Below are 72,089 nucleotides of genomic sequence, written 5' to 3'. Positions count from 1 at the left end.
AATTTGGTGAACATTAGTAAATGTCAAACGGAATGAAATTGGATTATTATCATGAAATTTTAAAATAGTAAGATTTTGGTTACATGCAAACACATTTGCTACTTGAATTTCTAAGTTGTCAAATATTGATGGTTTATATGCAGGCTGTGAAAAATAAGAGGTTGTTCATGCTAGATTACCATGATCTGCTGTTACCATATGTGAACAAAGTTAGGGAGCTGGACAACATGATCACAACACTCTATGGATCAAGGACATTGTTCTTCCTCACCCCAGACGGCACGTTGAGGCCGCTAGCCATTGAGTTGACTCGGCCACCATCGGATGACAAGCCTCATTGGAGGCAAGTGTTCACGCCCGATTGGACAGCCACAGGCTCCTGGCTTTGGAGACTAGCCAAGGCTCATGTCTGTGCTCATGACTCTGGTATTCACCAGCTAGTCAGTCACTGGTAAGCACTATTATATGGTTCAACACAACACTTGGTTATTAAATTTAATCAAATTAGATTATAATATATATGATATTGAAAATAAACTTATGGAACTTTCTTGGTGCACTTTTGCAGGCTAAGAACTCACTGTTGTGTGGAGCCTTATGTAATTGCAACTAATCGCCAACTTAGCGCAATGCACCCTATTTATAGACTGTTACACCCTCATTTTCGGTACACAATGGAGATCAATGCTTTGGCACGAAACTTCCTCATTAATGCAGGTGGGATTATCGAGACATCATTCTCACCCGGCAAATATTCTATGGAACTTTGCTCTGCTGCCTATGCGGCACAATGGCGATTCGATTTGCAGGGACTTCCAGCAGACCTAATTAACAGGTAAATGACTTATGTCCAGGCTTAACATAGTACAATTTTACTAAATCTTACACCATTTCTAATAACTTAACCTTTTAGAGTAGATGGTGATAAATCTTATACTAGAACTGATAAGATCCTGAATCGTAATAAGTGTCCACTTTCTATTTTTATTTGTCCCAAAATAAATGTTTAATTTGAAAAGTAAAAATACTAATTTTTTTTAATAATATTACTCATTTAACCTTTTTGAATTGAACCTATAAAAATAAACTAAGTATGAATCTATTAAGGATAAATTTGATAATTCATTCACTACTAATATAATAAAAAAATAATAAAAATCATTCTTTTAAAAAGTTAGAGCATCTGCGGTGATTGTGTATATATATATATATTTTTTTGTATATATATAATGTGTCATAGTAGATTTACACAAAAATTTTGAACTACCTTATCTTTAGCTCCAGCAATTATTTTATATCTTTTGTGCAAAAATTTATCTACCAATAATAACCAATCACGTGTCCTCACATAACTTGTACAAACCTACTTAATATAGGGCTAATTTGTTAATTGATTGAGAAAGAGGAAGGAAAACAATGGAAATATGTTGATGTGGCTGTTTAAAAAAGTTATGTAAGATGAAAAAAATTTAAACATTATATTTTACACAAAATGATATATGTATGTTTTAACAGGCTGCTGGAGATACTCTTAAATTTCCAAAAATAGCACTTATTTTGGAACGAAAGGAGTATTAAAGTTACACTGTCTTTAACAACTTAAACTATAAGAATAGATGATGATTAATAGATACAAGTAACCAATATACTAATCTAATATGTCCTTGTTACTTTGGTGTTAATCAGGGGATTGGCTGTGGAGGATCCAAGCCAGCCGCATGGCCTGAAGTTGGCGATTGAAGATTACCCTTTTGCCAACGACGGTCTCCTCCTTTGGGATGCTATTAAAGAATGGGTTACTGAATATGTCAACTACTACTACCCAAACGCAAGTCTAATAGAGTCTGACAAAGAGCTCCAAGCATGGTGGAAAGAAATAAAAACAGTAGGCCATGGCGACATAAAGGAAGGGTGGCCGGAGCTCAAAACCCCTCAAGATCTGATCGGAATTCTCACCACTATGATATGGGTACCGTCCGGTCACCATGCAGCTGTGAACTTTGGTCAGTATGACTATGCTGGCTATTTCCCCAATAGGCCTACCATTGCTAGGAAGAACATGCCTACCGAAGAGCCAACCGAAGAAATGTGGAAGTTTTTCTTGGAGAAGCCTGAGGTTATTATGTTGATGATGTTCCCTTCCCAAGTTCAAGCTTCAACAGTTCTGACCATTTTGGATGTGTTGTCCACCCATTCTCCAGACGAGGAGTATCTTGGCGATGAACCTGAGGCAGCCTGGGCCCAGGAACCGTTTATAAAGGCTGCCTTCGAGAGGTTTAATGGGCAGTTGAAGAAACTTGAAGGGATTATTGATTCTAGGAACATTGACCCAAATTTGAGGAATAGAAGTGGAGCTGGGGTTGTTCCATATGAGCTGCTGAAACCTTTTTCGGACTCTGGAGTGACAGGGAAGGGAGTTCCTAATAGCATCTCAATTTGAAGATAGAATGGTATTATACCTGAGTTGAGATACTATGTTTTGAAACTTGTGGCTCATATAATGTATTGCTGGCTTGTTTCTTCTTGAATAATACGAGAATAAAGTTTCAAATCAATGGGGTTGACTCCAAATAATAGTTATAAAAGTTTGTTCAACAGTTTTTTTATTTTATTTTATTTTTTTTTTTAGTATGGTTCCGAATACCAGGGTACGTATCCGGAGTCTCTTAGACAGTCGATTTTACCATCATATTCAACAACCGAAAAAGTGAAAAACCCTCCATCAAATCAACTAAAATCCTTTAATAACTTCGGATCGTGATGGTAAAACAACAAATCTCAGTAATGCTACGTTTTAACAAAAAAAATTCAAACCAAAGAGATCAACCTAATTTTCACAAAAGTAAAAATGGGGCATATTGTAATTTCAATATACTTCAAGAAGATAAATCCTTTAATAACTTAGGACCGTGATAGTAAAATAACAAATCCCATTAATGCTATATTTTAACAAAAAAAAAAAATTCAAACCAAAGAGATCAACCTAATATTCACAAAAATAAAAATGGGGCATATTGTAATTTCAATATACTTCAACAAGAATTTTTTTTTTTATATACTCAATGGTTTATTACGTACTATGTTTTTGTTTACATTAATCTAACGCATTAGGACCTTTGCTCAGACCAATCCCAAGACTCATGAAGCACGCCTCCCTACGTACTATATTTTGTATGTATTTTCGCGTGCAACTTGTAGAGCATATTAGGGATGCACAAAAAAACCCATAGAACCAAACCGAACCGTGGGTTTCAATCCGATTCTTACGGTTTCGGTTTCATTGCTACTATATATCATCATGTTTTTGTGCTTATTGGTATATCTTATGCACGAATGATAGTTTTGATCTCTCTTCATATTATTTCTCCCACATTATTTCTTTTCCTTCTTTGTTGAGCTTTATTTGTCAATTTGTAACAAAAAGGGGGAGAAGTGTGCATATTTGAGGGGGAGAGTTTCTAGAACTGAGGGGGAGATCTATATATTGATATTCACATATTGATATATGATTGATTGTTTATCTCTCTTAATTAAGCTTCACAGGTAGTTTTGTTGAGCTAATGTGCAGATTACAGATTGCTACATGTGTTGAAGCTTCATGAAGTAAGAAGAGTTCCGTTTTATTTCTTTTACAATCATTGTAATTTGTTTTTTCTGCTTGGTAGATTACATGTTGCTTTTAGGGTTTTGTCACGAAATTGCCAAAGGGGGAGATTGTGAAATATATATTTTGGGAAGATTGTTATATAGATATATATATATATATATATATATATATATATATATATTGTATATTGGCTAATTTCGTTGTCAAAACAAATCCGATCGAGTTGTAATTTTTCGGTTCAGAATTTCAAGATTGAAGATCGAATGCGGATTTGAAGAAGTTCAAGTGTTCATTGTTTACTATACTCCGGGATGATGTAAACAATGCTTTAGGAAGGTATGTGAGTTAGTGGGAACAATCTAGGGAGTTTAGAAAGTTAAGGAAACAGAGAATACACTTCTGACCATTGGGAACCAATAAGAGGATCCTTGAATCGGTAGCCAAAGTGCAGATTTAAAGAAATTCAACACTGCCAACTTTGAACCGATACCACAGATTGGGAACCATACCAATAGTGCGTCGGAAAGGCTTCTGACCTTCTTGAACCGCTACCGCAATTTGGGAACCGGTTCCAGAAGTCCTGGCAGCATTAGAATTCCAGTTTCCATGTTCTGTTTGATTCCTTTTTGAACCAAACTTCCTTCCAAGTCCTATACACGAAATTTTCAATATTTTCAAAGAGATTAGGACATTCTAAACTCTATAAAAACCTTGATACTCATCTAGTTTTATTTACGGCTTTTGCATACAAACTTCAGATCTATTAAGGTTTGAAATATGTGTTTTTATTTAGAAAATCAATCTGATTTTTCTGATTTTATTTTTGAGAGCATACATATAAACAAAAGAGTGATTTAGGAGTGTTGTTCTCTATCTCATCAGAATTAGAACATAATTGAAGATCTAGAAATTTTGAAAAAAGCAGATTTGTTCATTCTTCTACAAATTCAGATATTGAAAAAAATGGGTGAAACAATCACACTTTGAAGGGGTCAAAGTATTCGTGGAGTGTTGTTTGATCTACTTTCAACTCTTCTACAAAGATCGAGAGTAAGTCTGAGGTCGAAAGCTGTTGGACGAGGGAGTTGCAAAGTTAGGGATTGTCAGCAATTCATTTTTGGTATAACGATAGGGTGTGAGCCTGAGTCAAAGTTGGGTATACTTTGCTTCAAACATAGTAGGTCATTTATGTCAAGACTGTATAGTCTAACGAGATTTTTCTTGTTACAATTGGTCTATTCTACAAATTGAGGTTTCCTCGCTAAAAATCCTAGTCTTATCTCTCAAATTCTATTTACTTTAATTGCATTTACTTTTGTTTTGTGGTTTGATTTTAGTTTTATTTCAGTAAAATTAAAATAAGTAAAAATTGGATAAATGAGCAAGGAAAATCTATTCACCATCCCTTCTTGGTTATCTATCCATATTATATTCCACAACTCATTCCGCGCACCAACTCCCAGCAAGTGGTATCAGAGCCATCCTCTATACATTGAGTTGATCCTTGTGGAAGTTTTTTGTGAAAAATAAAATTATTTTTGTTTTAAAAAATTCATAATGGAAAATCCTATGAATAAAGGTGAATTGGATTTTGTTTTTGATGGTTTAAGCTCTGATGAAGAACTTTTTCGTTTATTTAAAAAATATGGAAGACTCCTTTAAAATAAAAAGAATAAAAATAATAGCAAAGGAGATCCTTCTAGATTCAAAGATAAGAAAAATAAGAAAGATAATTCTAGTGCTTTTCTTGCTCATGTTGATTATAATACTGCTAATAATTCTTCTTTTTGTGTAGGAGATTCTAACAAATTTGGAACATTAAGCAAGGTTGGTTCTTATAATTCAGATGATCAGAAAATTGATAGAGAACCAAGTGAAAACAAAACATTGAAATTTTTTGAGGCAATGTTAAAGGTTAGTCAGAAGCAGTCAGAGAAACTAGAGCTGATGAAAAAGGAGAATGATACCTTGAAGAAGGAGAATAAGAAAAAACAAAAATTGCTTAAGGAGAACAAAGTTGAAATTCAGAATCTTCAAGGGAAAGTAAAAATTCTTGAAAGCGAGGTAAGTCAAGCTAATTCTGCAAAAGAATCTTTTATTTCTAAATTAGAATTTCTTGAAATTGAATTGAAAAAATCACAATATAAAATTGATTGGATTTACTTCTAGATAGATTAAGCTTGATAAGATGACTAGTGTTGGTAAGCATGTAAGTGATAAAATTGGATTAGGTTTTAATGAGGCTACATCCAGTAAAGAGGGTCAAACTGTTTTTGTTAAACCCATAAACTTAAATGTGCCTATTGTTAAGCCTAAGTTTTTTGTTGATCATATGCATACTAAGAATGTGTCCAAGGTACTTTATTGTTCTTATTATGGTAGAACCGAACATAGTCAATACTATTGTTATAAAAAGAAAAAGGATAATTCTTGTTCTGATTTTCATGGTTATAATTTTTTTACACAAAATAGGTTTCATGCTAAAAAGCAAAATAATTGGAATAAACTTTTAAAAATTAGTGCTAAAAGGAATTCACATAAGAAAAAGAATGTTTTTGATATTCCTCAAAAATCTCTTCAAAAGTTGAAGGTGAAAACTGTTTGGGTAAAAAAAGGGGATTTGAGGTTGTATGTGCCTAAAGATGCTACGAAATCTATTTCCAATAGGTCATTGGGTGCAAAACCCCCAGAGTAAATCATAACAATGTTTTAAGGTCATGGATTATGCTTTGATGGATATCTTGTTTCCATTGGACCATATCTTGTAATTTAGGATTTAAGATTTTTTTCTTTCATGAGAAAGTGATGATCATATTTTTCTTGTCAATGCATGAGTGGTAATTATTTCTCTTGAATTAATTATTTTAGAATGCAAATTGGGGACACACAATAATTTGATGAAAATATTTTTGATGTGTAATCTATATGTTGAAAGACAATTTGCTTTGTTTATTTCTTTTTAGAGATGAGTCTCTTAAATTCATATTTTTCATGTGCCCTAGTCCAGCTCTGAGAAAATTTAATTGAAAATCATTGTGAATTTGACTAGGTCGTATTGCTCGTAAAAACTATAAAGGTTATTATTTTTTTAAAAAAAAAAAAAAATAGAGCATGGGTTTAAAAAAAAAATGATGAAATTTCAGCATGAAAAAAAAAAAAAAAAATCAAAAGAATGCTGAAAATCTTTGCCAAAAAAAGGCTACCTATTGAGACTAATTTGAAAGCTCCTACTAGACTTTGAAGAAGAGCTATTTAAGTAAAAAGAAAGGAAGAGATAAGTCGAAATAGGAATTGTTGTCTACTCTTTAGAGTGAAAGCCGCATTGCTTAGTAAAACTTGCTCAAAATAATTTTATCTTAATGCTTTTCGTTCAATATGATTTAGACAATTAGTCAATGTGATTTGATTGAATTTAATGAGATTGGATTGCACACACACACACATATGAACTTGCTAGGAAAATTTCTACATCTTCATAAAAATTGCAAGTTGACGTTTTTGTTGTGACTGCATGCTTGAGAATTGATTTGATAGAATAATTTATGATGTCTAAAAATTTCATGTTTTAAAATTCTCTTAAATTCTTTAGAAATTTTTGGATCTCATGTATGTTTGAAATTCATGGAAATTGCTATCTTATAATTTTTGTTCAAATATCAGAAAAATGAAAAAAAAAAAAAAAAAAAAAAAAATTTGAAAAATGAAAAAAAAAAAAAATCTAAAAAGATTTTCCTTTTAGTTTTTTTTTTAAGGAAATTTTGTTTTTTGATTGGATGAAGATATCATCTGAGTGATTTTGAGCATGTTTGGTCTTATTAATCTTGTGGATGGAACATGTGTTATATTGGATACTTGTCTTTGGTTCCATTGTTACTTTATATCATCATGTTTTTATATTTATTGCTATATCTTATACATGGATGATAGTTTTGATCTCTCTTCAGATTATTTCTCCCACATTATTTCTTTTCATTCTTTGTTGAGCTTTATTTGTCAATTTGTAACAAAAAGGAGGAGAAATGTGCATATTTGAGGGGGAGAGTTTCTAAAACTAAGGGAGAGATATATATATTGATATTCACATATTGATATGTGATTGATTGTTTATCTTTCTTGATTAAGCTTCACATGTAATTTTGTTGAGTTAATGTGCAGATTACAGAATGCTATATGTGTTGAAGCTTCATAAGGTTCAAAAAAAGTTCCGTTTTATTTCTTTTACAATTATTGTAATTTGTTTTTTCTGCTTGGGCAGATTACATGTTGTTTTTAGGGTTTTGTCACGAAATTGCCAAAGGGAGAGATTGTGATATATATATATATATATATATATATATATATATATATATTGACTAATTTCGTTGTCAAAATAAGTCCAATCGAGTTGTAATTTTCCAGTTCAGAATTTCAAGATTGAAAATTGGATGCGGATTTAAAGAAGTTCAAGTGTTCATGGTTTATTACACTTTAGGATGATGAGAACAATGTTTTAGGAAGGTATGTGAGTGAGTGGGAACACTTTAGGGAATTTAAAAGGTTAAAGGAAATAGAGAATACACTTCTGACCATTGGGAACCAATAGGAGGATCCTTGAACTGATAACCAAACTGCAGATTTAAAGAAATTCAACACTACCAACTTTGAACCGGTACCACAGATTGGGAACCGGTACCAATAGTGCGTCGGAAAGGCTTCTGACCTTTTTAAACTGATACCACAATTTGGGAACCGGTTCCAGAAGTCCTGGCAGCATCAGAATTTCAGTTTCCATGTTCTGTTTGATTCATTTTTGAACCAAACTTCCTTCTAAGTCATATACATGAAATTTTCTATATTTTCAGAGGGATTAGGACATTCTAAACTCTATATAAACCTTGATTACTCATCTAGGTTTATTCACGGCTTTTGCATACAAAATTCAGATCTATTAGAGAGCCTTCTGAGATATGTTTTTAGTTAAAAAATCAATCTGATTTTTCTGATTTTATTTTTGAGAGCATACACATAAACACAAGAGTAATTTAGGAGTGTTGCTCTCTATCTAATAGGAATTGGAGCATAATTGAAGATCCAGAAATTCTGAAAAAGCATATTCATTTATTATTCTATAAATTCAGATATTGGAGAAAATAGGTGAAGCGATCACACTTTGAAGGGGCTAAAGCATTTGTAGAGTGTTGTTTGATCTATCTGCAACTCTTCTACAGAGATCGAGAATAAGCCTGAGGTTGAAAGTTGTTGGACGGGTGAGTCACAAAGCTAGGGATTCTCAACAATTGGTTTTTGGTAGAACTATAGGGTGTGAGTTTGAGTCAAAGTTCGGTATTCTTTGCTTCAAACATAGTGGATTGTTTATCTCAGGACTGCATAGTCCAATGAGGTTTTTCATATTACAATTGGTCTATTCTACCAATTGGGGTTTCCTCCCTAAAAATCCTGATGTCATCTCTCAAATTCTATTTACTTTACTTGTATTTATTTTTGCTTTGTGGTTTGATTTTTGTTTTATTTCGGTAAAATTAAAATAAGTAAAAATTGGATAAAGGAGCAAGTAAAATCTATTCACCATCCCTTCTTGGTTATTTATCCTTATTATATTCCACAACCATTCCGCTACGCACAAACTCCCAACAGAGGCAGCTACCTTTGTGGCCTTAACTACTACCTCCGCCCTTGGATAATATTTGTATGGATGGTAGTGTTTCTCAAAATCAATCTTTTAGCTTTTCTACGCATTTGCATGGGTCGCCAAAAATCAAGAAAATATTTTCCAATTATTTGTTGTAATTATATTTGTGAATTAATTTTGATTATTTTAAAAAAGTAATTTCAATAGTTGTAATGACCCGTCATTTTCCTTCTTTTCTTTTTCTCCGTTTTTATAGATTTTCTTTTTCCGTTAATGTTTTCTTTTTTATGTTCGGGTTTTATCCCTCGAGTCGTTTTGAATGCTTGGGAATGCTCTCGACGCTCTTCCTTTTGGAGATTTTGTGCCGTTTCGTGAGGACCGTGTCATCTCCTCACTTTTTTTCACATTTTATTTTATTTTATTTTATTTTATTAATTATTCCTTTTCCGATTAGCGCTTTCTTTCGCGTAACCTCACTTTTCGTGTCCAGATTCGTGTCCACTTTTGAATGCATCCATGTTATATGATTTATTAGAAATGTGTCTTTTTACTTTCTTAGAAATGCATGCTATTAGTATACTTTTTTCCTTAGGGGTATGGATGCATACTTCTTTAGAAGTTTTATTTCGTTTGGGGGAATATTTGTAATTAAATAAAGTATTTATTTTTGTCTTGAGGACAATTTTTCAATTAAGTTTGCAAGATATTTAGAGGAGGGACCCCTTTGCAAATATTTTTGGGTTATTTTGGGATTATGTTTCAAAATGGGGTTTTTGTGCAATTAACCATAGTTGTGTGTGTGAGAGGTAGTGCTAGTGCATATAGTGAGTAGATGATTTCTATTTTCTCCACTCACACCCTATCACACTTCATCTTCCCACCTTTATCTCTCTAATCCTTTCTTGCCTCCAAGGATAAAAGCTTATACCTAAACCTTCAAGCTTATTTTTGAGGCCCTTCCTTTAATATTTGATCTTAGCTTAGGGAATACTTTTGGTTCCCCTCATCCTCCTCTACATAACCCTAGAAGGGTTTACCATTTTGAGTTGATTTGCCTTGGATTCTAGAGAGATATTTCTTTAGTGACGTAGGGGGTGTTTATATGTTTATAATCTTAGTGATTTAATTGCTTTTGTAGTGAAATATAAATTGTTTGCATGTCCTTTATTCATTTGAGAAATTAATAATTAATTGTAACTTGTATAAAACTCACTTTAAACTTGATATATGTAATGACCATGTCTTGATCTTTGACATATATTATTTTGGAATAATTTAAATGACTTTTGAAATCTAGTAATTTAATTAAATTAAATTCAACATAGCTGTATCTTGTTTATGTTACACTTTTGATTTGATATATGCAATGGCCATGGAATGATCTTTGACATATATTATTTTGAGAATTTTTATAGGACTTTTAAAATTTAGAGAAATTAATTAAATTGTTTAATTAATTTCTATATGCTTGTATTATTGATTTAAATATGCTTTTGATCGGGCTTTTTTTGTCAAAATAATACATTAGTACTTGAGATATTTTAATTTCATTAATATGGTTAATGATATTACACTTTGTTGTTGTGATGATTTAATTATTCATGTGATGTTGATTTAATAATTAAATTTTGGAACTTGAACTAGTGGTGTATTTACATAAATGAATTTTATGAATGAATGATTCTAGTTTTGTAGTCTATATAGATACACATTATGAATACTTGACATCTTATATGCCATGATAGTTGAGGATTTAGGGCATGACTTATGTGTTCCAAAATCTTGGTTGTGCATAAAAGGTGGCTTATTGCATCATGTGTATGTTGATACAAATTGTAACTTGCACAACTTGTTGATTTTGGAAACTTGGGATGTCATCAAGAATTAATTATCGTTAGGACTTAGTTCTAGTACGGGATATAGAAAGCTCCCTACGATAGAGTGTGCACTAGGGGAAGGTACTTATGGGCTAGTAACCCAAAAGTGATCTCAAGAGTACGGTTCTAATCCAGGCGATGTCCAAGTATCCACATTTTCTTGATTTTGTACTTTAAATTTCAAGTTATTTTCCTTAAAGATTTGAAACTTGTCGTGTGGTATGGAATATTTCAATATTATTTAATTGCATAGATATTGTAATTTATGTTGAATTATGCTAATGTGTCTTAGGAATGATCTTATAGATACTTTATGACTTAGACTCTAAGTGGCATGGACCACATGGATTGATTTATATTAACATGCAAAGCTTTTAAAACTTTAGTTTATACGCATATTCATTTCCTACAAATAACTTGTTTACTCACCCTATGGTTTGAGGTTATTTTTCAGGTAAAGAATCATTATTTTGGGATGCACAACATCCCTAGACTTACTTGGATAGTATGGAGTATTTTGATGTATCTAGTATATGCACTTGTTAAACATATTTCGCCTTATTTTGGTTTTAGTATGTCAAAATATGTAACTTTTGTTCAAACTATGTAATGTGCATATAAGTGCACCTTTTGACACTTATTTGACATGTATGTAATGAGGTCAAGGGCCATAGACACTTATAGTACATGTATGCTACTTAAATTTCATAGTTTGTTTATGAAAATTAAGAGAAATTGAGGTTTGAGGTATGATATTTTGTATATGACATGTAATAAAGCCATAGACCATTGTAGCACGTGTATTTATGCTAATTATGTTTGCGTGCATGATCGTTGATGAACTTAGAGTCATATTTTACAAAATGAGCACCCTTTGGACACATTATTGATTTTTTTTACAAAATCTGTTATAAGGGAATTTTGGGGTTTTTCCTTTGAAAAATAAAACTTTCTTTTAACTTGGTTAGCTAAAAAATGTGATTTTAATGGGGGTTTCTTCTTCGTGTTTCTCCAGAAAATGTTGTCTTGGTCTCGAAAACCCCACGTCAAAATCTAATTTTCTATTTTCATGAATTTTTAGCGAAAAGTCTGATATAAAAGGCATTTTGGGTATTTCACTTGAAAAATAAAAATTTATGTCAACATAGTTGTATGGAGAACTTGATTTTGGGGAGGGTCACTTCACAACATTTTTCCAAAAAATGTCATCTAGGCTCTCAAAAGTCCCTTTGAAACTCAAAAATCTGTGCAGGCCATTGGTTGTCAGAAGGGGGCATTCATTGCATGCCTTGAGCGCGCGCCGTGGGGCAGCCCTTATGGCAACCTTGCTGTCTCGTTTAGTTTTAGCCATAACTTCTTCGTCCGGATTCCGAATCAGGTGATCTTGTGTCTAACTTGGCTAATTTTTCGTTGTCTATCCAATAGGTACTCGGTAGCACCCACTTTTGTTTTGAAATGACTATTTTACCCCTAGGGTTGCATTTATCCATTTTTAAAACGTCACTTCCGCATCTTGTTATCTTTTGAGTTCCGTAACTTCGTGGGAAGTTACATTCGTGTCTTAGAGATGACGTATATCTCTAGAGACTTCCTTTTTAGGTGAAAAGACTACTTTGCTCTTAGGGTCACACTTGGTCTATTTTCAACCTTAGCTTCAGTTTTTGTCCTCATTTAGTTCCGTGTGTAATGACCAGATCATTTTTCTTCCTTTTCTTTTTCTCAGATTTTAACGGATATTTTTTTTCCGTTGTCTTTTCCTTTTTGGGTTCGGTTTTTCATCACTTGATGTTGTCTCGAGTGCTCTGGAATGATTTCCGAGACTCTTTTCCTTGGATTGACAACTTCCTTTGGGGATTGTGTCATTTCCATATTTTATTTTTCCGAACACTATTCACATTTTATCTTTTTCTCGTTTATCCTTTTTTCTTGCACAACCTCACTTTTTGTGCTCGGATTTGATTCCGGTTTTGCATTCATTCATGATATTTGATTTCCATGATAGTGGTATTTTTACTTTTCTAGAAAAGCATATTGATTGTTTACTTCTTTCATAAAGGGGCATTAATGTATACTTTAGTGTAATTATTCTTAACTTGTGGGGTTTTAGTGTAATTAAATAAAGTAATTATTTTTCATCTTGGGGACCATTTTGCAATTAAATTTGGAAGATATTTTCAAAAAGGACCTTTTTGTAATTTTTGAAAAGTGTGACAAGTGTCACATTCTCATTGGTCCACTTGTTGATATTTGTGTGGAAACACTTTAATGCATTGGATGATGACATTTGGAGGGTGAGGATTCACCCACTTGTTGGCCTAGAATTGGTGCACTTGTTGGCTTGGATGGTTGATAAGTGTAGGTGTGGGATTAAGCCTAGGAAGGAGCCATGGATTGGTGACAAGTGTAGGTTCACAATTTAGTCTTGCAAATATCTTTGGGCAACTTTGGGATTATGGTTTTAAATGAGGGTTTCTGTGCAATTGACTATAGATGTATATGTTGACCATGGTGTAAGAGCACATAGTGAGTGGAGGATTTTTATTTCCTCCACTCACACTTAACAACATTATTTCATTCTCTTCCTTACAAGAAAACCCTAGCCTCCACCGATGGAGTTTGAAGCCTTAGGCATTGACCTTGATCTTTGAGGCCCTTCCACTTACTTTAGGCCATAAAGTTTGGAATATTTTTTGTTCCCCTCATCCTCCTCTTCAAAACCCTTAAAGGATCTAGCCTAACTCCTAGTTTTGCGTTGGCATCTAGATATTCAATTCTCTACTAAGGTATTGATCTATTATTTTGAAGTATTTTTATGTCATTATTAAGTGTTTTACATGCATGGAAGAGAAGGACTTGTATTTTGCCCTTAAACTATTTTAACTTGAAATTAATCTTGTCAAATTAAATATAGAATATGAAAATATACTCAATTAACTTTCATTTAGTTTTGGTTTCATATAATTTGGATTTAAAATGAATTAGTTATGAATTTTTGAAGTTGCAAGCTAGTTGTTGGAAATTTGAAGCTTTTCCTTTTTAGTCCGGAAATAAATTTTTTATATGGAGCTGCGGTACTTTAATTACCTTGAAATTTTTACTGGAACTTCCTCCATGGGTTTTACACAACTCAGAATTTTTTCAAGATTTTAGAGCATTTCTAAATTTTTTTTAAAATCCGAAATTATCTGCTGTCCATGTTTTTATTGCAGCTGGAAAACATATTTTTAGATGATTTATTTCGCTAACCTTTTGACATTGGATCATGGCTTAAATTTTCAATTTTACACTCTCATATGTTTAGTTCCAAAATAAATTAGGTTTTCCCAATTTGGATATCAAATGAATTTTTCAACAATTTTCAAAGTTGGAAGCTACAGGCTGAAAATGTGTTTTCTGGGCAAAATTTGTTTCAAAGTTGTGGGTCAAAACTGTTTCAATTGGAAAAATATTTTGTTAAAATAAATTGATATTATCAAATTACAGTGTTTAAGCTTTCATTGGGCTTTGGATTCATTCAATTTGGGTTAGAATTGAATTTTTTATGAATTTTACAAGTTAAAGGTAGCAAGCTGAAAAATCTGTTTTGAGGACCGAAAATTTGGGGCGATTTCATTTCGGTTGTAATTGGGATTTTCATTCCAATTGAGGTAGGGAATGTTTTAGGATTATTTGTGTATTGTATTCTGTGTTTGCCATGATTATACAACATCTATGTATGCCCTGTATCAATTTTAGAAAGTTAGTAATTTTTATTTCTTTATATAAGATTTAAAATTTAAGATGATGTTTAACTTTGATTTGAATTGTAACATGCTAGGAAATTATGCTTAGATATGTTGGTTAACATATATCAAATTTGGATCATTTGATTAAGAATTACAACTTTTATTTAATATTTATCTTTAGTGAAAGTTTAATTCACATGGTTGTATCAAGCATTAAATCAAGTTGTAATGTGGTATTTAAATAGGCCTTGGCATGTTTTCTAACATAGAATAAATTGAGGGTATTTGGAATTGTTTAAAAATATAGAGGAAATTAATTAATTAGCTTGATTAATTTTGTTTTAAGTATTTTAATCACTTAACTTGTTATTTGATGTTCTATATATGATGACCATGACATGTCTTTCAATATATATTAAATTGAGGTTATTTGGATTAACTTGGAATTTAGAGAATTTAACTATTTATGTTTAATTAAATTCTACTTTATTACTGCATGGATTTAATTGCATTTTAGAAGTTGTTTCTATATTTAAATCATGGATTTGGATTTGATGTATGGTCACTTGATTACTTTTGAGCATTAGATAACATAGTTATTACTTTTATATTCATGAGAATATGTTTTTCCTTATTGAATATATTATTGCTATGTGTAAGGAATTGCACACTTTGTATTTGACATCTTACATGCCATAGTAGTTGTGAATTTTGAGCATGTATTGTATAAGTTTCCAAAATTTGGATTGTGCTTGGTAAATAGTTGATATCTTGTATATACATGTTGGTATATATACGTTGTTGCACAATTTATTGATTTTGGAAACTTAGGGGTGTCGTTGTTTGGCTACGGCTAGGACTTGGTTCTAGTACGAGGGATTGTCCCTCTATATAGTCTAGTGCGCACATAGGGAGGTTACCCATGAGCTAGTAACCCTAAAGTAACTATGTTGTCGGTCTGATCCGGCGTGACGTCCGAGTATCCACTTTGTTTAATTTCGTATTTCATTTCAAGTTGATAACTAGATGATATCGTAACTTGTTGTTCCTTATTTGATTTCCTATTTTGAGCTTAAGATGTAGCTTTGTGAAAGCATGCTTCATGCGTTGTATTGGAAGTTCCATTGTTGGTTAAATTGCATCGATATCATAATTTGTGTTTTGATGTTGAAATGTAGTTTAGGAATGACCTTATAGATTCATTTTGAATATAGACGTTAGGTGGCATAACCCATACTTGTTGTTTTCGTATTTTGGATTTCAAGTTGAAAACTTTTAGAATCTATATCTTATTGCCTTGTATAACATGTTTCCATGTTGTTTGAATTGCATGAACAATGTGATTATGATATAAATGATCTAGGTAGCTTAGGATGCTCCCTGGGTCTCATCTTGACATAGACGTTAGGTGGCATGAACCCCTTTAACATGTTTCACCATAAGGTGATAAAATTGTAAAATGCTAGGTCGATGCATGCTCATCTCCTACGAGTAGCTTTATGTTACTCACCCTTACGATATTGGGGCATATTTTAGGTACAGGACTCAGGATTTAAAGATTCCATTGCTCCTTGGATGGCTTACAGTTTCTAAGTTTCTATTTTATGCAAGTATTAGCATAAGATGCCTCTTTGTAGCCCTATTTGTTTAAACTTGTATTCGTTAATTCGTATATGTAAAGTGTACGTAAGTGCACTCTTTTCAATGTATTTAATATGTATGAGATGAGGCCAGAGGCCAATGACATGTATCTTGTTTTCTATGCACTTTTGTTTTCAAAGTTTATTATGAAAATATTGGAAAATGTTAAGTCATTACTTCATAACTTTCGCATCGGGTGTTGGAATTTCATATCTTTTCTGCTCGGACTCAGAATCAGACAATTCTTGAGTCTAATTTTGTTTATTTTTCGTTGTCCTTCCAATGGTGTGCATGGTGTCACCCTTTTAGTGAGAAATGACCATTTTGCCCTTAGTTCATCTCTTTTCGGGTTAAGCATTCTTGCTTCATTTGCTTGGCTCATTTGAGTTCCGTGGCTTCATAGAGAGTCATTTTGGGGCCTTAGGGATGACGTACATCTCTTGAGGTCATTTGGCTTCTTTCGATTCCGCATTTCGGGTCCGTTATCGGGTTAACTTCCGATTCATCAGTAACACGTTTTGTCTGATAACATGCCTTGATTTGTTAACATGTTTTGTCTGATAACATGCCTTGATATGTGAGTATCTAAACATGTTGTTATGCTTATGTGCTTATGTGTTTACGAGTTTTCTTATTTTACCTTAGTATGTTGATATTATTTGTAGGTGATAACATGATGTTTATGCTTATCGATTTTAGCATTACTGTATGGTGCACACACTTTCGTGCCTTTTGTTTATTTACTATGTGTTTCATGCATTCACAGTGTGAGTTGTACTCAGTCATAATAACTTGTGTTATTGTTGACCACTTTTTCTTTGTACGTTTAATGTCATGGTTTTGACTCGCAGAGAGTCTTAGCGTCGCGCTACTAAGGAGTAGGTTGCTGACATCGAGCTCATTGGGGTCTAGGGGGACTCAGGGTTTAAGCTAGAGGTGTGGATGCTGATCCACCACGGGCTCCTACGAGCGAGGAGCAGATTGAGCAGAATACAGATTCCTGCACTGACATTGGCACCAATTGTCTTTGAGGCTTTGGAGTATCTTAAGGGACTTTGAGATGCCTTGCAGCTTGGCGACAGGCCACAGTCTCCACTTTTGGGCCCAAGGACTTTTGAGGGTATAGTTCACAAGGCTATACTTATTAGGGAAGAGGCTCTGGATGTAGTTCGGGATAAGGAGTTTAGGAAATGGTGTGAGGATAACGTTTCATCTGCAGGGGTGCAGGCGAAGACAGCTAGAGTTGGGGCCGTTGCTTGCTCACGGGGACCATCGTCGCAAATTCGTCCTACGACCCTAGTTCCTTTGACCACGGGGTTCGCTCGTGAGATAGTGTGCCACCATTGCCCCTAGTCCGGGCACATTAGACCTCATTGCACTCAGCTCCACGCTCAGATCATTCGGCACGCAACTGTTACTATTAAGGGAGTTCACAGAGCTTACAACTACTGCAAACAGACAGGTCACTTCAAGAAGGAGTGTCCAAAGTTGTTGAAGAAGTCACGTCGTGACACGGGTTCTCTTGCAGCTCCGACATCATCACGGAGAAAATGTCCACAGTTACAGGGCAAGACAGGATAGGACAGGTGCAGACCGTAGTGACGCAGTCTAGGTTTGGAGTCCTATCATCACTACATCCAGTTGTTTCGATTCATGTTCCATATTCTACTCGGGGTTCCAACCCAAGTGTGTTCATACAGCAGGTATTGGGAACTCAATGAGGAGTGGTTCCTTTTCTCCCATAGGCAGATGCTTTCGCAAGGACTCTTACTATCCAAGGTATTTTTCCTTTTGTTCAGTTTTTAGGTTAAGTTTCTTTTTTTTTCGCATGTATTCCATTATTCCATTCTGTCATTATTTGTGGGGTCTGGAGATTTGTCTTTGTGGTAGTCGTTTTGCGTCGACACACCAGTTGGGGTCCAATGTTTTTGGACCAAGTTTTGTCAGGGTTGTGCTTTTCAACCGGTTGTCTTGGCATTCGGGCTTTGGAGTTTGTTTTCACCGTTCTCGATATAACAGACTTTGACGTCATTCTCGAGATGGACTAGTTATACTTCTTCTGTGCTACGATCGTTTGCTTCAGTGGAAGGGTGTTTGTTTGCACTCCCAGGGGAGGCTGTTTCCACTTCGTGAGAGATAGAGGCAATCCCCACTCGATGATAATTTTAAGTATTGGTGACTGGAGTCACCACGGGTCCTATTTAGCTACTCTGTTAGCCGAGGGAGACGAGTGTTCAGGCCGTGTTTTTTCGGCAGTTGTTGAGGAGTTTCTAGATGTCTTTCTAGAGGAGTTAGCAGAGTTACTTCCTATACGGGAAGTTATTTTCACCATTGATGTCAATTCCAGTACAGCGCTGTCTCTATTACATCGTACCACGTGACACAGGCAGAGTTGAATGAGCTGAAAGCTCAGTTGGATGATTTACTAAGGCTTTATTCATTATAGTGCTTCATCATGGGGAGTGCTGGTTCTTTTTGTGAAAAAGAAGGATGGGTCTTTAAGATTTTGTATCGAATATCGCAAATTGAATCATGCTACGATCAAGAACAGGTATCATTTGCCTAGGATTGATGTCTTGTTTGATCAGTTGAAAAAAGCCACTTATTTCTCGAAGATTGATTTGAGATCGGGTTACTACCAGTTGAGGGTTAAGGATGAGGACACATCCAAGACCACTTTTTGTACACGGTATGACCATTGAGAGTTCCCGGTGATGCCATTTGGTTTGACCAATACTCCAACAGCTTTCATGGATCTGATAAACCATGTATTTAGTGACTATTGTGACAAATTTGTGGTGGCATTTGTTAATGACATTTTGGTGTACTCAGCTTTAGTGGAAGAGCATAAGCATCATTTGAGAGCAGTTTTGCAGATCCTTAGGGATAACAGATTGTATGCCAAGTTTAAAAAATTCGAATTTTGGTTACCAGAGGTGACATTCCTTGGGCACATTGTCTCAGGGGGTGGTGTTGCAGTGGATCCGTCAAAGATTAAGTCTGTGATGGATTGGGGACGTCTGAAGACTGTGGTTAAGATTCGGAGTTTCCTTGGCCTAGCCGGTTATTACCGGAGATTCCTTAGAGATTTCTCTCATTTAGCGGTACCTATGACTTGACTTACTCGTAAGGGGGTCGAGTTCATATGGAGTAAGGCTTGTGAGTTGGCTTTTCAGGAGTTGAGGGTTAGGTTGGCTTTGGCTCCAGTTTTGATCATGCCTGAACTTGGTTTGGGTTAAGTGATCTTCTGTGATGCTTCGTGAGAAGGTTTAGGTTTATTTCAATCTAGGTTGTTGGGATTGGGAGGTGTCGACATTTTATGATTTCGTGGGGTTCGATCCGTTGGCTTGAGGGCACAGACTCGTCAGGCTTTGGATTCGTGACCGGAGATTGTTGATAAATGTGTTTTGCAATGTAGGAGTTGTTGGCTCTACTTGTATTTAGGATTTGAGGCCTTCAGTGTAACAGTGCCTAGGACATTGTTATCGGAGTTTGGGATTAGCTACCCCAACTTTAACAAAATGCCTCATTCCCGTAGTGCTTTTGGTAATGATTATTTTCAGCATTGATGTCATTTGTATCGAAGAGATTTATGAGTAGGTTTAATAAGGGCATGTTATGAACTAGTGCCTTGTACTGTCATGCTACCATACGAAGTTGTGTGTTATAGGCGAGTGCTAGTTGCCATCGATGCTACCTTACTGACGAGTAAGTGTAGGCAAGCACTAGACGTTGTCGAGGCTACCACACTTTTAAGTACGTGTGGGCGGGTTCTAGTCACTATTTGTATTGCCACGTTGTCTTGGTGAAGTGTCTTGTTCTAACGTGTTGTTGTTCTTGAGGATTCCCTTTGGTGAATGACATTGGGTTAGAATGTTGATTCGTTCGGAGAGTTATCTCATGGTTCTTGGTTTCGCGTTCCTTCGCTTGATTTTAAAGCTTTTGGGAGTTGTCTTTAAGCACTTTATGATCAGTTCTTTGGTCTGACCTTGTGTTTGATCCTAGTTCGATCTTCCTCGAGATGTTCCTGATTTCGGGGACGAAATCTCTTTGAGGAGGGTAGGTTGTAATGACCCGGTCATTTTCCTTCCTTTTATTTTCTCCGTTTTTACGGATTTTCTTTTTCCATTGATGTTTTCCTTTTTATGTTCAGGTTTTATCCCTTCGAGTCGTTTTTAGTGCTCGAGAATGATCTCAACGCTCTTCCTTTTGGATGTTTTGTGTTGTTTCGTGAGGACCGTGTCATCTCCTCTCTTTTTTCCATAATTTATTTTATTTATTTTATTAATTATTCCTTTCTGGTTAGCACTTTCTTTCGCGTAACCCACTTTTCGTGTCCGGATTCGTGTCCACTTTTGCATGCATCCATGGTATATGATTTCGTAGAAATGTGTATTTTTACTTTCTTAGAAATGCATGATATTAGTATATTTTCTTCTTTAGGGGTATGGATGCATGCTTCTTTGCAAGTTTTTTTTCTTTTAGGGGAATATGTGTAATTAAATAAAGTATTTATTTTATCTTGATGACCATTTTGTAATTGAGGTTGCAAGATATTTAGAGGAGAGACCCCTTTGCAATTATTTTGAGTTATTTTGGGATTATGTTTCAAAATGGGGTTTTTATGCAATTAACCATGGTTGTGTGTGTGAAAGGTAGTGCTAGTGCACATAGTGAGTGGAGGATTTCTATTTTCTCTACTCACACCCTATCACACTTCATCTTCCCACCTTTATCTCTCTAACCCTCTCTTGCCTCCATGGATCGAAGCTTATACCTAGACCTTTAAGCTTATTTTTGAGGCCCTTCCTTTAATATTTGATCTTAGCATAGGGAATACTTTTGGTTCCCCTCATCCTCCTTTACGTAACCCTAGAAAATTTTACCATTTTGAGTTGATTTGCCTTGGATTCTCGAGAGACATTTCTCTAGTAAGGTAGGCGGTGTTTATATGTTTATAATTTTAGTGATTTAATTGCTTTTGTAGTGATAAAAAAGTTGTATGCATGTCTTTTATTAATTTAGGAAATTAATAATTAATTATAACTTGCATATAACTCACTTTAGACTTGATATATGTAATGACCATGGCTTAATCTTTGACATATATTATTTTGGAATAATTTAAATGACTTTTGAAATCTAGTAATTTAATTAATTTAATTTAATTTAATTAAATTCTACATAGATGTATCTTACTTATACTACACTTTTGATTTGATATATACAATGGCCATTGAATGATCTTTAACATATATTATTTTGAGAATTTTTAGAAGACTTTTAAAATCTAGAGAAATTAATTAAATTGTTTAATTAATTTCTATATGCTTGTACTATTGATTTAAATATTCTTTTGATGGGGCTTTTGTGTTTAAATCATACTTTAGTACTTGTGGAATTTTAATTTCATTAATATGGTTAATGAAATTACACTTTGTTGTTGTGATGATTTAATTATTCATGTGATGTTGATTTAATAATTAAATTTTGGAACTTGAACCAGTGGTGTATTTACATAAATGAATTTTATGTATGAATGATTCTAGTTTTGTAGTCTATATAGATGCACACTATGAAAACTTGACATCTTACATGCCATGATAGTTGAGGACTTAGGGCATGACTTGTGTATTCCAAAATCTTAGTTATGCATGGAAGATGGCATATTGCATCATGTGTATATTAATACAAATTGTAACTTGCATAACTTTTTGATTTTGGAAACTTAGGATGTCATCAAGAATTCATTATGGCTAGGACTTGATTCTAGTACGGGAGATAAAGAGCTCCCTACATTAGAGTGCACACTAGGGAAAGGTACCCATGGGCTAGTAACCCAAAAGTGATCTCAAGAGTACAATTCTAATTCGGGCGATGTCCAAGTATCCACATTTGCTTAATTTCATACTTTAAATTTCAAGTTGTTTTTCTTGAAGATTTAAAACTTGTCGTGTGGTATGGAATATTTCAATGTTGTTTAATTGCATAGATGTTGTAATTTATGTTGAATTATGCTAATGTGACTTAGGAATGATCCTATAGATACTTTATGACTTAGACTCTGGGTGGCATGGACCACATGAATTGATTGATATTAACGTGCAAAGCTTTTAAAACTTTAGTTTATACGCATATACATATCCTACGAGTAACTTGTTTACTCACCCTGTGGTTTGGGGTTATTTTTCAGATAAAGAATCACTATTTTGGGATACACAACATCCCTAGACTTGCTTAGATAGTATGGACTATTTTGATGTATCTAGTATACATATTTCGCCTTATATTGGTTTTAATATGTCAAATTATGTAATGTGCACATAAGTACACCTTTTGATACTTATTTGACATGTATGTAATGAGGCCAAGGGTCATAGACACTTATAGTACATGTATGCTACTTAAATTCCATAGTTTGTTTATGAAAATTATGAAAAATTAAGGTTTGAGGTATGATATTTTGTATATGACATGTAATAAGGTCGTAGGCCATTGTAGCACGTGTATTTATGCTAATTATGTTTGCGTGTATGATCGTTGTTGAACTTAGAGGCATATTTTACAAAATGAGCACCCTTTGGACACATTATTGTTTTTTTTTTTTTTTTTTTGCAAAATCTGTCATAAGTAGGGGTGCACACGTTCCGGTTTGAACCGAATTTGGAGTATTTTGGGACCAAACCATTTATAACAGTTCCACTATTTTTGAAAGCAAACCGAATCATAATGTTCATGGAACCAAACAAAACCAAACAATGAAAAACCGGTTTGGTTTGTCGGTTTCAATTGATTTCCTTTTTATTTTTTTTTTTAATTTAGAGGGGGTAAAGTTTAAAAAAATAATAATAATCAACTAACATTAATATAACACACGCAAACAAAAAAGATTATTTAGAAGAAATAAAGGAAAGAAAATTGAAATATATTTAAAAGGAAAGAAAATTGAGATATATTTGAAAATAGAAATTTTGCTTTTTTTAAAAGAAATTTAAGGAATTTAAAGAACAAAAGAAAGAAAAAGAGCATGTGAAAACTTTGTTTGATTTAGGTTTAGGATATGATATGCATATATATATATATATATATATATATATATATATATATATATATATATATTATATTATATTACATAGTAATGGTTAGGTCCAGGCTGGTCTGGTCTAATAAGACCCTAAACCAAGACCGAATCGAAAAATTACGGTTCCATAATTTTGGGCCCAGAACTGGACCAAACTACTATACAACTAGCCTAAACCGCCCAATCCAATACTGTCCGGTCAGGTTTTTCGGTTTATCGAATTTTTTGAACACCCCTAGTCATAAGGGCATTTTGGGAATTTTTTTTTTTAAAATAAAACTTTCTTTTGACTTGGTCAGCTAGAAAACTTGATTTTAAGGGGGGGTTTATTCTTCGCGTTTTTCCAGAAAATATCGTCTCGGTCTCGAAAACCCCACGTCAAAATCTGATTTTATGTTTTCATGAATTTTCAGGAAAAAGTCTGATATAAGGGATATTTTGGGTAATTTACTTGAAAAATAAAAATTATGTCAACATGATTGTATAGAAAATATGATTTTTTTTTTTTTTTTTTGGATCAATTCACAATATTTTTCTAAAAAATGACATCTAAACCCTCAAAAGTTCCTTTAAAACTCAAAAATCTGTGCAGGCCATTGGTTGTCAGAGGGGGGCTGTCATGGCATGCCTTGCGCGCGCCATGGGGCGCCATGGCACCCCTTATGGCAGCCTTGCTGCCTCAATTTGTTTTGGCCATAACTTCTTTGTCTGGACTCCAAATCAAGCGATTGTTGAGTCTAACTTGATTAATTTTTTATTATCTATCCAATGGTATGTTCGGTAGCATCCACTTTTATTTTAAAATGACCATTTTACCCCTGGGGTTGCATTTGTCAATTTTTAAAATATCGCTTCTGCATCTTGTTATCTTTTAAGTTCCGTAACTTTGTAGAAAGTTACATTCGTGTCTTAGAGATGACGTACATCTCTAGAGACTTCCTTTTTGGGTGAAAAGATCATTTTGCCTTTGGGGTCATAATTGGTCTGTGTTCAACCCTACCTCCCGTTTTCATTCTCATTGAGTTTTGTGACCTCATGGAAGATCATTTTGGCGTCTTAGAGATGTGTTATATCTCTAGTGACCTTGGTTTTGTCTTTTTCTTTCGCATTTGGGATCCGTTTTCGGGCTATCTTAGAGGTCATCATAGGACGCACTGGCTTAAAAACCAGGACCGTCACAATAGTTCCGAGATCATATAATAATTTTTTCGATTTTGATTAGTCCCGCTTAGCATGAAGTATTTGTATGGATTGTAGGGTTTCTCAAAATCAATCTTCTAGCTATGCTACGCATTTGCATGTGTTGCTAAAAATCAAGAAAATATTTTCCAATTATTTGATCAGCTGTGGTTATATTTGTGATTAATTTTGATTATTTTAAAAAATGTTTCACTAGTGTAAAATTCTAGTGTAAATTTAGAAGATATGCAAAAATAAAAAGAATTCCAATATTTTCGTGATCATATAGTTATTTTTTCGTTTTTGGTTAGTCCCGCTTAGCATCCGTCATTTTAATTGGGCATCGAGATCTATGAAATTCCATCCGTCATTTTAATTGGGCGAGATCTTTTAGTGTCACGTGTTTTAGCTTTTGGATTATATGGGGACCATTCATATTTCATCCTAGTGTTTGGGATGAGACAGCCGTTTCTGATTTTTGTTTGGTTTATGAAAATTCAAATTTTCATTTGATAAATTGGATTAAAAGTGCCAAAGCCATAAACCCTCAAATCGAATAAAAAAGAAAAAAATATCTGATGGTCACTGTTTTGAATAATTTACACCTAATTTTAATATTATTCTATGCACATGCTCATACTTGTCAAAGTGAAGGCAAGGGAGACAAGTGACCGACTTGACCCATCTCTATAACGACCATCTAGAGTTGCACCACCAACCAAATTGATGAAAATGAAAATTGGCAATGACTAAATTGACGGGACTACATTTTGTTAAGGATAACTTGAAAAAACATTTTTATGGCATGTATATAGAGTATATAACTTTTTTTTAAAAAAAATTAAATATTTAATTTTTGAGTAAATAAAAATCTGAATATTAAAAAGACTAAAATGTTTTTCTATAACTAAATAAAAAAATAATTGACGTAAATAGAAGCGACAAATTTATTCACGAGAAACAAATTACCTTGAATCTAAAAAGTGAATGTTTTAAATCCACAAAACGAAAACATAATTCAAAATATATTATTTGATAATTGAATGAATAAAAGTTTATTCTGCACTTGACAGTATATATATTTATAATAAAAGAAAACTTAATTTTAGAAGAAAATTAAAACATAAAGAAACCTAATAGCAATAGGAAAGAAATTAAATAAAACTACACTTTTTATAAATAAAAAAAAATAAGAAATTTAAATAATAAAAATTAGTAAGAAGATAAAATTGTTTAACATCAATTTCCTCTGTTTCGAAAAAAAAATTGTCCTCAAATTTGACTGCAAATAAAACGGCTTATCATATATTAGAATGAATAAAATTTAATTCACCCTGTTGCGTTGAAGAACGCTTGTCCCATTTAATGTCAATCTTGCAAAAAATTGGTGACAGTAAGGATTATAATGCTTTATTTTTTATTTTGCTTTTTCAGCACCAACTCCAAACTCCACAAAGATACCTGCCTTATCACATGCCTTATTACATGCCAGCAATGCAAGATCATCCCTTTCTTCACCATCTTTTGGGTCCTCCGTGAGTTTGACAAGTAGATAATTTTTGTCTTTAACTGTGACCAACAGGTTCAAGCTATTTCCAAGGCTTGGTGACTCGGAATGAACCATTGGGAAATCTTGAGAAACTTCTTGCAATTTGTATCCACCTTTCTTATTAATCGTACGAAAGATTTTAAACAACGGAGCATCGACTGGAAGTGTCGCAAGCGGCCAAGCGTTATAACCTTTGCAACATATCTTCCACACTTGGCACTTCTTCGTATAATTCCATCGGAAAAATCATCAAAAATTTTAGCAGCAATCACCATCCTTTTCTTTTTATTTAAATAATCAATTGGTTCCAATTTGAAAGCTGCCAACTGATCCGGCCTAGACCCTTCATTATTGAGGTCTCCAACTTCAAACAGATCTCCAAAACACACCAAGCTATGACTGCCATCTTCAAGCCCTACTACGTTGTCATCATCATGATGTTTCAAAAATGGGTCTATGTAACAACTTGGTTTGGAAAATTCAAAACCATTACCCGTGTCATCATAATCTTCCAATTCTGCCTCACCCAAACCATCATATTCTTCCTCCAATTCAATCTCGCCCAGACTAGCAGTTATCTCTTCAAAGTGGGTCTCAATTATATTATTGGAATCCTTTTCAGGAATCTCTATAGCATGACCAATTTCATCTCCTTCAACGAAATATTCACTCCACATTTTCAAGTACATCAAAATATTCAAAAAATTCTTTAACTTCTTCGGTCCACATTTTCAATAATTGAAAGTAAGTAGATCAAGTTTTACTTGAAATTCACAATTGTTGCGTCTACCTCGATCACCGAATATACACTCCTCATCATCGGAAGAATCATCGAAATAATCTGCATAGGCTGAAAGCCTACATAGATAAACAAAAACATAACTCATGCTCGGTTGGCTGCGAGACTCATCATCAGCCCCAACACGAACTGAACCAAGAACCTGGTTGCCACCAATTCCAAAACCAGTTGCTATGAACCGATCTTGAGTATGCACGGCTGCCCAAGGGGCCTTCACTCTGCGATCGTAGTTGGCAAAGTAGGTGCTAGGAAAACGATCATCTGCCATCAGACCAGAAATATATAAGGCTTTATACCAACGGCCGTAAGCGGAAGCGATAAATTTGTTTACGAGGAACATATTACCTTAAATCCATAAGGTGAGTGTTTTGAATCCACAAAATGAAAAGATAATTCAGAGAAATATTCTATACTTGGTAGTACAGATATTTATAATAAAAGAAAATCTAATTCTTGAAGAAAACTAAAACATAAAGAAACCTAATAACAAAAGGGAAACAATTTTTCAAAGAAATTAAATAAAATTACACTTCCTATAAAAAATATATATATAATAAATAAAATAAATAAGAAATTTAAATAATAAAAATTTATAAGTAGATAAAATTGTCTTACATCCATGGCCGTCCCTGATATTGACAAAATCTTGAAAGGCCTAGGCGAACTTAAATTTGAGACTCTTTAATTACTGAAATACATGCTAACATACACATAAAGTAGTAAGGACTATATTCAATTTCGAATTTAATCACCAAGTTTTTAAAGGCCCTAATTTTGAATGAACTGTGAATTCGTTTAATCGAAGGCCCTAGGTTTTTTTTTTAATTATTATTATTTGGGCTTATCACTCATGGAAAGGGGTTTAAGTTTTTTTTTTTTTTTATTTGGGCCTATCACTCATGTTAAAGGGCCTAAGGATATTTTTTTTTTTTTTTTTTTTTTTTTTTTTTGAACCTATCACTAATGGCCTGAAAATTTTGAGGCCCTCTAAATGTTGAGGCCCTAAGCGATTGCCTTGGGCCAGAGCCGGCCTTGCCTACATCAATAATTAAATGTGAAATGACTAAAGAGTTCCTCATTTTTTTCTTCTTCTTTTTATAAATAAATGCATTATTAGAAGAGAAAAATGTATTTTTAAAATTTTATATCTAAAAAAAGTTTTGTTACAAATTTAGTCATGTGCAAGTTTTGTTACAAATTTAGTCATGTACAAAACAGTGAATTCAAGTCATTTTTGATAATTTTTTCAAACTTAACGCACTTATACACAAATAAAAAAGCGTTAGAGGTGATATTTGGCCAAAATTTAAACATTAGGGATATTTTTGTCACTATGCCCTTTTGTTAAATTCTTATTCCTTTCTCTCTATCTAGCTAATCTATCTTTTATATCTCTTATTTTAAAAAATTTCAGTTGAAAATAATAGTATCTATTGTTGGAAATAGTGGCCTAGTTACACACACAACACTATACTATTTGGAAGAGAATAGAAATGGAGGAAAATATTTCTTATTTCACTTGATATATTATTTGGCTAGAGTACATGAATATATAGGCCTCACATATGTATGTGTAACCATTACATTTAAATGTCCATAACTCTCCTATTTCCCACTAACATAATCTTCAATATGCATAACTCCCACTAACATAGTATTTGTTAGGCTTAACTCTCATGACTCTTTATTTTACATAACCTTAACTCCCACTAAGACAATTTACTACCCACTAACATGCTAAATTAACACATGCATCATGGATACAAAAATACTTGAAAATACTAAATACTAAAATCAAGTTTATTTTCAACACCCCCCTTTAAACTTGATTTTGTAACTTGAAAAACCTTCTTATTAATCTTGGGGGCTTGATCAAAAGTTTGATAGTTGATCTTCAATTCCACCCCCTTCAATAGCTTCAATCTTCTTGGCCATTTCCATTGATGTGTAGGGCTTATGAAACTTCTTCAAATGCTTGTTTGATGTCTTCACATAATCATATATCATCCTCTTTATACAAGCACACCATCGATCTTTTTTCTTCTTAAATTTTTTATGGATCTTCAACTTCACATATACTTCTTCTTTAGAGTCCAAAAAATAATTCCATATTCACCCAACCTGTATCAATTACAAAATTCTCCAAACTATTTTTTAAAAAATAATATGAGAATTTCTTATCATCCTGGGCTTCAATCTCATACTTCTTTGGAACAACTTTCTTTAAGAGAAGTTCATCATTCTCCACAAAATAAGCATTATTTGATGAATATGAAGAGATAATAATTTCATCAAATAAGTCAAATATAACTTCTTTCAAGGTAGAATTTGTAACCATACCTGAAGATGTTAATTCACCAACTTGAACTTTTGCCTCTTCTTTAGCACTTCCTTCTTCTAAATCTTCTATTTTCACTTCATCCTCCTTCACTTTTTCAATCTCTTCTTTAACACCTTTTCTTACATCTTCCTTATTCACCATTTCAAATTCTCCTTCAACTTTTGAATCTCCAAAATCTTCAACTTCTTTTGCACGATACACCTCTTCATTCTCCACAACTTTGTCTTCAAGACTTTCATAATCATCTTTCGTAAACTCATCATTCTCAAAGCATTGTACCCAATACTCCATGAGTAGTGATTCACCTCTATGATTGGAAACGATGGTCTCGAGCATCTTCCAAATACAACTTGGAGTTTTGGACTCTCCAAAATACTCCCAAATTTCTTGATGTATTGCCTTTTGCAACACTACCAATGCCTTATCTTCTTTCTTTTCATGAAGCTTGTTGGACATGCCATTCTTTGGCTCTTCTCCAACAACATCCCACAAATCACATGCTTTGAGGTATGAAGTCATGATGATTCTCATTCTCTTGTAATTAGAGAACATCATCTTTTCACTAAGAAAATACATTTTCTCCCCTTCATCATCATCAAGGAGAAACATGTTTTTCTTAAATGTTGAACCTTCTAGGATCAACTTCGTCTGCCCTTCAGGATCGTCTAGGCTCTGAACATGAAATCTGCCTTTGAACATGAAATCTGACTCTGATACCACTTTGTTGGAAATAGTGGCCTAGTTACACACACAACACTATACTATTTGGAAGAGAATAGAAATGGAGGAAAATATTTCTTATTTCACTTGATATATTATTTGACTAGAGTACATGAATATATAAGCCTCACATATGTATGTGTAACCATTACATTTAAATGTCCATAACTCTCCTATCTCCCATAACTCCCACTAACATAGTCTTCAATATGTATAACTCCCACTAACATAATATTTGTTAGGCTTAACTCTCATGACTCTTTATTTTACATAACCTTAACTCCCACTAAGACAATTTACTACCCACTAACATGCTAAATTAACACATGCATCATGGATACAAAAATACTTGAAAATACTAAATACTAAAATCAAGTTTATTTTCAACATCTATTTCATTAATTCAGTTTTCTAAGAAACATTTCTCAATAACTCAAAAAACAAAAATTATATAAAAAATTATTATGAAACATAAAACAGTTTTCAAAAAACTAAGTCAAATAGACCCTAAAAACTTACAATATATAACTAATATTTATTTTGGATTATTTATTATTTTGAAGGGACGAGACTAGAGAAGAAACCAATCAAGGCGCATGTTAGTCGGAGCAGAGCAGATGAAGATGAAGTATGAGACTGAATTTTCAGTTGAAGAAGACTTTGGAGAAGTTGATGCAGTCTTGGTAAGAAATGAACACAGCAATGAGGTGTATCTCAAGAACATAGAGCTTGTTGGTTTCCCTAATGGCCCTGTTCACATCACCTGCGAGTCTGCGAGTCGTGTGTTCAACCGATGGCCGATACCTCTGAGAAAAGGATCTTCTTCTCCAATAAGGTGAACCCTGTCATATTTTCAACTACATTTGCAATACTGAGGTTCGAATAATATTGTAGTTAGAAATTAGAATTACTCAGTGTAAGTTAGCGAGTAGGCTTACAAAAATATAATTAGTGTCCCTAGTATACAAGCAAAAATACTCAGGTTAAAAACTGAAAGATATATCCCACAAACTAGTGGAATGAGAGACTCGAACACAACACACCCTTAAAGAATCAAACGTTCTATATCATTTGCTATTGAAAGACGAATATGTGATAATACAATTATTAATTCTGTAAAAAAAAAGACAAAAAAAAAAAAAAAAATACAATAATTAATTACGCGGTCCTATAATAGATGTCAACTTTTGTTCAGAGGTGGTCCATGGCTGCCAACTTATTGTCCAAAACCATTACGATGAATTGACGTAACCAGGAACATGATAATATAGGGTTTCGAAAATAATACTATGAGGAGAGATGATAATGTACAAAATCACACATCATTCACGGTGTGGACCGTCAAAAGGAGTGCAACACGTGTGTACTAGGATCTTCCTGGCTCACTACTTACCACTTTTTTTTCTTTTTTTGTTTGAATGGAATTAATCATATAAATTATCTTCTTCCAAAATTTCTTTTATTATATGCCAATTTTTTTGGTTATCTTATATGAGTTTATGTCAGCCCAAAATTGTCTCTGTCATTTTAATTAAAAAAAAGTGAGGATGGTCATAGTTGCTGGGGCTATGCTATTTTTATTTTGATTATACAAAAATATCAGGATGAATATCTAAATGTTTGAAAGATAATTATATGTATTATTTGTTCAATTTTTTAAAACAAATATATATTTTTTTTAACTGAGTTTTCAAAAGTGTTAGCATTAACCAAACGGATAGAGTCCGAATTTTGTACAAAAGCTGACTTGAAGTAGATATCATGGATCAACCAAACTTTTACATTATATTTTTTTTTTCACTTAATTTAACTAAATTAAACTATCTTGTTCAACTCGGTTTTTTTTTTTCCTCGAAAAATAAAGCAAATTTTATATATTGTATAATGTAATTACAAAGAGGTTAGGCTACAACAAAAAGCCCAACAGCTAGAGGCTACCAAGTTAGGCCGTACAAGCCCAAGGGGCAATACATAGCCCAAAAGCAGACTTTGACTCGATCATCAAGGTTCCCTATTTTGTTGAGAAGACGAAAACACTTACAATTCTCGCAAACAGTTCTCAAGAATTTAGAGAACAGAAAATAGTTTTCGGAAAACAATAAAAGATAGTTCACTGAAAACAGGCATTTTTATAACTGAGTTTTCATAAAATAGTTTTTAGAAAAATAAATCAAGCAGAATTTTTTGTACACTTTTCTGTTTTCAATTTTCTGAAAATAAAAAACTGTTATCAGAGTTTCAAACCAAACAGACCCTAATTCTCTCTTCTTCTTCTTTTTATCTGTAAGTTTGTCTGCAAAGAGAGGGCTATCAACAACACTAGCAATGTAGCTAAAGTCCATAACAGTGCAAAATTTGAGTGGAATGTTGTAGAACTTAATCCATATAAGGATGAGGCTACAAGCCACTTTGTTGAGTTCTACGATTTTTTGCCATTTCTTCAAAATAAGAGGTCTACTAACAATCATGCAAGGACAGCTAGCCAAGATGCTACTACAGTTCATTTCATTTAAGAATTTAAAGATGAAGAATCCCTTCTCATATGCAAGGATTTCTTCTAGACCTTTATTACTTCACATTCTCATCACATTGGCCTGAATCGAGGAAAAGGTGATGTAAGACAGAATTCTAAACAGTTCGACAAGTCCATTTTAAAACCGAATGGAGTATTTTTTGGGTGGAAATGATGCATTGAGAAAAATCCACCACCTTTAACTTGTGGGACATGTTGGTTTTCCGCTGAAAACCTTCGTTTAGGGCTTTGAAATTATGTTTTTTAATCTATTATGAGACATCGGAAAATTTTGTGATTTTTGTTGGAGGTTGAAACGAAATCTGATTGCTCTCAAATTTTAAATTTAGTAGTTTTTATTGATTAGGTTTCTTAATATATATTTTAAAATTTTTTAGGGAAACTTTATTTTCCTTTTGTTATTAGGTTTCTTTAGTTTTTAGTTTCCTTCTAGTGTTAGATTTTCTTCCATTATAAATACGTGTACTGCAAAGAGCATATATAATAAAATTTATTCATTCAATTATTAATACAATATCAGATTTCCTCTGAATTTATCTCTTACTTTGTGGATTCAATGTAAACCCGTTCTTTTTGAACAAACCTACTGCTTTCCGCTACGTCAATTGGTACCAGAGACTTGATTTACCTTGGGTTGATGACGATTGCTCATTTAGGTAGCAGCCAATTTGCTGACGATGATTGTAGAGTGAAGACCCCTTGGCCGGCAGCTATAAATACTCAAGAACGGTTCATCGCAACTGGTTTTGGGATTGGTGGCAACCAAGTTTGTGGATTAGTTCGAGTTCGCGTTGATGATGTGTCTTACAGCCAACTGAATATGGGTTATGTTCCTGTTTATCCACGTAGGCCTCCAACCTATGCAGATTATTCTAATAATGAGGATTTCAGATTCAATGATTGAGGTAGATGCGACAATCGTGAGTTTCAAGCAAAACTTGATTTACTTACTTTCAATGGAAGTTTTATTATTGAAGATATCTTGGACTGGCTTAAAGAAGTTGATGAATTTTTTGAGTATTTTGATGTGCCTGAAAACAAGCAAGTTCCGCTTCTTACCTTCAAGCTTAAATGATCGGCTTCAATTTGGTGGGAACAAATACAATTTGATCGAATGAGGGAAGGATCACGACCTATGCGGTCGTGGTACAAGATGAAATGACTGTTTAAGGCTAAAATTCTACCGGCAAATTATGAAGATATAATGTATTAGAATTGTCGGAAAAAGAGTCCATCTGTCAAAAAGTCTACAAAGGAGATTCACAAAAAAGATAGTGGCACCAAGGATAATCATAATTTTGTTGAGGTAACGACTGATAATATTAAGGTTGATCAAGAGCAAAATTTTGTTGCTTCACCTATTGTAGTTGAAGAAGATGAAGTCAAGAATGTGAAATCATTAATTCCTTTGCACAAGTTGGTAGATACAGAAAAGGATTTTAGCACGACAACAAAAGAAGATGGTGACAAGAAGTTCGATGCTGAAATTTAGTAACAAAAATTAATTGATGATCAGTAGGTTAATGATTTTTCCAAATTAGATGTCCAAGATGGTCTTGAAGAATTCGGATTTCAAATTGGAGAAGTATCAATATTTGAGAAAATTGCAAGTGAAGAAGTCTTTATTCCGAAAGGTACGATGCCAATTAAGATATTTTGGTGACGTGTTTAGGAGGTTCTCACGGCAGTGAACAATATGATTTTGTGGTCGGCAATATATACTTCATGTTGTTGAGTTTGTATGTAATACCCCTAGTTTTCAAAAGGATAAAATGAGAATTTAATTTTCAATATTAATTTGTATTTCATTTTTATTTTTATTTTTTTAATTATTGGACTTATTTGTTTAAATTAATTATTTTATTTGCCAAATTGATTTATTATTATTTGTGTGTATTTAATTGAATTGCTGAATTGAGATTGTTTTAATTTAATTATTTGATAGATTGTTTTAATTATATTATTTGAATTTATTTAAATTAATTGCCTTAGTAATATGTAACTGGTTGACTGTTTATAATTATTTAAATTGTTTTAAATTATTGGATCTTAAGTTAGGGTTGTGGATTTTACGTATTGCCGACTTAACATTAGTCGGTTCTATTCCGGAGTGTTCTAGGATTAGGGTTATAGATTTACTGAGTCTATAAATATGCTGTTACGTTAGGCTTAGGGTTTTGAAAGAAATACAACCTTAGTTTGTTCACATAAAAACAGACTGTTCACCTAAAATAGAGAGATACAGAGGGAAACAGAGAGTGATCTTGGGTGATTCACAAAGCAGAGTCAAGGAGGGGAGTTTGGTGTATGCTACTGGGTTGAACTAGGAGCAGCGGAGGTCGTTTAATACAACCAACATTGCCGGATTTGATAGAGACGACAGTTAGAAATTTTAATCTAAAGTCTCAAAGGCAAGTCTCTGTTCTTCTCTTTCCTATGAATTTGTGTTCTATGCATGCTTAGTTAGACTCCATGAATTAAAGCATGCTTAGTTAGACTCCAGGAATTAAACTAAGTCTTAATTACATCGTTTATACATGTTAAATCAGTTTCTAGTATCATTGAATTAAATCTGTTGCTCAGTTGTTACAAGTTCAGTTTATATATGGTTGTTGTTTACTTTAAACATTGATGTGTAATTAAGTTCTTAGTTGTATAACTCTATTTTGTGATCAATCTGGGATGACGATGGGACTTTAAAACCTGTAATAAAACAGAATTCAAAGACCAGAAACCACCGGAGTCGGAGAAGACAACAGAAGAACAGACGTTTTCCTTAAAGTGGAGAAGGCTCTCCTTGAAGTAGAGAAGGCTCCCCTTGAAATGGAGAAGGCTCTCTTGTTTCAGAGCTTTCTCTTTCTCCTTTAATACGTAAAACTGATAAATTGAGGTCTGTTTGGTTAAACTGGATTTTTCTAAGGCTATCTATGTGCTACTGAATAATGTAATTCACTGCTTAAGACTTATAAAATTGTTGGGAAGCAAGCCTACATTCAGATATTTAGGATGTGATTAACCTAAGCTTAAACAGAGAGTCTGTAGGTGGAGGATTGGAGAATTAACTTTTGTTGCTTACTGTTTTTTTGAAACTTTGATTTCTCTGCAAAAATCTTAAATTGAGAATCATGTTTTCAGTTGTGATTTAGGCATATAGTAATTTAAATATGTGTATGCTTAAATGGAGTTAACTGGTGTTTAAATCTATTATACACTGCATCAGTATGGTACTGTTTAGAGAGGTAGATTGTGTAATCTTATTTTACAAATTTAAAGGACAGGGATTTGGATTCTAACTCTGTTATTGGATGCATGATTTCATTTTACACATGTGAAATTGTATTTGTGCTTATTTTGGAATGTAGTTGATAACTATTTATACTGTTTTTGCCAACTATGGTCAATGGAGGATATTATGCACCGGTATGGGACGGTGACATACTAGGTATGGATTAGTTCAGACACTAAGCCTACCTAATCTGGATTGAGGTTCGGATTAATAATAAAAGTTAAGTCCGACTTCTATTAGTGTCAGGTCAGTAAACAACTGAATGACATAATTGGATTTCTGGGATGAATTGTTATACAGATATCAAGCCACTATATCAGATGGATGATATTTTGTATTAGGAGGACACAGACTTTATATATTTATGTTATGATGCCATGGTATGAGCTTGAGTCTCATGACCATGGTTAGGGTGCGTATATCGCCTGGGATGGATAGCTGGACAGAGGTGTTGTTCCCTAATAGGTTTAGGTACACATAACCACATTATGTGCGATTTGCATGGTACCTCTACTCAGGCTGAGACAGACCTATTGGACTAGTGAGCGTCCTATAGTGTGTACTTATACATATATGGACTACTTTAGATATTGTTGAGTCTATTTAGGATGTAACTGTGTATCGGGTTTATGTATGGATCGTAGTAGAATAGGACTTGCATGTGGGTCTAACCCACTCTCTTATTTTTCAGGTGTTCGATAGTACCAGGCTTAAAGCTTGATCATGTTGATGCAGATACAGACACTCACTCTTCCGGTTACATAAGATTTCCTTTCTATTTTAATTTTGAATTTTTATTCTGTAAATTTATTCAAGGATTTGGGATTAGGGGTCCACTAGGTGGATTCCCGAGTTGTACAGATTTAAATTATATTAATTTATTATTTAAGGTTGAGAATTTTTATTTTAGTTTTCTTTCAGCGCATTATTCTTTTATTATTAATTCAGTTTTTATTCCTGCTTATTTATACATTGATTGTTTGGTATCCTTCGGATCTGTGCTCGGACTTGATCACTCGTGGCTCTAGAATCGAGGGGTATCACATTGTATGCAGCGGAATGGTTGTAGAATATAATATAGATTATTTACCTAGAAGGATGGTGAATAGATATAACTTGCTCCTTTATCCAATTTTTACTTATTTTAATTTTACCGAAATAAAACTAAAATCAAACCACAAAGCAAAAATAAAGTGCAAGTAAAGTAAATTAGGTTTGAGAGATGACATCAAAATTTTTAGTAAGGAAACCCCAATTGGTATAATAGACCAATTGTTGCAGGAAAAACCTCGTTGGACTGTGCAGTTTAGAGATAAATGATTCACTATGTTTGAAGCAAAGTACACCAAACTTTGACTCAGGCTCACACCTTATCGTTATACCAAAAACCAATTGCTAACAATTCCTGACTTTAAGACTCTCCCGTCCAATAGTTCTCGACCTCAGGCTTACTTTTGATCTATGTAGAAGAGTTGCAGGTAGATTAAACAACATTCCACGAATGCTTTGACCCCTTCAAAGTGTAATCGTTTCACCCTTTTTTCTTCAAGATCTGAATTTAATGAAGAATGAATGAATTCTGATTTTTAGAATTTCTGAATCTTCAATTATGTTTCAATTCCGATGAAATAAAGAATAACACTCCTAAATCACTCTTGTGTTTATATGTGTCCTCTCAAAAATAAAATCAGAAAAATCAGATTAATTTTCTAAATAAAAATATCTCTCAAAGAAGGCTCTCAATTGGATTTGAATTTTTTATGAAAAAGTTGTACCTCAATAATGAATGAATAAGGTATCATATAAAAGTTTAGAATGTCCTAATCCTTTTGAAAATCTAGAAAATTTCATGCATAGGACTTGGAATGAAGTATGGTCCAAAAAGCAATCAAAACGGATAAGGAAACTGAAGTTACCAAAGCAGTTCTGAAGCTTGAACCGATATTGAATTTTGGCTACCGGTTCAAGATGAACAGAATGATTTATGACGTACTTTGGCTACCGGTTCCCAAAGTGGTTATCGGTTCCCCGTGGATTACTTACCCGTACCAGATTTGGCTACCAGTACCAAATTGACAGAATATAAATTTCCTACTCACTTCAAACTTCTAAAACTTCCTAAGTATTCTCACTCACTCACATACATTTCTAAAGCATTGTTTTCATCATCCCGGAGTGTAGTAAACCATGAATACTTGAACTTCTTTAAATCCGCATCCGATCTTCAACCTTGAAATTTTGAACCAAAATTTTACAACTTGATTAGACTATTTTGACAATGAAATAGCCAATATACAAAATATATATTTTTCACAATCTCCCCAAATTATATATCTCAAACGTGTTATTCGCAACCAAACTCAAGAACGAGTTTTTTTGAAGTGGGGGGGACTGATGTATGATAGAATTCTGGACATAATTCTAAACAGTTCAACAATTCTGTTTTTGACCTGATGGGTGAAAACGATGCACTAAGAAAAACCCACTATCTTTAGCTTGTGGGCTGTTAGGTTTTAGCTAAAAACCTAGGTCTTCGAAATTGTGTTTTTTAATATGTTAGGAGACATCGGAATATTTTTTGATTTTTGTTGGAAGCTGAAACGAAATCCGATTGCTCTCAAATTTTAGATTTAGTAGTTTTTATTGACCTGGTTTCTTACTCTAGTTTTTCAGAATTCTTTGAGAAAATTTATTTTTAGCCTCATTTTTTAGTATTATTTTCCTTTAGATATTAGATTTGTTTATGTTTTTAGTTTCCTTGTTAGGTTTTTATTTATTATAAATACGCTTATTGTAAAGAGCAGATAAATTTATTCGTTCAATTATCAATATAATATCATATTTTCTCTAAATTTATCTCTTACTTTGTGGATTACTTTGTGGATTCAAAATACCTCCTATGTGGATTCAAACTAAACCCGTACCTTGTGAACAAACCTATCGCTTTCCACTACGTCATTAGGAAGGTTTTTTTTTTGGTATGAAATACCCTACAAGACTAAGTTTCCACTCTTCCACTCCTTCCCTCATCTGCAAGGTGGTCGACCTTTGGGAGGGGACCATTACTGTCCACGGGGGAATTCAAACTCCATAGTTGGAGCATCATTTTGAGGTTCAGAAGCTACAGTAGCCCAGTTGGTGTGGTTATCATTGTGCAGACCATAGCTAGGAATAACTCGCAAGGGTTTTTTACTTTTCCATAACTATGTATTTTGGTTAAAAGTAAGGAAATCTATTGGGGTTGGTAATGCAATAGTGTTCGCACGGAAGGTAAGGTTTGACTTGGGGAGGGAAATAGTTTAATTAGTAAGTTCAGAATTATATGTGTTAACGAATTTTTTTCTTCTTGAAATACCTTTAATGTATTTTTATTAAAATAAATTCTAAACTATTTTGAGTTAATATATGTGCGCTCTATATAAAAAATGAGAGAAAATTTTAAATTAGACAATGATGATCAGAAAATGGTGACTGTTGTGACGAAAGTGTCTCTAGTCTTCTTTTTGTGTTTCCATGAACAATTGCAGCCATTCTTGCCATCCCAAACACCAAGTGGATTGAAGAGGCTAAGACAAGAAGAGCTTGAAAACCTACGTTGTAATGGCCAAGGAAAGCGCAAGAGCACAGACAGGACGCTGAGTTGGCTCGACCTGTACTCAGCAAAAAGGAGCATTTATATCCAAGGCGTTGTAGAACCGGCCGCGCAGGATGCAAGACAGGTATCAAAATTGACAAATCTTGCCTATTTATGTGTATATATCCACATAAAGTAATAGTGAAAAGATTAAACAATGAAGGTGATAAAGTCATGACACTATGTCATTTAGTTGAAGAAAAAGTATAGTAAAAAACAGTGCATAGATATGAAAAAAAAAAAAAGGTGATACATTCACCATTTTTCTTAAACAATACCGATGATGAATGGGCGCAAATTCTCTGTGGCGGAGTTGGCATGAAGCTCTCTAAAGTTTGTTTTACTTTATATAGTTGGCTATGCGGTCTTTGCTTAACAGGACTTGAGACCGCGTTTGGTTGAATGCCGACAATTTCAAAAGTGAAAGAATGTTAAGTTAATTGCCATTTGCCACTGCACTCACTCTAAAAAAAAAATGTGTTCATATAGTGCTCAATAATTAATGTCACGTATCAATCGACCGTTTGTTTGTTTGTTTGTTTTTTTTTTTTTTTTTTTTTTTTTTTCAAGTATTAAAAAAACGCATACATTTAGTTATTATCTAAAAGTGAACCATGAAATTCTTTCATAGAGTTTTTGTTACTTTCACATCATTGGGTTATCAAAACAAAACTTGACAAGGTTCATTATTATTTATCATTTGATCATTCACCACCTTCACCCTCAAAAGAAAGTATTCACATAGTACCGAATAATTAGTGTCACGCATAAATCTGACTCAATTCAACATATTATTTATATTGTTATTTGAAATTAAATTTTACTACAAAAAATTAGAAAATCCTAAAAATCATTATCACATGTTAATTTAAAGAGTTTCATACCAATGTTAAGTCGATTGGATTAACTTTAGACAACATGTAAAATATTCAATGTTTATCAAAATAATGAAAATATTATTCAACACTCTACAAATATCTTCTTTTGAGAGTGAAAGTAGTGAGTGAGCAAATCACAATTAATACCAAAATTTGTCATGGCTTTTTCGATAACACATTGCCCTAAAAGTAAAAGGAATTCTGTAAAAACTCTGTCAAAGAATTCCATGGTTCAGTTTTAGATAATAACTAAATGAATACTTTTTTTAATACTTGATAAAAGAAATCGTGAGTCTTTCATTATTTTGGGAATCATGGAATATTTTATTTGTTGTCTAAAGTGACTAAGCGACTTTAATCCTGGAATAAAACTCTTTAAATTAACATATGAAAGTTTTTTTTTTTTTTTTTGTTTGGCTAGTTATAAAATTTAACTTTTAAATAACAATATAAATAATATGTTGAATTTAGTTAGATTGATATGTGACATTAGTAAGTTAGCACTATAAAATGAATGTGTGAGCAAATGGCAATTTAACATTCTTCACTTTTCTAATTATCACATCCAACCAAACAAATCATGTAAGCAAAGACCCGCATCACCAAATATATGTCAAGTAAAACAAACCACCAATTTATTTCATTTTTTTGAGATTCGGTGACATTGTCGATCGCAGTAATGGGGCTCAGGCGTGGGGTCGGGAATGTGGTAAGATAGTTCTGTATGTCATCGATCAGATAAAAAACATCGTCGAATATCACTCTCGTGAAAAGAAATACTCTTACAAAGACTCTAATAGAGGAAAAAATCTATATTTGAGCGTTCTAAAAACCTGATGAGTAGAGGATTTATAAAGCCATGCCAAGAGAGTCCAAGTAAAAATAGGAAAAAGGTGTTTTAAAATCTCATCGGACGTCTCTAAAAGTTTGGTGCAAAAGCAAAATAAATCTGATCCAAAACATAGTCTCCTCACATATTAGGACAAGTCCAACCGGTTGGTAATTTTCCAACCATTAGACTCTGCGGGCAGGTAAAAGTGCACAATTCCCGCCGTTGGTAATTTACTAACCCATTGAACTTTTACGGAATATTATGATTTCTGAGAAAACTCCAAACCGTTGTAATTTTTTTTTTTTTTTTTTTTGAAAAGTAAATTTCAAATTATATGAATATGGACAAAAATACATTGGGCCAACCCATTCAGCTAGCCCAAGTCTAAACAATACATTAGGCCCAGAAATGAAAGGCCCAGTTGGACCAAACCAGAGACAAACACGCAAGGCCGTTACAGACCACTATTGTACATTCCGGTTGTCCTGGTGGGGGACGGAGTATTGCTTCAGGCAGTTCCCATTCAGCTGCAATTCTTCGAGAGTTCATTGTGGGAGGGATTGTTGATGTGAGGAGTTTAGATCTTACAGTGTCCAAAGTGAGATGAATGAGTGAGTTTGCAGATAAGCATTTCTTGTTGAAAATTCTGCATTAATTCCACACACTGTATACCACAGAGGCAAGGCACATTTTTGAGATTGGATTGCTGTGATAAGTAGATTTGTCCTTCCAGTAATAAGGTGCCGCCGGTTTCGATCTCTTCAGATCCACCATGTCAGCCAAGCAATACATAAGGCATGTCCAACAGCAAGTGTTAGTTCATTGCAAAGGAAACATTATGCAAAGTGTAAGATTTTCTATATATAACTAATAGCAAACAAATGAAAATTGAAATGATAAATTATCTATATAACCATTGCTTTTCTTTTTCCTTTGTTCAAAGTCAGACTATGCATTTCTTATGTAACAAAATCAAGGTCCACCCCATGATGCTCATCAAATTATAGTTAAATCTGAGGACTTCAAAAATCAGCATATATAATAGCTATCTGTCCCTTGGCACATCCAAAGGCATTCTCAAATAGACAATTGATAAAATGAAACCGGAAAAAAGGAACCATGGGAGTCTCGTTCAACCATCCACATAATTCTGGTGGATAGACATCAGATTCTGTCAGCTCAAGCACTAGTTTTTACGAAAATTGTGTGGAGGAATGAGTCCAAAAGTACAAAATTTACTTATCTTTTCGCTTTTTAAAAATAATACTAATAATAAAAATTGTAATTGAAAAAAAGATTTCCTAACCAAAATTGAAAATTGTTTTCATGTATAACATCTTTCCAAAATTTCCTAGAGATATAAAAGGATGTATTTTTTTTTTTTAAGGATCTCTTTTTCTTTGGTAACAGTAAACTGAGAATGTCCTTTTTACCACAATAGGAACAGGTAGATTATTTGGAGGGAGAAGATTTCATAGGAGTTTTAGGATTGAAAGGAGCTTTCAAAAATCACAACATATCCTAATCCTCGCCTATCACAAAAACTCTTCTTTTTGCAAATTGTATCTCATTAGTGCGTCTCATGCACCTCTTATCAATACTGAATGAGAGTAAGTGTTCTAAACCGAGTTTGGTCTGAGAAACAATTTGAAACAAATTCGGAAGCATTTTAATAAGTTGAAAAATCATGTAGGTTACTTTTTGAAAATCAGAATCACAATCATCATTTATGGCACTTCACTGATTCGGTACCTGTAAAACCCTAAAATTTCGTACATTATTTTTTTTATTATTAGTATTTAGTATTTTAACGTGATAGTTGAGATAATAGAGTTTTTTTTTTTAAATTTAAAACTTTAAATAAGAGTCCTAGGTTATCTCGAATACAGTTATATTTATCCTTTATATTTTACATCGTATCAGTACGAGGATATTATTTTTCATAAAAAAAAAAAAAAAGAAGAAAGAAATTACCGAGAGAGAAAGAGAGGAAGCGGGTTACTGATTTTTCGTTGGCAATCTGCAGTAGCCGGAAAAAGAGACGGTGACCAAAGGATCGGCTAGAGAGAAAGGTTTAACGATATTTAACAGGCAAGTTAATCTTGCTTTATATTTTTATATATGTTTATGACTTAATTTATAAAATTTCTTAGAGAATTATTCTAAGACTGTTCTAGCGTATTTTAGTCAATTGTTTGATGGAAATCTATGATTGTTTGATATATGAACCTGTTTAGTAGATTAATATGTGGTTGTTACTCGCTGTTTGGTATTTAATAAATTGTAATACGGAGTTGTAGGTGTAATGGTGTTGGATCTAATTATAAATACATATGGGTTCCAGTATCCATGTTACCACATGCACTCTATTGGGTACTTGATATATTCATTGCCTATAATTCTAGATTTTTCTGATTGAATGAAAGTTAGTTAATAGATATGCTTATGTGGGGACATATACAGGATTATGAACTTATTAATAGCATGAACCAATTGTGATTGGATTTTTGGGGAAGTAAATGACATAAAAATTTGTATGCTGACTAGTAAATATATAGGTACTTATGTTGGATTTCATGAAAGAATTTGTGTTCCTATATATAGGTGACTACGTGTATCTATTTAGTATAAAATTTGCCTAAATAGTGGGACTGAACTTTAAAGACTTTGCTTAATTAAATTGATTATGCTATTTAATTATTAGGAATAGATTAGACATGTCACTGAACCTTGAATCTTCTATTTAATTAGTTTATAAATAATTGGAAAATTTATACATACATGAAGTACTTGGACTAAATATATTTTTTAAGAAACTCACTATGTCAAATTATAAGTACCTGTAACTGATTAATTGAAGAGGTGGATCTATATATATATGAAATCTATTAGGTTGATCTGTGATATATATATATATATATATATATTTGTTTGTGCAATTATACAATTGCATAAGGAAGTTTAGATGAATGTTAAATTGAATATGCTTGGTGACTAAGATTACTGGGACGAAAATTCATAGCCAGAATTGGTATTATTTGTACTTCCAGTTGCATGCCTCATTATTAGTTACAGTACTGGATGAATAAGTGATAGTTAAGGTTTATGGGTATGAGTATGATGATAAAATTTCATATTATATTATTATATCACAATTCATCATAATTAATAATTAATGGATGAGTTTGGATTAGTCGGAGGGGTAGTCAAGGACTGACCCTATGATGACTTTTTGGGTATGGTCAGGGACCTACCTAATTGGGAGTGCACTACCCTTTTGTTATGGCCATGGGTCTAATGAGCCCTTATTGTGTGGACGTGATCAGGGATCATCTGGGGAGTAGACGTACAATCCAGCCACACGTGTGTTTTTGGTAGTCAGGGACTATACGATTCACACCATTTTATTGGACGGGAGCCTGGGGCTCATGTGAGATATGCCGATTTATAAAAAAAAATAAAAGATGGTTATTTATTAAGTTTATAACTAACTGGGTTATACACATTTGAATAATGAACTTAATTGAGTTGCTTATATATACAGGAATATAAGGTAAGGTTAATTTGCTGAACGATGATTGTGTTTAGCATTTATTGCTGAGCTTGTGAGCTCACCCCATTATCACATTTCAGGTACACGTTGAGTAGGAACGTGATGGGATTACATGATGGGAACGGATTTTAGCTCGTTGCGCATTGATTTATTTTAGCTCGGTTTTTCCTTTATTCTGATTATTGTAATAAAGTTAATGTTTTATGAAATTTTATTGAGTTGATTCAGTGGTCATAGATGTTTTGTTTTACTAGAGGGAATTGCACCTCTATTTATGGATTTGTATAAAATTTGTCAGACTCACATGTTTGTTAAGTTGAATGACGGGATTCATTGTAGTTCTATTATGGAGGATGTATGTTGAGAATTGATGGAAGTTATACCTTAGATTTTTTTTATGCAGGACAAGTAGTTCTTGTATTAAAATTTGGGGTGTGACAGTTTGGTATCAGAGCCTAGGTTAAGAATTACCTGGCTAAGAGAAGTGATAGTAAGAATAGGAGCATATACTTATACGAATTATTGTTCTCTTACCATGCTCCAGTTTAAGTATAAATTACTTGTGAGACTTATCATTGACATTCTTTACTGGAAATAGGATGTCAGGAGCTGGAAGAGGCAGAGGACGACCTGCTAGAGGTAGAGGTCAGGGAGGTGCTGGTCGTGGTGGTGTTGACCATGACAATGTTCAGTTGGAGGATGCACCTCATGTGCCAAATCCTATGATTGGATTTATCAGAGATATTCGCAAATTAGGGGCTGTTGAATTTACTAGAGCTACCGATCCACTTGATGCTGAGAAGTGGATTGAAGATATGGAAAAGTATTTTGAGATGATGGACTGCACTGAGGTGCAGAAAAGGAAGATTGGTGCATTTCTTTTATCTGGTGAGGCGCGCCAGTGGTGGCAGTCAGAGACCAAGATGGTTGTGGACATTACAACTATGACCTGGGATGATTTTAAAACTCGGTTCAATGACAAATACTTTCCACAATCAGTGAAGGAGAAGAAGGCAGCAGAGTTCACGCAGCTGGAACAGAATAATGAGATGTCAGTTAGTGAGTACGAGAGGAAGTTTACAGAGCTATCCCGATTCGCTCCTCACATTGTTGCGAATGAGTTACACAAGGTTAGAAAGTTTGAGCGAGGATTGGTCTCTTATGTGAAGAAGTTTGTGGTGGGTCATCGTTTTGACACTTATGCTAGAGTGGTGGAATGTGCTATGGCAGTAGAGGAGAATAATAACATTGCCTTTCAGAAACAGAAGGAGCGTAGGGCAGAACAGAAAGGTAAGGGGGCTAGCAACACTCAACAGAATCAGAGTAGCTCTCAACAGAATCAGAGGGGTCAGCAGCAGCAGACTCAGAGAAACTGGCAGGGTCAATCTTGGCAGAGAGGTAGACAAGATTGGCGAGCAGGGAAACGGCAGAGAGTTGGTGAAGGTGAGCAATCCACAACTTTAGTACCAGCCACACCTCATGATGCACAGCCATATCAGTTCAGCGGGCATTGCTACAATTGTCGTGAGCAAGGACATTTGGCTCGTAATTGTCCCAAGCCTCACAAGAATAACCAGCAGAAAGGTCAGGCACCACAGCAACAAGGGGGTGCAAGGGTTTATGCAGTTGTTCCAGATGGGAGACAGGATCGTGCACCACCAGCAGTGGAAGGTACACTTACTATTTATGGCAGTATAGCTAGAGTACTATTTGATTCAGGTTCTTCATTTTCTTTTATTGCACTATCATTTGTGAATACACTGGGATTAGAACCTGGACATATAAGTAATGCCTTATCTATTACAACTCCACTCGGGAGCGCGACGACACTTGATAGAATATGTCGTGCTTGCCCTGTTACAATTGGGGAGTTGGAGTATCCTATTGATTTAATAGTATTACGTATGAGAGAATTTGATGCTATACTGGGTATGGATTGATTGGCTAGATATCATGCTCAGTTGGACTGCCATGAGAGGATTATTGTATTCTCAGTTCCGGGACAGTTTCCTTCTCGATATAAGTGTGGGGAGTTTGAGGGCACCATGACTATGGGATTTCTGGCCCACATCGAGGTGGTTGAGCAATGCGTGACTATAGAGCAGTTGCCTACAGTGTCAGAGTATGCAGATATGTTTCGGGATATTCCGGGTTTGCCTCCTAGGAGGGCAGTGGATTTCTGCATCGACCTCACTCCTGGTATTTCACCTATCTCTAGGGTACCCTACAGAATGGCGCCAGTTGAATTGAGTGAGTTGAAGAAGCAGACTCAAGAGTTGCAAGATCAGGGGTTTATTCGACCTAGCACATCACCGTGGGGAGCACCTGTTCTTTTTGTCAAGAAGAAGGATGGGTCACTCCGCTTATGTGTTGACTACCGTGCACTGAATAAGGTCACTATTAAGAACAAGTACCCATTGCCACGCATCGATGATTTGTTTGATCAACTCAGAGGGGCGCAGTTGTTCTCTAAGATTGACTTGAGGACTGGGTACCATCAGCTGAGGATTAGGGATGAGGATATTCCTAAGACTGCCTTTAGGACTCGTTATGGCCTCTATGAGTTTTTAGTCATGCCTTTTGGGCTGACTAACGCTCCGGCAGCTTTTATGGATTTGATGAACCGAGTGTTTCGACCTTACTTGGATCAGTTTGTTGTGGTATTTGTTGATGACATTCTGATATATTCCAAGACTAAGGAGGAACATGAGAGACACTTGAGCATTACACTTCAGACTTTGCGTGAGCATCAGCTCTATGCTAAGTTTGAGAAGTGTGACTTTTGGCAAGAGCAGATTCAGTTTTTGGGGCACGTGATCTCTAAGGATGGAGTTTCAGCAGATTCTGCCAAGGTGGAGGCTGTGATGAGTTGGAAACGGCCTACTACTGTCACTGAGATTCGTAGCTTCTTAGGACTGGCAGGATACTACAGGCGTTTCATTGAAGGTTTCTCCAAGATTGCTGCACCATTGACCCATTTGACTCGGAAGGATGTGAAGTTTGTTTGGGATCACCGCTGTGAGCAGGCATTTGAGGAGTTGAAAACGAGATTGACTTCGGCACCAGTTCTTACCATTCCTGTTAGTGGTGAGAGATTTGTGATTTACACAGATGCATCACATCAGGGTCTTGGCTGTGTTTTGATGCAAGATGACAAGGTGGTAGCGTATGCCTCTAGGCAGCTTAAGCCACATGAGCAGAATTACCCTACACATGATCTGGAATTGGCAGCAGTGGTTCTTGCATTGAAGGTGTGGAGGCATTACTTGTATGGCGAGGAATTTGAGTTATTCTCTGATCACAAGAGCCTCAAATACCTCTACACTCAGAAGGAGTTGAATATGAGGCAACGGAGGTGGATGGAGAAGATGAAGGATTTTGATATGACCCTTCAGTATCATCCTGGAAAGGCTAATGTGGTAGCGGATGCCTTGAGTCGAAAACCGAGAGGATTAGTTGCCTTTATGATGATTCAGGAGTGGATGATGTTAGAGGCATTGGCAGAGTTTTCTATAATGCCGAGTTCTCAGAGTACAGGGGCTTTTCTTTGTAGTTTGACTGTACAACCTACTTTGATCAGCCGGATCATTCATTCTCAGACTCAGGATGACAGGTTACAGACCAAAGCAGTTGAGGCTGTTAATGATGAAGATAATGTTGACTGGACGTATGGAGCTGATGGTGGTATGAGATTTCGAGGTAGGCTATGTGTTCCAGACTTAGCAGACCTCAAGAGAGAGATTTTAGAGGAGGCACATCACTCTAGGTACACAGTGCACCCAGGTGGCACTAAGATGTATCATGATCTTAAGAGGCAGTTCTGGTGGGAAGGCATGAAACGTGATGTGGCAGAGTTTGTATCTAGATGTCTCACTTGTCAGCGAGTGAAAGCTGAGCACCAGAGACCAGCAGGACTATTACAGCCTTTGCCTGTGCCTGAGTGGAAATGGGAGCATGTGACGATGGATTTTGTAGTGGGGTTACCGAGGTCGATACATAACCATGATACAGTATGGGTGATAGTGGACCGATTGACTAAATCAGCTCATTTTCTACCCATTCGAGCTACTGATACTGTAAAGGAATTGTGTAAGATCTACATTATAGACATAGTTAAGCTTCATGGAGTGCCAGTGTCTATTGTCTCAGATCGTGATCCTCGTTTTTCATCTCGATTTTGGAGTAGTTTCCAAGCAGCTTTTGGTACTCCTTTAAGTTTGAGTACTGTTTTTCATCCTCAGACCGATGGCCAGTCCGAGAGGGTCATTCAGGTGTTGGAGGATATGCTTCGTGCTTGTGTGCTAGATTTTCGGGGCAGTTGGGAGGATCACATTCCATTGGTTGAGTTCGCTTATAATAATAGCTATCAGGCTAGTATCGGCATGGCACCATATGAGGCACTTTATGGTAGACCTTGTCGTTCACCTGTATGTTGGGCTGAGGTTGGTGATGGTAGTCTTTTGGGGCCAGAGTTGGTGCAAGAGACTACGGAGAAGGTTGCCATCATTCGAGATCGACTTCGCACAGCTCAGAGTCGACAAAAGAATTATGCAGATCGACGCCGTCGTGCTTTGGAGTTTAGTGTGGGTGACTTGGTGTTCTTGAAAGTATCACCAATGAAGGGGGTTACGAGATTTGGCAAGAAGAAAGGGAAGTTAGCTCCTCGATTCATTGGACCTTCTGAGATCACAGAAAGGATTGGGGAGGTAGCTTATAGATTAGCTTTACCACCCAGACTATCTACTGTTCATGATGTTTTCCATGTCTCCATGTTGAGGAGGTGCTTGAGGGATGAAACTCAGGCCATTGACTGCACAGAGGTCCAGATTCGTCCTAATGCAACCTATGTTGAGATGCCTGTTCGCATTGTTGACAGTATGGTGAAACAGTTGAGGCGGGCAGAGATACCTTTGGTGAAGGTGCAGTGGAATCATCAGGACGAGAGAGAGGCTACTTGGGAGATAGAGTCAGAAATGAAGGAAAAGTACCCACAACTCTTCGAATAAGGTATGCAAATTTCGAGGACGAAATTTCTTTTTAGGTGGGTAGAATGTAAAACCCTAAAATTTCGTACATTATTTTTTTTATTATTTAGTATTTAGTATTTTAACGTGATAGTTGAGATAATAGAGTTTTTTTTTTAAAATTTAAAACTTTAAATAAGAGTCCTAGGTTATCTCGAATACAGTTATATTTATCCTTTATATTTTACATCGTATCAGTACGAGGATATTATTTTTCATAAAAAAAAAAAAAAGAAGAAAGAAATTACCGAGAGAGAAAGAGAGGAAGCGGGTTACTGATTTTTCGTTGGCAATCTGCAGTAGCCGGAAAAAGAGACGGTGACCAAAGGATCGGCTAGAGAGAAAGGTTTAACGATATTTAACAGGCAAGTTAATCTTGCTTTATATTTTTATATATGTTTATGACTTAATTTATAAAATTTCTTAGAGAATTATTCTAAGACTGTTCTAGCGTATTTTAGTCAATTATTTGATGGAAATCTATGATTGTTTGATATATGAACCTGTTTAGTAGATTAATATGTGGTTGTTACTCGCTGTTTGGTATTTAATAAATTGTAATACGGAGTTGTAGGTGTAATGGTGTTGGATCTAATTATAAATACATATGGGTTCCAGTATACATGTTACCACATGCACTCTATTGGGTACTTGATATATTCATTGCCTATAATTCTAGATTTTTCTGATTGAATGAAAGTTAGTTAATAAATATGCTTATGTGGGGACATATACAGGATTATGAACTTATTAATAGCATGAACCAATTGTGATTGGATTTTTGGGGAAGTAAATGAAATAAAAATTTGTATGCTGACTAGTAAATATATAGGTACTTATGTTGGATTTCATGAAAGAATTTGTGTTCCTATATATAGGTGACTACGTGTATCTATTTAGTATAAAATTTGCCTAAATAGTGGGACTGAACTTTAAAGACTTTGCTTAATTAAATTGATTATGCTATTTAATTATTAGGAATAGATTAGACATGTCACTGAACCTTGAATCTTCTATTTAATTAGTTTATAAATAATTGGAAAATTTATACATACATGAAGTACTTGGACTAAATATATTTTTTAAGAAACTCACTATGTCAAATTATAAGTACCTGTAACTGATTAATTGAAGAGGTGGATCTATATATATATGAAATCTATTAGGTTGATCTGTGATATATATATATATATATATATATATATATATATATATTTGTTTGTGCAGTTATACAATTGCATAAGGAAGTTTAGATGAATGTTAAATTGAATATGCTTGGTGACTAAGATTACTGGGACGAAAATTCATAGCCAGAATTGGTATTATTTGTACTTCCAGTTGCATGCCTCATTATTAGTTACAGTACTGGATGAATAAGTGATAGTTAAGGTTTATGGGTATGAGTATGATGATAAAATTTCATATTATATTATTATATCACAATTCACCATAATTAATAATTAATGGATGAGTTTGGATTAGTCGGAGGGGTAGTCAGGGACTGACCCTATGATGACTTTTTGGGTATGGTCAGGGACCTACCTAATTGGGAGTGCACTACCCTTTTGTTATGGCCATGGGTCTAATAAGCCCTTATTGTGTGGACGTGATCAGGGATCATCTGGGGAGTAGACGTACAATCCAGCCACACGTGTGTTTTTGGTAGTCAGGGACTATACGATTCACACCATTTTATTGGACGGGAGCCCGGGGCTCATGTGAGATATGCCGATTTATAAAAAAAAATAAAAGATGGTTATTTATTAAGTTTATAACTAACTGGGTTATACACATTTGAATAATGAACTTAATTGAGTTGCTTATATATACAGGAATATAAGGTAAGGTTAATTTGCTGAACGATGATTGTGTTTAGCATTTATTGCTGAGCTTGTGAGCTCACCCCATTATCACATTTCAGGTACACGTTGAGTAGGAACGTGATGGGATTACATGATGGGAACGGATTTTAGCTCGTTGCGCATTGATTTATTTTAGCTCGGTTTTTCCTTTATTCTGATTATTGTAATAAAGTTAATGTTTTATGAAACTTTATTGAGTTGATTCAGTGGTCATAAATGTTTTGTTTTACTATAGGGAATTGCACCTCTATTTATGGATTTGTATAAAATTTGTCAGACTCTCATGTTTGTTAAGTTGAATGACGGGATTCATTGTAGTTCTATTATGGAGGATGTATGTTGAGAATTAATGGAAGTTATACCTTAAATTTTTTTTTATGCAGGACAAGTAGTTCTTGTATTAAAATTTGGGGTGTGACAGTACCAATGGCTGAAATCGAGTACAAACAACTGCAATGTTAGCAGTTGAGTTGAGTACTGAACTTGAATCTGACTACTGGTGCTCAACACACCTTTGGGTACAGATGCTAAAAAAGAATTACTGATAATCATCTCACTGTTTCGATGCAATCTAATAAGAAAAGAAAATTTAAATTGCCAATAAAAAATACTTCCATCACAATTTGAACTTTACAACTTGACATGATATTCGATCTGATTTTACAGGATCTAGTATCTTTACAGAAATAATATTTATTTTTTAGCAGTGGTATAGAAAATAATTTTCCTTTTTTTTTCTTTTTTATCCTGGTAAATAACTCCACAATTCTCTTGCCAGACTTGAACCCTTTACTTCCACACACACATATATATATACACACACACAGTTACACACACACTTGATTTAGTACAAAAACTTGGATATCCGGGAAAGTATGTACCAATGCAATGCATTCGTATAGAATCATCATAGTATTAAACAACACGTATCAATTGATTGATAGATCAGATATATATATCTATATATATATATATATATGGAGAGAGAGAGCATGCCTGAGTTTGTCCAGCAAGAACCATCGCAACCCCAAGTATGGAACTATCCTGAACAATTTCATCAAGACCCTCGTCGCCCCACTTACATTCAACTTCCGGAAAAAATTTTCGAGCGATCTCAACAGCACCTCTAGCTGATTCCTACAAACATATGTATGCATAAACAATAAAACCCATTACCTAAAATTTCAATTTTTTCTTTGCCCCCTGTTTGTTTACCAAGAAAATGAAAGAAAAGTACCTCGGTTCGGCTCCAAATTGATTTGAGAACAAGGAGGTCAGAGATCTCAGCTAATCTGGGAATGTATTGGGTCCTAACAAAAGTGCCAGCGCCAAGAATGGCGATCTGAGGTGGCTTCGTCATCTCCTACTAATTGAATGTGTTGGTGATTAATTTGCAGTGTATGCAAAACCAATATATATATATATGTATATATATATATAGGTGCCTAATCATTTGTTTTGTGATAAATAAATAAGGTGCTAATGAAGGGAACAATTTAAAAGCTGAAAATGTATGTTGATTTCAAGAACAGATTGAAAAAGTGAGTGTGGGGCGTCAGTTTAAATTTCTGAAGTGAAGGCAAATAAATACCGAATAGGCAATTACTTAGGACTTTCTAATTTCATGTCCAGTTTGTCACTACATAAAGTCTGTTTTTTTCTTTTCTCAAAAACACAAAACATATAAAAATAATAATAATAATAAATAAATAAAATAAAATTATTGTTTAAAAATTATACAGTAAAAGAAATGTTCAATGGATAAGGTAAAGAGGAAACCTCAATGAATATAAGATTTTGATTGATAAATGAATAAATATATATATTAGACAAATTTTGGACCTAATCTATATATATATATATATATATATAGTGTGCGTGTGTGTGGGGTAATGTAATTTGTAGATTTTAGTTTATATATATATATATATAGTGTGCGTGTGTGTGTGTGTGTGTGGGGTAATGTAATTTGTAGATTTTAGTTTATATATATATATATATATAGTGTGCGTGTGTGTGTGGGGTAATGTAATTTGTAGATTTTAGTTTACTTTGAGGCTTATTTCTTATGTGATTCTTGTAAGTTAGCATTTTTTTTTTCTCACTGAGTCCTAATGTGTTTCATTTAGAAGAAATTAGAATATGGGGTCGGTTTGACTAATGTTTTTTTTTTTAGTGTACTATATCGAAACAAAAATAAGAAACATATTTAATAATATTTGTTGTAATTTGAATATTGCCAAAGCACTTTTAAAACTAAGGCCAAAATCGGTATTATCAAAATAATGCTTTTATTTGTTTTCGTACTGTAGCAAAGCACTGTTCAAAAAATAAAAATAAAAAATTCTAAAATAACATTTTTAACTAGCCATTCAAATTTTCAAACTTGCAACACTTTTTAACAAATATGCTTTTCATGTTTTTTGTTGTTAAAATCTTATAACAAATTTACATTACCAAACAAGTTTCGAAATAGTGTTGAACACACTCTAAAGTAAAAATATTATTTCTACTTTGGGTCAAAATGAAGCCTTCAATTAAGGATACATTAGAGTTTGGAAAATTTTGAATTTTATATTTTGAACAAGGATGGAGGATTTGGTTATAAGTTGAATTAATGCTAGAATTAGGTTATAATTGGCAAAAGCATTAATATGGGCAATTCTTTATCTTATTTATTGTTAGGGGTTGCTAGCCAAAAACACCCATATGATGCCATGTATATAGTGTGTATAGCCTCTTTTGACCTTTTGAAAAATTCATAATATTCAATTTTTGAATAAATAAATATCTGAGTGCTGAAAAGACTAAAGTGTTCATCTATAATTTAATAAAAATAATTAAATAAATATGAAATGACTAAAGTGTCCTTCGTTTTTTATTCTTCTTATATATATGGGAATTATTGAAAGACAAAAAGGGTATTTTTGAAATTTTATATCTTAAAATGTCATATGTAATGTACATGACTAAATTTATAACTAAACAGTCATCTCGAGTCATTTTTTGATCATTTTTTTTAAATTTAACGCACTTATATACCAACAAAAAAATAAAAATAAAAAAAAAAATTAAAAAAAAAGTTGGAGGTGATATTTGCCCAAAATTTAAACATTAGGGGCATTTTTCGCACTTTGCCTTTATTTTTACTTTGATGTATTAGATTGTTATGAAATTAAAAGTTAGGATATGGTGTTGGATAGGCAACACTACAATTTAGAAGGCTTTTTCTTTTCTTTTCTTTTCTTTTCTTTCCTGTTAAAATGTGGCAAAATAAAAGCATAAAGATGAAACATTTTTGGATTTACAAATTCTTTTCAATCCATCCCCATTGGGTTAGACTTTTAGAATATTTGTGGTGTTCAATTTGAAATTTGCAAGTTGTTAGATACCAAAATAGTGGACACCTAAAGTCCAAGTCCAGAGAGCCGGTCTTGTGGACTGTTAGGGGTCTTTGTTAGGTTAGGCTAAATTGTAATAGAGCTACCAACTTCAGCTTTAGAAAATTGTACTCAATTTTAGTTTGGCATGAATATTTTCTTTTTTATTATTATTATTTTTTTGACAACAAGGTAAACTATGGGTATGTATAAATTACTAGCAATCATTTAAACCTAAGTGTATTTTTTTTTTTTTTTTTAAAAATAAAATGAAAACTCTTCCGATCACCGACTTTTTGAACTTATAACAGTAAAGTAAATCTCAGATATGTGTAATTACGAGCAAATCACACATATCATTAAATCCCGAGTAATTTTTTTTTTTTATGTTTATTGGTTACTTTGGTTAAAATTTTTATTTTAATTTCCGAGAGAAAAAGAAAAATAAAAGGAAAAGCCTTCTAAATTGTAACCACGTGCGTTATGTCTTCTCCAATCAATTTTTAAGATATTTCATCCTCCCCCTTGTGCATACAAATATTATCTATATTTTGTTTGTTATCATTCATCCCCAATTTAGTAGTTACTTCAAAACATGGATTATTCCTACATCTAAACGTGCGTGTATATGGATATATTACACATCATATTCATTATATATACTCTACTCTTCATATATTCTTGATAATAAACATAACCTTATTTTTTATTTTTTATTTTTTCAAATGGGAAAGCAAATTCATTAATTGATTAAATGACTAAGGCCCACTAGATATTACATCCATAAGTCAACTAGGCCCAATGTAGGTCAGTGGATTTGTGACAATGGGCCCATTTTTCTCATTACATGAGCAACCCTATTGCATTGTCTTAAAGCCCAATGTAAACTAAAGCCTCTGTAATCACATAAAATCAAATGTTCCACATCCTTCAAAATAGTCGATGGACAATGGATCAACTAGCTAGATAATTCAAAGGGTTGGCTCAGTGGTAAAATTATTTGGGCTTTGGACTCTTTTTATCACCAGGTCTAAAGTTTGATTCTCACTAGGAGCTTTTACGATTACTTGGGGCCACACTTCCGCTGTCATACTCAGCGACTTATCCAGTCCGGAGTTTCCTAATCCAATCCAATTATATTAAATATTTTGTTAGTTAATTTAGCCAAATCCAAGAGCAATAAAATATCAGCCTTCTTGTAATCCAATATTAGTCTAGCCCAATTACATAAAACTTTTATATACTTTATTTTTAAGACCAACCCAATAACAACCTCTTGTAATAAAATATTTGCCCAATATAATTACATAAAGTATTTTTTCTGCCACCAAACGCAATTAAGAATGATTTTTCAAGAAAAAAAATTTGAAAGTAATTTTAGTTTATGCCAAACACGCCCACACACACACACACGCATATATATATATATATAGAGAGAGAGAGAGAGAGAGAGAGAGCGAGAGAACCTTGTTGCTTAGGCCCAACTCTTTGAACCGAAGAGTTGGGCCGAAGCAATGCATAGCCATTTGGTCGGTCCCCAATACGGATGCATGAACTTCGGCTCAATTTTTTGGTCTACCACATGCATCTTACAAATCTCAACACACTTGGACTTAACACGATATGTGGCTCTCGCACATGCATTCATTAGATATATGTGCTTCGGCCCAAGTCTTCAGTTTTTAAACCTAAAAATCATTATTCATGTTTTAATAGGTCATCTATTCTCGTTCATGATTTTTCTTTTGTCAAAGCAATATGTAGGGAAACAAAGTCTATAATTCAAACGGCCGATATTTCTAAGATTCAAATAAGAAATCATTAGTTTAGTTATAGTAAATAATATCAATGATTACTTTATAAATAACATTAATTTATCATCTCAATGATTGTCGTCAATGATTGGTTATAGCAAATAGAGAATATTACTTTGTAAATAATATTAGTTTATCATAAAGTAAGAGTTGAAAAATAAGTTACACAGATAATTTTACATTAAAAAAATACTTCTGATGGAAAGTCTTTTACATCGAAGCAAATGGAATCATATACGCTTTTTGTTTTTTTTTTTTTGTTTTTTTTTTTTCTTTTCTTGAACCCCCCAATGTGAAAACTACACCAGAGTTATCCAACTAGTACTTACCAAAAGAAAAAATGTGATGAAAATACGTGTTGGATTTATTTGAGACAATCATTGACGGGGTTGGCCCGCGTGGGCTTGTGTCCCCATTTATCACTCTCATTTAAGTATTCACGGTTTCTTCCAAACGTGTCTACACAATTAGGGAATTGTTCATTCACACATATAAATTTGAGTTAACTTCACTTATATCCCCTGAGGTATGTCTTAACTTCAAGGAGATCCCCCCACGTTTGTAAAAGTTCAGTCAGACTCCTTGTCAGACATTGTTAACTGACAAAAAAAAATAAGTGAATGAAATGACTAAATTGCCCTTTTGTTGTTTTCCTCTATACACTTAACCAAACCAAAGTTTTTATAACTTTAACCCAATTTTGTTTTTTCTTGTGAACAAAACACCTTATAATCACAGTGGCCAAACACTTGGATCCACTTTACTTCGTTAACCCAAACATAGGTTTTGGAAATTCATTTTGTCGACTAACCCTAGATAGAGAGGTAGAGAGAAGAGATAACAGAGAGATATAACCCTAGGTTCGTATGTGAAGACATCGATTTTAATTGATACGTACACGGAATACGCTTGATAAAACAACATATCTGCAAATAGTTGAAGGTTCGAAGGGGAAACATTTGTTTGATTTGAAGCTATTGAGAAAATATCGCGATTTGGAGGTATGAATTTTGTCTTTCTAAAAATTGATTTTGGTTTTAGTTGATAAGGATTTCGGGTTTGGAAAAATGGGTTTCTTTTTTAGTGTTTCCTTGTTCGGTTGTTTTGGTTTGGGGGTTTAGGGTTTGTTAAATTTATATCTGTAATTTAGGATCTTGATTTTGGGGTTTAGGGTTAGTTTTTGAGTTTCTTTGTTAGGTTTGTTGAATTGTTTGATTGTCTGTAAATTTAGGATCTTGATTTTTTTCCAATTTGTCTGTAAATTGTTCGATTTGGGGGTTTTATTTGATAATGCATGAATTTGTTTAATTTATGTTAAAATGTTTGTAATTTGAAAATGCATGAATTTGTTCAATTTGTCTGTAATTTCTTTGTTTCAATTGGCCAGTGCCTTATTTATGCCATTTTTGTTTATATTTCTTATTATTTGAATTATTGACAATGATGGGAGATATTTATAATAATTTTCACGTGCACTACAAGTCAAAATGTAGAACTGTTTATCATGTAGACCCTGATAAATATGGTTTGTATGATTTCCTGAATGACATAAGTAGAGCTGTTCTTGAGGATTATCCTGGGGGTTTGGGGTTTACCTATACTATATACTGTGATGTTCCTGGTTCCTATTCTAAGATGTTGGTTGAGAATGAAGCTGATTTGTTAGACATGTTATACTTAAATAGTGAAAGAATTAACATTAATGTGTATGTTGAGATAGAAGAAGTTGAACCCTTAAATATATCAACTGATATGGATGACCCTTATGAGGATATGGATTATGGAGTGGATGCTGAAAATAGTGAGGGACTGAGTGAAGAATATGATGAGGAAGTGGGTGATGAAAATAATGAGGAAGAGGATAGTGATGTGGAGAAAGATGATGTGTATGATTTTAGGAAAGAGAATCAAGATTGGATGGCAGAAGGTGATACTGATTGTGTTGAAACTGACATTGATAGCTCATATGATGAGTATGTAGGGTTTCAATACAATGTTGAAGACTACAATATGGACTGTGAGGATGGCCTGTCAGATTATGAGTCAAATGATGAAGCACATTCTGATTCAAGTGTAGAGATTGGTGTGAAATATCCAAAGAGAAATAAATCAAAGAGTAAGGATTGGGATAAAATTTTCAAAGGGAAGGGATATGTAAAGGTGAAAGGACAACCTATAAAACTATAACAATATTTGTTGTTTCAAAATGTGAAACATTTCAGACAGGTGTTGACAGATTATACAATCCAAGAAAGGTTTCAAATTAGAAAGACCAAAAATGAGAGTTTAAGGGTAACTTGTGTTTGCAAAGCCAAAGGTTGTCCATGGAGGATCCATGCCTCCCAACTGCCTTGTAAGACTTACTGATAAAAACATACAATGATATTCATTCTTATGTGAGGGGTGATAAAAATTCATTAGCCAATTCTACATGGATTGCAAAGAAGTTTTTTAAGAAACTCAAACAAAACCCACAAATGACAGTTGAAAGTTTGAGAACTTCATTGCATGAAAAATATGGCATTAGGGCAAAGAAACAACAATGCTATAGGGCAAAAAGAAAGGCATTGGATGTGATTGAGGGTAACCATGGGAAGTCATACAGTTTGCTGCCCTCCTATAGGAATGAAATTAGGAGGACAAACCCTGGCAGTTTGGTCATATTTGATTATTATTATGCTAAATTCAATGGAGTCAATAGATTCAGAAAGATTTTCATTACTTTTGATGCTTTGAGGTTTGAGTTTATAAAAGGCTGTAGGCCATTCATTGGGTTAGATGGTTGTTTTTTAAAGGGCCCACATGGTGGAGTGCTTTTGTCAGCTATGGCCTTGGATGGCAATAATGGTTTATTCCCTGATAAGTATACAAAACCTATTATTTCATGCATCAAAATAAGGTTTTAATTAAACTTTTATAGTATTTAAATTTTCTTATATGTTTGTTTTGTGTTTTGTAGGTATTAATGCATGAATGAGAAGAAAATCAACAAAAAAAAATGGAAAATAAGTGAAAGAGAGAAAGAAGAAAAGAAAAGAAAAAGAAAAAGTCAAACTTTATTGTGTATATGTGGGTGCACGTGAAGAGGAGGAATGGAGAGAGAGAAAGAGGAGAAATGAAGAAAGAGAAAGAGGAAAATAAAAGAAAGAAAGAAGAATGAAGTCAGCAAGGGTAGGTAGGAAGAAAAGGAAATGGTCAATGAAATGAGAGCAGCAGAGAGGTGGCGTGAGGAGATGAAGAAGCAGTTTGAGCCATCATCACAGCCTACAAGTGGATGTCTTACTTTGGCTATAAAAGGCACACTTCGGAGGCAAATAGGAGAGGGAAGTTAGAGATAGAGTTGGATAGAGTTAGAGAATTATAGTTTATTTCTTTATGTAATTTTCTTTAAAGTTTGTTTAATTTAATGCAAGTTATGCCCACAAGTTTCATTCTCATTTAATTTCTAATTCGAGTGTTTAATGTTTTATAGTTGTAATTCCATTTCCATAGTTCGTGACAAATCTGAAAATTAATATTTTTAAATCTTTTGTTCGAAAATAGAAACTCACCTTGAATGCGTGGTTCAACCCTACTTGCCATTAGACATTTTTAGTTAAATGGTTGTAGGTATTTTATATGTTGATATGGAGTGTATTTGACAACGATAAATCCATAAATACATGCCTATCAAATGGCACCATTGCCGCTTCAAATTTGAGTTTCTAGTTTTGAACCAACCTTTCTTCTATCCTTTATCTATTTTCTATTTCTATTTGATAATTTTTGTCATTTTATTTTTTGTTTGATCCCACACTGTTTAAAAAAAAAAAAAAAATTTCCAGTATCGATTACAAAATAGTGTACCAGTTTTACTACTTTAATTTGAAAAAAAATAAATAAATAAATAAATAATAAATAAATAAAACTATGTTTCTTTCTATTCTCTATACTAACAGTGTTTGTTCCTTTATTTTTAAAAAAAAAATATATATATCAATCACAAAAAAAAAAGGGTTAACTTTAGTTACACCCTCTGAGGTATGTCCTAACTTCAAGGAGACCCCCCCACGTTTGCAAAATTTCAGTCTGACCCCCTACTTTTTCTAATACACATTAGTCTCCCCCCTCAGTCAACGGTCAAAGTTGGTCAAAGATACTTTTTCCCGACGTCAGTAAAAAATGAGCTTTTAATGCCCAAATTGCCCCTAAACGATTCTGTTTGTTTACAAACATTAACGGTTATGTTTGGCTTCAGGTTATAAAGCAATTAAAATGCCTAGATTGCCCACAAAGTCCATGTTAATGCCCAGATTGCCCCTCAACTCCAACGGTCATGTTTGGCTTCTATAAATAGGAGATAGGCACAATGTTTTTTTTGCACTTCCTCTCTTATATTCTCCTATGTAAAGTGCCTCTCTTCCTCTCTTATATTCTCCTATGTAAAGTGATGTCTCAATCAAGCGTAAATAGTCGTGAAGGTAGAGGCAGAGGCTATATACAGTATAAAAACAAGATTTGTCGCTGTGGGGATTTTGCTATTGTGAAGGTTACAGAGAATGACAAATATCGCAACAAAGGAAAGCTGTATTATACTTGTGAAAATGAAACATGTAGTTTTTAGGAATGGTGTGACCTTATAGATGGTTCTGTTAGTACTGCTGAGGAGTATTCACCTGCAAATCAACTTTTGCTTGAGGTTGTTGCTAAATTAAGGTTGCAGAGACAAGCTATAGGTTCAAGGTTACAAGTTGTTGAAACAACTATTTTGTATTTGAAGATAGTTGTATTTGTTTACTTCTTGTTATCTGTTTTTGCTATTTATTTGAAATAAAATTATGCAATGAATATTGACCTATATTGAGTACATTTACCATTGAAACATCATCAATCTATTATCATTGCACATGCATATACAACCACAAATCAAGCATCATCTATTACATAACCATTGTCAACAACAAACTTACAAACATAACCATTGTCAACCACAACTTACAAGTTTCAAACAAAGTAGATCATAAAAAAATCCTCACTGTTGTGTGGTGAATAAAACCCAAAGGAGCCTCCAACTGCTAGTTACCCTCTCTAAAACCAGCTCACTGTTGTGTTTCTTTCCTTAGTACTGCTGCTTTTGCTACTCTCTCTGTAAATGAATATTATGATTAGAATACTAATGCAACAATAAATTAATATGTATAAGGATAAATATTAGGTAATTTATTGCTTACCCATGGTGGAGGATTAACACCAATACCACTCTCACTTGGTTGTCTTTCACCTCTGATGCCACTCTTGTTTGGCTGTCTTCTAACTCTGCTACCACTCACATTTTGTTGAGAACCACCACCAATGCCACTCACAGTTGGTTGAGAAGCTCCTCTTGCACGTACATTTCTTCCACCTCTTGCACTTACATTTCTTCCACCTCTCCTAACAGTTTGGGACTGGAAAATATTTAAACAAAAAAAATTAGCTAAGTACAGTATTGGGTAATCATAGAATTGAAAATTTGTTATAGTGAACATAAGTAAGTACCTATACCTGTTGTGTAATACCAGAAGTTCCTGCTCCTTCTGATCCTTGAGTTTGAGACCTTATGTTTTCCTAAATTAACAATTAGAAGGTATATAAATCAGTAATAAAAGAAATTTATCAAAACATAGCAAGTTTAAAATTGACTGAAACACTCACTGCTGCTGTTTGAGCTCTTCCTCTTGCACTTGCAGCCCTCCCTCTTGCTGCTGCAACTCTTTCTCTTGCTGTTTGAGCTCTCTGGCAAGTCCTCCTATTATGACCAGTTTGTAGGCAATACTTGCATGTTACAACTGATGATCTCTTAGGTACTACACTTGCACTTGCAGGGGCAGGTTCACCTTGTTCCTTTCTTCTATTTTTTCTTGGTCTACCAGGTAATCTTCTTGGTTTAGGAGGGTATAAGTCAATTGATGGAATTTTTGGCCACATCTTCTCATCCATCAAAGGATGAATCATCCCACTGTGGGCAAGTAGATATATGTCCTTGCTGTAACAATGATCACAAAAATGCTCAAGGTCCTGCCTATTCCATTAAATAGCACCAGCTGCATGCCTGCAAGGTATCCCTGATATCTACCATGCTCTACATGAGCAACTCCTCAAGTTTAAATTAACCACACTTACTCCCACCACTTCATGAACTTCAAACTCCTCCCTCCAAGCAGGACCAACTCTACACCCTTTTGATTCTTGAATGGATTTGTTTAATTTTTTCAAGGCATTTGGTGTCAAATTTCCCTTCCAAGCTAAAGCTTTCTGATACATTTTCTGGATTCTCATCATTAATTTAATCCTAATCCACTCAAGCATATTCAAGATTGGCTTAGACCTATAATGACCAACCTAGTTGTTGAAGGATTTAGTCAAATTGTTTGTGCTATAGTCACTCTTTGATGTCTTACCATACCCCACCCTAGACCATATTTCCAAAGGCCTTTCCATTAGCCAATCATGAGCTTCTATTGAAATCTCATTCATGTGATTCATTGCATCATTAAATTCAAGTTCATTGCATGATCTTGCAGCTTTCTAGGAAAAAAATTTCAACAACAACCAGGATTGTCCTTCCTAAAACTGTTAAACAAGTGCCTATAACAAATCATATGGCTTACCTCAGGAAATAAGTTAGAAATTGCAACCTCAATACCCTAAAATGCAAAATAAAATAAATTAAAAGTAATTATGAACAATTTAATAATGAACTATGTAATAATGAACAGTTAAAAAAAAAAAATTATACCTTTTGCATATCAAACATAATTGTCCAATGTCTGGCATGTGCATCTGCACCAAGAATATCCTTCAAATTATCTAAGAAAAAAGTCCATGTCTCATTCCCTTCACTTTTTACCACAGCATAGGCAATGGAGAATAGACCATTATTGCCATCCAAGGCCACAGCTGACAAAAGCACTCCACCATGTGGGCCCTTTAAAAAATAGCCATCTATAAATGGCCTGCAGCCTTTTATAAACCCAGACCTCAAAGCATCAAAAGCAATGAAAATCCTTCTGAATCTATTCACTCCATTGAATTCAGCATCATAATAATCAAGTGTGACCAAACTGCCAGGGTTTGTCCTCCTAATTTCATTCCTATAGGAGGGCAGCAAACTGTATGACTTCCCATGGTTACCCTCAAACACATTCAATGCCTTTCTTTTTGCCCTATAACATTGTTGTTTCTTTGCCCTAATGCCATATTTTTCATGCAGTGCAGTTCTCAAACTTTCAACTGTCATTTGTGGGTTTTGTTTAAGTTTCTTTAAAAACTTTTTGCAATCCATGTAGAATTGGCTAATGGATTTTTATCACCCCTCACACAAGAATGATTGTCATTGTATGTTCTTATCATGTAAGTCTTACAAGGCAGTGGGGAGGCATAGATCCTCCATGGACAACCTTTGGCTTTATAAACATAAGTTACCCTTGAACTCTCATTTTTGGTCTTTCTAATTTGAAACCCTTCTTGGATTGTATAATTTGTCAACACCTCTCTAAAATGTTTCACATTTTGAAACAATAAATATTGTTCTAGTTTTATAGGTTGTCCTTTAACCTTTACATATTCCTTCCCTTTAATATTTTTATCCCAATCCTTGCTTTTTGATCTATTTATCTTTGGATATTTCACACCAATCTCTACACTTGAATCAGAATGTGCTTCATCATTTAACTCATAATTTGACAGGCCATCCTCACAATCCACATTGTAGTCTTCATCATTGTCTTGAAACCTTACATACTCACCATCTGAGATATCACTGTCAGTTTCAACACAATTAATATCATCTTCTGCCATCCAATCTTGATTCTCTTTCCTAAAATCATAAACATCATCTTTCTCCACGTCACTATCATCTTCCTCATTGTTTTCATCACCCACTTCCTCATCACTATCATTTTCTTCTCCCTCACTATTTTCAGCATCCACTCCATAATCCATATCCTCATAAGGGTCATCCATATCAGTTGATATATTTAAGGGTTCAACTTCTTCTATCTCAGCATACACATTAATGTTAATTCTTTCACTATTTAAGTATAACATGTCCAACAAATCAGTTTCATTCTCAACCAACATCTTAGAATAAGAACCAGGAACATCACAATATATAGAATAAGTAAGCCCCAAACCTCCAAGATAATCCTCAAGAACAGCTCTACTTATGTCTTCTAGGAAATCATACAAACCATACTTATCAGGGTTTACATGATTAATAGTTCTACATTTTGACTTATAGTGCACGTGAAAATTATGATAAATATCTCCCATCACTGTCAATAATTCAAATAACAAGAAATATAAAAATAAATGGCATAAATAAGGCACTGGCCAATTGAAACAAAGAAATTACAGACAAATTGAACAAATTCATGCATTTTCAAATTACAGACATTTTAACATAAATTAAACAAATTCATGCATTTTCAAATTAAACCCCCTAATCGAACAATTTACAGACAAATTGAAAAAAAATCAAGATCCTAAATTTACAGACAATCGAATAATTCAACAAATTCAACAAACCCAACAAAAAAACTCAAAAACTAACTATAAACCCCCAAATCAAGATCCTAAATTACAGATATAAATTTAACAAACCCTAAACCCCCAAACCAAAACAACCGAACAAAGAAACAGTAAAAAAGAAACCCATTTTTTCAAACCCGAAACCCCCTATCATCTAAAACCAAAATCAATTTTTAGAAAGACAAAATCCATACCTCTAAATCGCGATTTTTTCTCAACAGCTTCAAATCAAACAAATGTTTCCCCTTCGAACCTTCAACTATCCGCAGATATGTTGTTTGATCAAGCGTATTCGGTGTACGTATCATCCAAAATCGATGTCTTCAGATACGAACCTAAGGTTATATCTCTCTGTTATCTCTTCTCTCTACCTCTCTTATCTAGGGTTAGTCGACAAAATGAATTTCCAAAACCTAAGTTTGGGTTAACGAAGTAAAGTGGATTGAAGTGTTTGGCCACTGTAATTATAAGGTGTTTGGTTCACAAGATAAAGCAAAATTGGGTTAAAGTTATACAAAACTTTGGTTTGGTTAAGTGTAAAGAGGAAAACGACCAAAGGGCAATTTAGTCATTTCATTCACTTATTATTTTTTGTCAGCCGACAATGTCTAACAAATGTGAATCAACAAATCAAATATCAAACAAATGTGAATCAGATTTCATAAATTTGGATGTATCTAAAACAATTGATAAATATATATAAGAATTACACATTAAACCATGAAAGATAAAAGTAAAAAATTACAGTATTAGCATATTAGGGGTTTCAGCAAAGTAGTTTGAGAAAAAGAAAAAGAAAGAGAGCGAAGAAGTTTAAGGGAGAGAAAGAGAGCGGGAGAGTTAAATTATGTTTTAATTTGCATCCTTTTAGATTGACTTGGTAAGCATTCAAAGTTTTTAATTTTTATTATTTTCTATTTTAGGGACACTTGTTACGTTACTTTTGCGTCATATCAGAAGTAAACACGTACTTCCTATTCACCGGTGAGTAAGCAAGTATTGTCTCCCAAATATTAGCCTAAATAAATTATTCTCTTTTCCATAAATAAACATATTCTATATATTTTTTATATTTACTTGTAAATATAATTAAAAATATATATATATAGAACCTTGCTGCTTAGGCCCAACTCTTTCAACTGAAGGGTTGGGCCGAAGCAATGGATAGCCATTTGGACCCCAATACGGATGCGTGTGTTTCAGCTCAATTTTTTGGTCTACCACATGCATCCTACAATCTCAACACGAATTGTAGTTCTCGCACATGCATTCATTAGATATATGTGCTTCGGCCAAACTCTTCAGTTTTTAAACCTAAAAATCATTATTCGTGTTTTAACTGGTTATCTATTCTTGTTCATGATTTTTCTTTTGTCAAAGCAATATGTAGGGAAACAAAGTATATAATTCAAACTGCCAAATATTTCTAAGATTCAAATAAGAAATCATTAGTTTACTTGTAGTAAATAATATCAATGATTACTTTATAAATAACATTAATTTATTATATCAATGATTGGTTATAATGTACAGAGAATATTAGTTTATCATAATGTAAGAGGTGAAAAAAAAGTTACATAAATAATTTTACATTAAAAAAAAAAAAAAAAAAAAAAACCTTCTTAAGCAAATGGAACGCATATGATATGCATCATATACACTTTTTCTTTTTCTTTTTCTTTTTTTCTTTTTCCTCTTGACCCCATTGTGAAAGCTACACCATAGTTATCCAAACAGTACTTACCAAAAGAAAAATGTGATGAAAATAGGTGTTGGATTTATTTGAAATAATAATAAAAAATTATAGAAAAGTAATTCAAACTTCAGAACACTATTTTAACTTTTTCCCCTGGTTGGCCCACGCGGGCTTGTGTCCATTTATCACATTTTCTTTTTAAGAACTCACGGTTTCTTCTAAACGTGTGTATACAGTACACAATTAGGGAACTGTTTATCCACACATATATAAGTCTTAAATTTTTTCTTTTCGATTCACAGTACGGAGATACTGAAGGCCTAATTTGGATTACCAATCAAGTCTCAAAAAATAATAATTTTGATTTATATGTAATACTACTCTTAATCTTAACAGTGTTCATTTTACAATTCTAACTCCATTCATGTTCCGAAGTTTTTAGTTAATTTTAGTCATTTTTTTATAGTTCAGAAATCCATATTTAAACTAAAAGGTATTTTAAAGAACATTCTGTTACCAGACTTATTTCATGCTTCTGTCTCTTTTAAATTAACACGTTTTAAAGGAGAAAAAAAAGTAATTTACGCATCATCATATTCACCAATTAAAAAAAAATCGTACAACTACAAAACCATTAGCAAGACAAAAATTCCTTCAAACAAAAATCATATACAGTGTAGTATATAAGCTGGTCAAAGATAGAAAATTTTGGTTGGTAATCGTACTGTCTTATTATAAACTACTTAATTTAATAAGAAATTTTGATAGAAATATGTTGCGAAATTAAACAAAAAAATACAAAAAAAATAAATTAAATACACACATATAATAAGAATTTTACTCGATTCATCTAAGATTCAGAATTACATCTAAAGAGTTGCATAAATTTTACTATAATAATTAAAAAATAACCACGAATACAAAAAGTTCAAAAATAATACTTAAATTTATGGAATTGGATCTTAAAGTATAATATCTATCAGGTTTCGCATTATCCATCAAAATCTTTATACAAATCATTTAAATTTTTTCGTTTTTTTTTTTTTTTTTTTCATATTCTAATAAAATAATGAGAAGGACTCAAAAATGAACACACTATAGTGTTCAACGTTTTATCAATTAGGCATTCAGCAAAACCCGTCCAAATCATTTAAATGGTTAAATTCATGTCTTGATTTTTGTGCCTGATCAGAATAAAAAACTAGTTCTCCCAAACTAATTGACATCGACAAGATCGAGTAGGTTCATTGGATTTTTCAACCATCCTAGTGATCCGCTAGGTGGTATGGGTTATATTTGCATGATGATATCTGTCTATATATGTATGGGTTATATTTATATCTGTCAGTGTCATTATTTGTCTTGATAGTTGTGCCTGATCAGAATAAAAAACTAGCTCTCCCAAACTAATTGATATCGACAAGATCGAGTAGGTTCATTGGAATTTTCAACCATCCTAGTGATCTGCTAGGTGGTATGGGTTATATTTGCATGATGATATCCGTCTATATATGTATGGGTTACTTGTGGCCAAATTTTGGCCCATGATGTCGATACACTCGAGTTTACCTGGGGAGGGCTACCGAAGCAGATTTGGGTAGGTGTATTTTTTTTTTTATCATTATAATTTTTGTTTTAATTAAATTTATTTGTTATTTTAATATTATTATATATTAATAAAATAATAATATTTAAGTAATTTGTCTATCTAAACGAAGCGGGGTGGGGTAGGATAGAGCGACCTCTCCCGCCCCTCATCAAACTCACGTGAATTTTTATTATGTCAAATCATTATCGTCCAAATATGCTAAATAGTCTCCCAAAATTGTAAAAAATAAAACGGGACGGGATCAATAATCGCAAGAACGGATCAAATTCTCATCCCTAAGGTTTACTGGACCACAACCAATCAACAAATTTGTAATGTGTGTGTGTATAATATATGTATCCATCGAACAGGTCCACCTAGTGTAAGAAAATAATAAGATAACATGCATAACTTTGGCTTCCCTAGGGTTGGTGTTTAAAAGATAATGTGTACACGTGGGGCTATTAGTTTGGTTGGTGAGATATTTGATTTTGATATATTTAATTAGCTTGTCCTCTGTCATAATAATCAATTATATATATACTGTATATAATAAGAAATGTGTGTCAAAAACGTGAAATGACTACCTCATTGACGCTTGTCAAGTAACATGTCGCGAGGGACAAAAGTGGCTACAAATCGTAACATGTCGCGAGGGACAAAAGTAAGTGGCTACAAATCGTATCAGACATTAATCTCAATTCAATAAATTTCCAACAAATTAAAATTTTATGAATCGGTCAGCGGATATGAGTGATGGAATGACAGATTAGATCTAAAATGCGAATTTAAAATTTTTTTAAATAATTCAATATTATTTATTTTTTAACAAAAATTTAATAAATAAAATTTTAATTTATCAATATTTATTTATATATTTAAATAATCATTAACTAATACATTATATATATATATATATATATATATATATATATATACCTGAAGGATCAGATCAAATCGAATTTTAACAACCTAATTCGTAATCTGATTCGTAAGTTACAGATTCAATTTTTTTTTAATTCGTTATCGATCCGTGGGTGTAACAATCCGACTCGATTCGATCGGCACGAATCGGATCGAATTCGTAGATTCACAAATTATTTGGCCACTCCTACTGTCTACAGTATCACACGTGCGTATACAATTGTATTATTTATGATAATTCACCTGTTTTACACTTGTGCACACACGTGTGAGACTTGTGGCATCTATTATTTCAACAAACTTGTGGATTTAAAAATGAAATAATTTCATACAACTCCCACTACTTTTAAATTTTGATCATAAATTTTTAATCAGTTTCAAAAAATTCTTTACACTTTATAAAGTAATCAAATTGTTCAAATATTCACGGTCGACCCTTTAACTCGGCTGTAAAATGATAAATCTAATCTTATTATTTAACGTTAAATTTAAAATAGTGAGAGTTTTATGGAATTAGTCAAAAAAAAACACAAAAAAAACAAAAACAAAAAAACAAAAAAGTGTGAAAGGCATGCCCAAATAAAAATGGGCTAGCTGGAAATAATGTGGTCCCTACTCCCTAGGTTGGTCCCCCAGCAAGGGTTTAATGTAGTATTTCAAAATGTGCCAAAAGGATGGTGTCCTTTTCCATAACACTAGACCAGTGGATCACGAGGGAGAGTACAGATTATGGGACCCACCATGTGCTTAAGAAATATATTGTCTTTACATACCTCTCTACGCAGAACATGGTCCTACACTCAGTTTTTTTTTTTTTTTTTTTTTTTGTTTTTTGCACCAATTATCCTACACTCTTTATTTTATCATAAACAACCAATTCAAATGATTGTTCCGAGGTAAGATATTTTAGGGTCCATGAGGTTACTGTACTTTTACTCATAGTAACCTAAAATAGGCAATTTTTAAAGGACAAATTTCTAAAAACTCTTAAAACTATAATAAAATCTTAATCAGTTTTAAAAACCCCTAATAATAGTATAATAATATTACAATGCTGTCATTTTATTTCAATTCTGTCAAGTGACTATTAAAGACATGTGAATTGACTAAATTATCGTTACTATATTCCCTTTTTAACCAAAAAAAGTATATTTTTGAAATTATCATTTTACTACAAAATCAAGAAAAGATTAAAAATAATATCCTCCACCCAAAGTGTAGCACCCGATCACTCCTCCGCGAAGGCTTTCTCCACCCTCCGGTCAACGTCGTGCAGGAATACATGCGTCATACCCGATCGCTTCTTGTTCCTCGCCATCCCCGGCGCCGAGTAAATTGATCGCCACCATCCTCCCCGGTGCCGCCGCAAAGTACCCTTTCGGCGCGTCGATCATGATCAAGTCCCACTCTTGTCGTACACCTCGCTGGGCAGCCCGGTCAGCGCTAACTTGCATCGGTCGTTCCCTTTTATGTACGACTTCGCTGGCGAGCACTCTGGCTCCGACTTGTACGATCGGAGCAGATTGTCGGCCTCGTCGAGCCTGGTCCTGTACTTGATGGCGTGGTCTTTTAGGTACGGGGCTTTTTGGGTCACCGTCTCGAACCATTTCAGGTCTTCTTTGAGGAAGAGAGTGGTCCCATCGGGGTTGAGTGAGACCCACATAGGGAGTTCAGGCCGAGCCTGAAGACGAGGAAGTTGCAGGGAGAGAGAGATCGGAGGACGTCGTAGGTGACGGAGATCTTACCGAGGGATTGTTGCGGGACGTCGTGGGAGGTCCGACATCAACCTGTCCCTCCCCGGGGACGCCTTCAATGTCATGTCCGCGCCAAGACTGCCTTTGATCTCGCCTGCCCTGCCGTCGTCGATCTCCTCCGCCAACGTCCTCGCCGTCGCTGCCCGGGAGCTCGTCACCATGATGTCCTATCATCACCATGCTTTGGAGATCATTTTTGTATATATATGTGTGTATATATAACGTGGAGATCATTTCCTTATATATGTGTATATATAGAAAGAGCATAATATACGGACCTTGAAAGTCATGGTCGAAACCTGACCTAGCATTTGGAGGTTACTCCCACAGTGAAAACGACCTCAAGCACTCATTCCATTATGGTGTGAAAATCAAAGCAATGAATATGAGGAGATTGTTGCGACAATCACAGTAGAGAGAGAGATTTGAAGAAATTGAGTTTAAGGTTTTTCCGGCGCCGATTGGGGCTGAGATAAGGGTTAAGGGCTTGAAGAAAGCGACGACGTGCTTTATCAGCATCTTATCGATCGTCTCGTCCTCATCTTTATCTGCTTGTCTTTGATTGGAGTAATTGGTTGGGATCCTCATCGTTGTTTCATCCGTCCGCCGGCGAGACTTCCTGATTACCAGAAG

At 33.9% G+C, this 72,089-nt stretch overlaps 2 protein-coding genes and 1 pseudogene across 3 annotated transcripts in view; 2 read left to right on the top strand and 1 right to left on the bottom strand.

Annotated features, from left to right (window-relative positions):
- The window catches only part of LOC132271485 (linoleate 13S-lipoxygenase 2-1, chloroplastic-like), a 9,732-nt gene extending 7,177 nt beyond the window's left edge, over window positions 1-2,555 (top strand). For both annotated transcript variants that reach the window (XM_059772869.1, XM_059772870.1), the window contains exons 7-9: window positions 144-451; window positions 569-835; window positions 1,687-2,555. In XM_059772869.1, the coding sequence (XP_059628852.1) occupies window positions 144-451; window positions 569-835; window positions 1,687-2,440 (1,329 nt within the window). In that variant the 3' untranslated portion in view covers window positions 2,441-2,555. The remainder of the gene's footprint in view (window positions 1-143; window positions 452-568; window positions 836-1,686) is intronic.
- A 42,908-nt stretch (window positions 2,556-45,463) lies between these two features.
- Window positions 45,464-46,804, top strand: LOC132270138 (uncharacterized). The gene has a single exon (XM_059771342.1). The coding sequence runs from the start codon at window positions 45,464-45,466 to the stop codon at window positions 46,802-46,804; it is 1,341 nt and encodes a 446-aa protein (XP_059627325.1).
- Window positions 46,805-70,735: 23,931 nt separating this feature from the next.
- LOC132270137 (arabinogalactan O-methyltransferase 1-like) lies at window positions 70,736-71,636 on the bottom strand (annotated as a pseudogene).
- Window positions 71,637-72,089: the final 453 nt, after the last annotated feature.

This window comes from Cornus florida, unplaced genomic scaffold (assembly GCF_030987335.1).
Source record: "Cornus florida cultivar Cherokee Brave unplaced genomic scaffold, ASM3098733v1 CherokeeBrave_3.0.0_Hap2_Chr08, whole genome shotgun sequence".
NCBI classification, from domain to species: domain Eukaryota; kingdom Viridiplantae; phylum Streptophyta; class Magnoliopsida; order Cornales; family Cornaceae; genus Cornus; species Cornus florida.
The sequence above is the reverse complement of the archived record's forward strand: the minus strand, read 5'-3'. Positions and strand labels throughout refer to the sequence as shown.

What these genes read in the sequence shown, in the direction of transcription:
- LOC132270138 (XM_059771342.1), top strand. Translation starts at nt 45,464, where the DNA reads ATGTCAGGAGCTGGAAGAGGCAGAGGACGACCTGCTAGAGGTAGAGGT.